At 38.7% G+C, this 72,089-nt stretch overlaps 1 protein-coding gene across 7 annotated transcripts; it reads right to left on the bottom strand.

Annotated features, from left to right (window-relative positions):
• Window positions 1–26,413: 26,413 nt before the first annotated feature.
• Window positions 26,414–49,536, bottom strand: OGFRL1 (opioid growth factor receptor like 1). Of its 7 annotated transcripts, XM_030928761.1 has the most exons (9): window positions 49,246–49,536; window positions 44,478–44,564; window positions 44,246–44,327; window positions 41,413–41,491; window positions 41,249–41,315; window positions 40,993–41,138; window positions 35,858–36,396; window positions 28,166–28,180; window positions 26,414–26,836 (listed from the first exon to the last, which is right to left on the bottom strand). In XM_030928761.1, the coding sequence occupies exons 1-8, from the start codon at window positions 49,519–49,521 to the stop codon at window positions 28,176–28,178; spliced, it is 1,281 nt and encodes a 426-aa protein (XP_030784621.1). In that variant the 5' UTR covers window positions 49,522–49,536; the 3' UTR covers window positions 26,414–26,836; window positions 28,166–28,175. The 7 variants fall into 7 exon arrangements, with proteins under 7 accessions (XP_030784621.1, XP_030784619.1, XP_030784620.1 ...); XM_030928759.1 differs by lacking the exon at window positions 28,166–28,180; XM_030928760.1 differs by lacking the exon at window positions 26,414–26,836 and having other exon boundaries at window positions 26,843–28,180.
• Between the last annotated feature and the right edge of the window lie 22,553 nt (window positions 49,537–72,089).

The raw sequence follows: 72,089 nt of genomic DNA, 5'->3' as shown, positions 1-72,089 counted from the left end.
ACTTTTTTTCAGAAATTAGGTCACATTTTGATTATTCCTGTAACATGCTCATTTGCATTCCAAGATTCATTCTTGAGCAGAAGAATGAATCAGCCTATTCCCTGCTTGTGAGCCAGAAATTGCACATTCCCTGGGAAGTTCCTGAGAGAAGATTGTGCAAACTGAGATTACGAGTCATGTTTCTTGTCACTGGAGACATAAAGGCTAAGAATCATGTGAGCTGGTGGAAAATCCAGGGCTAGAACCCAGTATCTTGAGTTTTTTTAAGAGTCTTGTTTTTAATCAGCTTATAATAAAGGGTAGGATGGACTCTCAGTCTTTAAATATGGATGAGAAAATTTAACATGTGATTATTAGTGGCCCAAGAGAAATAAACCCACATCAAATGAAGCTCAGTTTGTGATATCTCTAGAATACTTTCTTTCTCTGTCCTCAAAGATCTAGTGATAATTGTCTAACTTCTGCTTGTTGTAGAGGAGGTTAATACTTTGCCCAAACTTGGGCTTCATCACATGGTATTAGAACATGCCACCTAACGCCCTATGCAAATACCTCAAATAAAACAAAATATCATTGATTTGGGCCAAATGCTGTAAACTTCAGTTTTCAAAACCTTTTCAGTGTCAATTACCTCCCACAGCAAAGCAGTCCACAAGCCTCTTGATGATGCTCAGAGTCTTATATCATCAATTGCAGGCCTGTTTATACTTCACAATAAAATCTAATTTCTTATAGTTACTGTTAGAGTTAGGCTGCTTTAATGAACTGAATTCCTAAAGAAAACGATGATCTCAGAAGTAAACCCGAACTTATTAAAACAAGCTTGCAATCCAAATTTCCAGCAGCAATGGGACTTACTAATTCAGTTCATTCAATACATGCTACTCAGCAGTTTTAAGGATATACGTTGCAGAATATAGTGAGATCTCTCCCCATTAGAGGTAAAAAGTGAATGGAATGCAATTCATACAATATTAATAACTTGCTCTACTTTACAGCTTAGTAATAAAGTTATTTATGCTCCCAGAGGCGTTTCATGACGTTTGCATTAGAATGATGGCAGTAGACAGGTGGGCCGGGCCTGTGACATTTAGAAATAGCAGAACCGTAACACCTTCCTGCAAGGCTACATAGGACGATGGCCAAAGAATTACCCTGGGACAAAATATTTATACTGCAGCACACTGAAGAAGAGACATAGACTCTAAATAAACCTCTGTCCTACCTTTTGGAGCAAGTTAATAGCAAAAATTGTAATTTGGACGAACATAGTCTGGACATAGATCAACTAGCTACCACACCACAAATTTATCTTTCCCAGATCAACTATATCCTTTCAAGATTTAAATTACACATTTCGCCTAGCTCCTCATACATTAACATAAGTTATACTCAACCTCCACTGTACACATAGATGAAATTTTTGTCTTTAATTATGTACTGTTTTGTATTCTTTTATCCATACTATTTTCTATTGTTTCCTATATTCAGTTCCAAGCACCTAGAAAACAATAATCACATCTTATCCAGTGTTCTTCTATCTCCCATAACACCTGCCACAGTAGTAAATAAAAGACCAATGCTGAAGAAGTATTTGTAAATAAAGAAATAAGATGCCAAAGTTTTGTCTGATAATCATTTTCCATGATCAGATGTAGGATATGCAAACAGAACGAAGTGGTGTCATAAATAATTCAAAGTAGCAGATAATTGGAAGGTCATTTCTATTTTACTTTGAAATGCATTAAGGCTGGCCGCAGCTTTATAGAACAGCCCACTTATAGTCTCATCAGCAAATGATGAGTTATGTGCTGTGGTAAGCTAAAAGATGAAGAGGCATGGAACACAGTTTCCATATTTTGTCTACACAACATTTATCACCCACTTCCTTCTAGCATCCTATTAGCCTTCTAGGTAATTAGCTCCCCTATTATGTTCAATCATGTTGGGAAAGTGAATCCAGGCATCACTGGAATCACTAATTTCAACTAATTTATCTCTTATTCCCTGTCATAGCTGAGGGCTGGTGCATCACTTGTACTTGGCCAATCAGACCCACTTTTCCAGGACTTGAACTTCAGGCCATGTTTTACCAAGGCAGAAAGGTAAAAGAACATTCCAGGGCTGGTAACATATATGGGCATCCATCAGATCTTGCTCCTAAGACTTAGTGGAAATTTTTAGGTCCCTGAATTCCAAACAGGTTCTGGTAATCTGAGTTTTTAATGAATTCACTTGTAACAGAATACAATAGACTTATTTTCTATTGTTTACAACCAAAACACCCTAACTGCCCTATTGGGCCAATGCTTCTCTGAGAAATGTGAAAGTGGAAAACCAGGACACAGACACATCATAGCACAAGAATAGAGTCTGAGAGGATATGATGAGTAGAATCAGGGTCAGAGAAGGCACAGAAAGTACGGGAAGGTTATCATTGTGCAGTAGTCAAAGGTAGGGAGGTTCAGAGGAGGCTGATGCGTAGGGTAAGGTCAAGAATCATACAAAGAAGAAGATATGCCTGAAGCATAAGACGCTGCAACCTCTAGGTGGCCTGGCTCCCAGTGGCAGTTCAATTCCCAACCCTTTTTCTCAGAAGAGCCCACTGTATATTTCCCTGGATTTGCATTCATTTAATAATCTCCTTTGTACTCTTCCAGGGCTTTCCAAAAGGAACATATAGTGATTAAGTTGTGAGCTCTAGGGTCCAACTGCCTATGTGAAAATCTCACTCTGCCACTTATTTAAATTTTCCTATCTGTAAATTGAGGCTACTAATAGGTACCTCATACCTCATAGGGTTTTAATGAGGTTTCAGTAAGATAATCCAAGCATACTGCGCTCAGCCCAATGCCATTCTGATATATCAGAAACAAATCTCATGCATCTCTTCAAATTATCTCTACTTCTCACCTCCTAGACAGCCCACATTTCTGGAAATGCAGGGCCCTCACCCTTGGCCAACCCAGGTAGCTGGGCAAAACACCCTGAGCAGCCACCGAAGCTGCCTTGTGATGCAGGCTAGAAGTGACATGGAGTTGAACCCCCGTTGGAGCAAACGCTGATCAATGGAAAAGGGATGAGAGGGAATCAGGCAGGTATATTCCCCTCCTTCCTGCATCCCTGGACTGCTACAAGGTACAATTTCTCCCTATGACTTGTCTGGAGAAGTTCCTGATAGACCGGCTGAATGACTGGCTATTCTGGGCACAGCTCCCAGGAAGCAGGAGCCAAGGTGGTAATGTTTCCCATCCCAGTGATTTCCCATCCATCTTTGCGTAGTTTCCCTTCTTCCTCATTCTGGCTCCCCTAGTTTTGCACCTGTCATATAAAACTCAGATTTTAAAATCCCTGTTCAATTCAATCTCTACTTTCCAGGTAACCCAGTCCAATATAATATTAATAGTGTTATTATCATCACTTGAACTAGCTGAATTGGGCATCTGTTACTTGAAACCACGGGAGTCAGGATAAAGCAATGAGGCAGAGAGTGCACTGTCACGTGAGCTCAATACTGATAAACAGGTGAGCTACTCAGCTACTCAACACTATGACCAGAAAATACTTTTTAGAAGGTATTGAAGGCTTGAAGATAACTTTAAAGACTAAAACTAGATGCTTTTAAAAATAGTTACTAATAAATATAATAATATGCAACAAGATGCTTTATGTTAAAAGCATAGATGTTTCATATATAAATTCTCAGATGAAAACTTTAGAGAAATACTGAATCAAAGAAACAACTTTTTTTTCCCTTTCTCCCTTATGGAAATATTCTTAAGCCATTTACCAGTTTCTTCCCCATACATTGATGCTCATAGTATTATTCTCTTGAAAAGAAACATTTGCAGGATGATAGTTTGCATGGAAGATAATATTATGAAGTGTTGAACAATACCGTTATATTATCATAGCTGATGAGAAAGCTAGTGCAGTTATATGCTATATGTCACAGATGTTTTAAAATACAAAATATGTCTTATGGCTGAAAGGAAATAAAAAGGTTCACAATGGTAGTTGCTGGCTGATAAGCAAAAGATAATCTCAAAATGGTGATTATGACACAGACCCTGGACTCAGGCAGAACAGGCTCTAATCCCTGCTCACTGCATTCTAATTTTGTGTCCTTGGCCAAGTTACCCTATAGTTCTAAGGTTTAGTTTTCCTTTCTGCATTATAGTATATATATATAGGAACAATATAGATATAGGTTAGATATATAGATACAGAATAAAATAGATACAGGAATAGGATGGGATAGGTGCTGTAACAGAACCCAACCTAAAGGGCTGCTGGGAGAAATGGAGTCTTCCTCATCTCAGTAAATATTGCCATTAGTCACCTACTTGCTCATCCTTGATTTCATTCTTTCCATAGCTTTCTCTTATCACCCACATCTAATCCATCACAAATTTCTATCAGCTCTCCCTCCAAAATGCATCTTGCATCCATTCTCCTCTCTTCTGCCTTCAATGCTCACATCAAAGCTACCATCATCTCCCGCCCGAGGTACAGAAATAACTTCTAATTGTTCCACTCTTCTCCTTATATAATCCGTTTTCCACACCGCAACCAAGTGATCTTTTATACCATGAATTGCATCATATTACTCCCTGCTTAAGGCCTCCAGAGGCTTTCCACTGCACTGAGACTGAGTGGAGAGAATTACCATTGCCCACAGGCTCTCGTGACCTTGCTTTTGCCTGCCTCTCCTCCCTCCTCCTCTAGTCCTCATCCCCAGCTCATAGCACTGCCCTCAAGCACATATGCTGGCCTTCCTTCTGTTCTTCGAACAGATGCCGTCCATTCCTCCTTCAGGATCTTCATATCTCCCCTTCCTCCTGCTTAGAATAATCTTCTCTCAGGTCTTTGCATGACTTTCTCCTTCTCAGCATTCAGGTTTGTTTTTATTTATTTATTTTATTTATTTATTTTTTTTATTATTATACTTTAAGTTCTAGGGTACATGTGCATAATGTGCAGGTTTGTTACATATGTATACTTGTGCCATGTTGGTGTGCTGCACCCATCAACTCGTCAGCACCCATCAATTCGTCATTTATATCAGGTATAACTCCCAATGCAATCCCTCCCCTCCCCATGATAGGTCCCAGTGTGTGATGTTCCCATTCCCGAGTCCAAGTGATGTCATTGTTCAGTTCCCACCTATGAGTGAGAACATGCGGTGTTTGGTTTTCTGTTCTTGTGATAGTTTGCTAAGAATGATGGTTTCCAGCTGCATCCATGTCCCTACAAAGGACGCAAACTCATCCTTTTTTATGGCTGCATAGTATTCCATGGTGTATATGTGCCACATTTTCTTAATCCAGTCTGTCACAGATGGACATTTGGGTTGATTCCAAGTCTTTGCTATTGTGAATAGTGCCGCAATAAACATACGTGTGCATGTGTCTTTATAGCAGCATGATTTATAATCCTTTGGGTATATACCCAGTAGTGGGATGGCTGGGTCATATGGTACATCTAGTTCTAGATCCTTGAGGAATCGCCATACTGTTTTCCATAATGGTTGAACTAGTTTACAATCCCACCAACAGTGTAAAAGTGTTCCTATTTCTCCACATCCTCTCCAGCACCTGTTGTTTCCTGACTTCTTAATGATTGCCATTCTAACTGGTGTGAGATGGTATCTCATTGTGGTTTTGATTTGCATTTCTCTGATGGCCAGTGATGATGAGCATTTTTTCATGTGTCTGTTGGCTGTATGAATGTCTTCTTTTGAGAAATGTCTGTTCATATCCTTTGCCCACTTTTTGATGGGGTTGTTTGTTTTTTTCTTGTAAATTTGTTTGAGTTCTTTGTAGATTCTGGATATCAGCCCTTTGTCAGATGAGTAGATTGCAAAAATTTTCTCCCATTCTGTAGGTTGCCTGTTCACTCTGATGGTAGTTTATTTTGCTGTGCAGAAGCTCTTTAGTTTAATCATATCCCATTTGTCAATTTTGGCTTTTGCTGCCGTTGCTTTTGGTGTTTTAGACATGAAGTCCTTGCCCATGCCTATGTCCTGAATGGTACTACCTAGGTTTTCTTCTAGGGTTTTTATGGTATTAGGTCTAACATTTAAGTCTCTAATCCATCTTGAATTAATTTTCGTATAAGGAGTAAGGAAAGGACCCAGTTTCAGCTTTCTACTTATGGCTAGCCAATTTTCCCAACACCATTTATTAAATAGGGAGTCCTTTCCCCATTTCTTGTTTCTCTCAGATTTGTCAAAGATCAGATGGCTGTAGATGTGTGGTATTATTTCTGAGGACTCTGTTCTGTTCCATTGGTCTATATCTCTGTTTTGGTACCAGTACCATGCTGTTTTGGTTACTGTAGCCTTGTAGTATAGTTTGAAGTCAGGTAGCGTGATGCCTCCAGCTTTGTCCTTTTGACTTAGGATTGTCTTGGCAATGCGGGCTCTTTTTTGGTTCTATATGAACTTTAAAGCCATTTTTTCCAGTTCTGTGAAGAAACTCATTAGTAGTTTGATGGGGATGGCATTGAATCTATAAATAACCTTGGGCAGTATGGCCATTTTCACGATATTGATTCTTCCTATCCATGAGCATGGTATGTTCTTCCATTTGTTTGTGTCCTCTTTGATTTCACTGAGCAGTGGTTTGTAGTTCTCCTTGAAGAGGTCCTTTACATCCCTTGTAAGTTGGATTCCTAGGTATTTTATTCTCTTTGAAGCAATTGTGAATGGAAGTTCATTCATGATTTGGCTCTCTGTTTGTCTGTTACTGGTATATAAGAATGCTTGTGATTTTTGCACATTGATTTTGTATCCTGAGACTTTGCTGAAGTTGCTTATCAGCTTAAGGAGATTTTGGGCTGAGACAATGGGGTTTTCTAAATATACAATCATGTCATCTGCAAACAGGGACAATTTGACTTCTTCTTTTCCTAACTGGATACCCTTGATTTCTTTCTCTTGCCTGATTGCCCTAGCCAGAACTTCCAACACTATGTTGAATAGGAGTGGTGAGAGAGGGCATCCCTGTCTTGTGCCAGTTTTCAAAGGGAATTTTTCCAGTTTTTGCCCATTCAGTATGATATTAGCTGTGGGTTTGTCATAAATAGCTCTTATTATTTTGAGGTACATTCCATCAATACCGAATTTATTGAGCGTTTTTAGCATGAAGGGCTGTTGAATTTTGTCAAAAGCCTTTTCTGCATCTATTGAGATAATCACATGGTTCTTGTCTTTGGTTCTGTTTATATGCTGGATTACGTTTATTGATTTGCGAATGTTGAACCAGCCTTGCATCCCAGGGATGAAGCCCACTTGATCATGGTGGATAAGCTTTTTGATGTGCTGCTGAATCCGGTTTGCCAGTATTTTATTGAGGATTTTTGCATCGATGTTCATCAGGGATATTGGTCTAAAATTTTCCTTTTTTGTTGTGTGTCTGCCAGGCTTTGGTATCAGGATGATGTTGGCCTCATAAAATAAGTTAGGGAGGATTCCCTCTTTTTCTATTGATTGGAATAGTTTCAGAAGGAATGGTACCAGCTCCTCCTTGTACCTCTGGTAGAATTCAGCTGTGAATCCATCTGGTCCTGGACTTTTTTTGGTTGGTAGGCTATTAATTGTTGCCTCAATTTCAGAGCCTGCTATTGGTCTATTCAGGGATTCAACTTCTTCCTGGTTTAGTCTTGGAAGAGTGTAAGTGTCCAGGAAATTATCCATTTCTTCTAGATTTTCTAGTTGATTTGCGTAGAGGTGTTTATAGTATTCTCTGATGGTAGTTTGTATTTCTGTGGGGTCCGTGGTGATATCCCCTTTATCATTTTTTATTGCATCTATTTGATTCTTCTCTCTCTTTTCTTCTTTATTAGTCTTGCTAGCGGTCTGTCAATTTTGTTGATTTTTTCAAAAAACCAACTCCTGGATTCATTGATTTTTTGGAGGGTTTTTTGTATCTCTATCTCCTTCAGTTCTGCTCTGATCTTAGTTATTTCTTGCCTTCTGCTAGCTTTTGAATGTATTTGCTCTTGCTCCTCCAGTTCTTTTAATTGTGATGTTAGAGTGTCAACTTTAGATCCTTCCAGCTTTCTCTTGTGGGCATTTAGTGCTATAAATTTCCCTCTACACACTGCTTTAAATGTGTCCCAGAGATTCTGGTATGTTGTATCTTTGTTCTCATTGGTTTCAAAGAACATCTTTATTTCTGCCTTCATTTCGTTATGTACCCAGTAGTCATTCAGGAGCAGGTTGTTCAGTTTCCATGTAGTTGAGCAGTTTTGATTGAGTTTCTTAGTCCTGAGTTCTAGTTTGATTGCACTGTGGTCTGAGAGACAGTTTGTTATAATTTCTGTTCTTGTACATTTGCTAAGGAGTGCTTTACTCCCAATTATGTGGTCAATTTTGGAATAAGTGTGATGTGGTGCTGAGAAGAATGTATATTCTGTTGATTTGGGGTGGAGAGTTCTATAGATGTCTATTAGGTCCGCTTGGTGCAGAGATGAGTTCAATTCCTGGATATCCTTGTTAACTTTCTGTCTCGTTGATCTGTCTAATGTTGACAGTGGAGTGTTGAAGTCTTCCATTATTATTGTATGGGAGTCTAAGTCTCTTTGTAAGTCTCTAAGGACTTGCTTTATGAATTTGGGTGCTACTGTATTGGGTGTATATATATTTAGGATAGTTAGCTCTTCCTGTTGAATTGATCCCTTTAGCATTATATAATGGCCTTCTTTGTCTCTTTTGATCTTGGATGGTTTAAAGTCTATTTTATCAGAGACTAGGATTGCAACCCCTGCTTTTTTTTGTTCTCCATTTGCTTGGTAGATCTTCCTCCATCCCTTTATTTTGAGCCTATGTATGTCTCTGTATGTGGGATGGGTCTCCTGAATACAGCAGACTGATGGGTCTTGACTCTTTATCCAGTTTTCCTGTCTGTGTCTTTTAATTGGAGCAGTTAGTCCATTAACATTTAAGGTTAATATTATTATGTGTGAACTTGATCCTGCCATTATGGTATTAACTGGTTATTTTGCTCGTTAGTTGATGCAGTTTCTTCCTAGCCTCGATGGTCTTTACATTTTGGCATGTTTTTGCAATGGCTGGTACCGGTTGTTCCTTTCCATGTTTAGGGCTTCCTTCAGGGTCTCTTGTAAGGCAGGCCTGGTGGTGACAAAATCTCTAAGCATTTGCTTATCTGTAAAGGATTTTATTTCTCCTTCACTGATGAAACTTAGTTTGGCTGGATATGAAATTCTGGGTTTAAAATTCTTTTCTTTAAGAATGTTGAATATTGGCCCCCACTCTCTTCTTGCTTGTAGAGTTTCTGCTGAGAGGTCTGCTGTTAGTCTGATGGGCTTCCCTTTGTGGGTAACCTGACCTTTCTCTCTGGCTGCCCTTAAGATTTTTTCCTTCATTTCAACTTTGGTGAATCTGGCAATTATGTGTCTTGGAGTTGCTCTTCTCGAGGAGTATCTTTGTGGTGTTCTCTGTATTTCCTGAATTTGAATGTTGGCCTGCCCTACTAGGTTGGGGAAGTTCTCCTGGATGATATCCTGAAGAGTGTTTTCCAACTTGGTTCCATTTTCCCCCTCACTTTCAGGCACCCCAATCAGATGTAGATTTGGTCTTTTTACATAATCCCATACTTCTTGCAGGCTTTATTCATTTCTTTTTCTTCTTTTTTCTTTTGGTTTCTCTTCTTGCTTCATTTCTTTCATTTGATCCTCAATCGCTGATACTCTTTCTTCCAGTTGATCGAGTCGGTTACTGAAGCTTGTGGATTTGTCACGTATTTCTCGTGTCATGGTTTTCATCTCTGTCATTTCGTTTATGACCTTCTCTGCATTAATTATTCTAGCTATCAATTCTTCCACTCTTTTTTCAAGATTTTTAGTTTCTTTGCGCTGGGTACGTAATTCCTCCTTTAGCTCTGAGAAGTTTGATGGACTGAAGCCTTCTTCTCTCCTCTTGTCCAAGTCATTCTCTGACCAGCTTTGATCCGTTGCTGGCGATGAGCTGCGCTCCTTTGCAGAGGGAGATGCGCTCTTATTTTTTGAATTTCCAGCTTTTCTGCCCTGCTTCTTCCCCATCTTCGTGGTTTTATCTGCCTCTGGTCTTTGACGATGGTGACGTACTGATGGGGTTTTGGTATAGGTGTTCTTCCTGTTTGATAGTTTTCTTTCTAATAGTCAGGACCCTCAGCTGTAGGTCTGTTGGAGATTGCTTGAGGTCCACTCCAGACCCTGTTTGCCTGGGTATCAGCAGCAGAGGTTGCCGAAGATAGAATATTGCTGAACAGCGAGTGTACCTGTCTGATTCTTCCTTTGGAAGCTTCCTCTCAGGGGTGTACTCCACCCTGTGAGGTGTGGGGTGTCAGACTGCCCCTAGTGGGGGATGTCTCCCAGTTAGGCTACTCAGGGGTCAGGGACCCACTTGGGCAGGCAGTCTGTCCGTTCTCAGATCTCAGCCTCCATGTTGGGAGATCCACTGCTCTCTTCAAAGCTGTCAGACAGAGTCGTTTGGGTCTGCACAGGCCTCGGCTGCTTCCCCTGTTGTTTTTTATCTGTGCCCTGTCCCCAGAGGTGGAGTCTACAGAGACAGGCAGGTTCCCTTGAGCTGCTGTGAGCTCCACCCAGTTCGAGCTTCCCAGCGGCTTTGTTTACCTACTTAAGCCTCAGCAATGGTGGGCGCCCCTCCCCCAGCCTCGCTGCTGCCTTGCAGTTAGATCGCAGACTGCTGTGCTAGCAATGAGGGAGGCTCTGTGGGCGTGGGACCCTCCCGGCCAGGTGTGGGTATAATCTCCTGGTGTGCCCGTTTGCTTAAAGCGCAGTATTGGGGTGGGAATTACCTGATTTTCCAGGTGTTGTGTGTCTCAGTTCACCTGGCTAGGAAAAGGGATTCCCTTCCCCCTTGCGCTTCCCAGATGAGGCAATGCCTCGCCCTGCTTCAGCTCTGGCTGGTCGGGCTGCAGCAGCTGACCAGCACCGATTGTCCGGCACTCCCCAGTGAGATGACCCCAGTACCTCAGTTGAAAATGCAGAAATTACCGGTCTTCTGTGTCACTCACGCCGGGAGTTGGAGACTGGAGCTGTTCCTATTCGGCCATCTTGCCCAGGTTTGTTTTTAAATCCTGCCTTCACAGGCAGACCTAGCCTCCTGTCCCTTAGCAGACCCTGCCGCATCACTCTATTCCTTAATGTTGTAATATTTCTTCAAATGACTTCTTGCTATCTATAATTATCTTATTGATTTAGTTATTTAATGCCTATTTACCTAATTTGAATTAAGATCCACTAGAGCAGAGACATTTTCTATCCTGTTTACCACACTACTGTCAAGGCTGAATAGGTGAATGTGTGCAGTGCTTAGTATAGTCTCATTTCCCTGGCACTTCCCAGTGCTGGGATCATGAATTGCTTTTATGATGGAAGAAAATATAAGCTACTTTTTCTTTGACCAGGAAATGATGGGTTTTTGTTTTTGATCTGGAGTCCTGCTCTGTTGCCCAAGCTGGAATGCAGTGGCACGATCTCGGCTCACTGCAACCTCCCCTCCTGGGTTCAAGCAATTCTCCTGCCTCAGCCTCCTGAGTAGCTGGAATTACAGGCACATGCCGCCACAGCCGGCTAATTTTTTTTTTTGTATTTTTAATAGAGAGGTTTCACCATGTTGGCCAGACTGGTCTCAAACTCCTGACCTCAGGCAATCTGCCCACCTTGGCCTCCCAAAGTGCTGGGATTATAGGCGTGAGCCACCACACCTGGCCAAAATGTTGTTTTTTTAAAGTCATCTGTCCTAATTCCAAGTACTTGGAAAATTCTTTCTCTGTTGTCCTTTAGTAACATCTTGGATTTCACAATAAAACCTAGTTTCCAAAATACCAGGACAACATGAGGTGTTCCTGGAGTGGAGACAGAATATGTACAGATAACATGGAGGGACAGCTGGCTGGAATAGACAGTCCTTAGGGCAGGTGTCCAGAGGTGTGAGGTCACAGACAACATTGTCAGGAGCTGCTGTCGAGGAGCTGGCTCACAAGCTGGTGACTATGGAAAATGAAAACAAGTTCACGCTGACAATGCCCTTAAAGAGCTTTGTGAAGCCATGACAGTGCTCTTCAATTTTAACATGAAGAGAGGGCATGTGAGTTAGCAAGACTGGCCAGAGGCCAGAGCCCAGGGCCAGCAAGCCTTTCCCTGCTGTGAGGTGGGCAAGTTAGTAGCTCCAAAAACAAGATAAAGTCATTGAGTTCTTTTCCCAAGAGGGAGTTGGAGTTTATCTGCTCTGCGGTGACCTGCATTTAAATCTTTACTCTCTGGTCTTTGAGAAATACCCAACTTCTCAGGTGATTTTAGACCTTTTCAGAGTCATCACTCAGGCCCTTAATGCCTTAGAGAGGGTTTCTGATTTGCCTTCATCAGTGTCTCCTTTGCCAGGGATCTGCATTCCCTTAACCTGATCTCAGGGTCAGGAACTGGGGAAGAAAATGAGTAGGAGGTGGCCATAAGGCCCAATCTCAGAAAACATGGCCAAGGAACCAGACACTCCTGGCCAAGGCCCTGAAAGAGAATAAGGCTAGTGGAGAACCTGCATTCGTTCTCCAAGTAACTGACATAATACCCCAATCCAAGCCTGGGTAATCTGAAAAAGTTCGTGAAAGTCCTAGAAGCAAAGAAAGCAAACTCGTTAACTTCCAGGAGACACTAAGTCTTCCTCCCAGACATCTTCTGATATCACACACAGCTGGCCACCTGGTGCAGGGAGCAGTGAGTCCATATGATACAAACCCCAGCATGGTCTAGATCCTGCCAAAGTAATTAACTTATATCAAAAAAGTAGATTCAAAATTAAAACAAAGGGATTTTAAATGTTAAACTGTAAATGTAAAAGTGCACAGCTGCTTATACTAAGTGAGTAAACTGCTTTGAAATTGGTTCTGAATTGGCTTTGGGTTCATAATGGGACTTGATTATTTCCACATGGTACTTAGCAGGCACATAAAATTCCACTAATATGAAAGAAATGTATTTTAAATGTTGGTTGATGGAGGAAAGAATACTTTTATATTACTAAAACAAAGACACAATGCAATTGTATGGCAACTGAAGTATATTATCTCAGAATACTGATTTAAAACTCTTTGAGTAAGATAGAATAACTTAAAATGATCATTTAATATTAATATGTATCAAGTTGATTAGGATAGAACCTTTTTGGTTTATAAGAAACTGATTTAGACTTTTAAATAAACTTGAATTATGTCTGAAACCTTCTGGGAAAAATATTTCCCAGAGATTGCCAAGACTCCTTGATCTAGGCGTCATTTGCTGTCTGGATTAATTTCCAACATTTAGGTCCTTCTGCATTTGCACTGTGGCTTGTCCATCCTCATGTTACTCTGTCCTGTTTGGACTTTGGTGACATAAAAATAGACAACCATTACTCAGCACAGTTTAATTGCTAATGTCTTAGCCTCTGGAGTCAGTCTAGCTGGGTTCACATCCTGGCTAGGTCTCTTATTAGCTGTGTGACATTGAGCGAATCACTTAACCTTTTGTGAATTTGTTTTATCCTCTTTAAAATACAATACTTCCTACTTCAAAGATTGGAAACCAAAGAAAAGTAATTCAAAATCCCCTTCAACAGGGTCATCCAACTAAAAAAAACTCTTGAGGATTTGCATTGATATGCAATATCGACATGTCCAAGGCCTCCTTCCAGACCACTAGATTCTAGTAATTTGAACCGGCTTCTCCTCTCCCTCAAATCAGCTCTGCTTAGTACAGTGTTTGGCACAAAGCAAACATTCAATAAATGTTAGCCAACGTTAGCTGCTCATCTGCTTTCCTTAAAAGCAAAGTCATTTCAACAAACCACCCCTGCAGCCCCAAGACACAGAAGAACAGCATCCAGTCCAAGCCCTCTGGCCCAGGTGGGAAACAGCAATCAGACTCTGCCATACATATCGCATTGATAAATGTGTGCCTCCCTCCTTGGACCACATAGTTGTAGGTTTTTTAATTAAAGATAGTTCCACTTATGTGCCCCTGTATGCCAGGATATACTTGTCATTTATAACACGATCTCATTGAATCTTTGCTTTTAATGTTTGCACTGCTGTGGGAGAACACAAATGTTAATCTCTGATGTTAGTATCTTTAAGGAAAACTAATTTCATTTCCCAAGTTCCTCAACTAATGATACCTGTTTTTTTTTTTTTTTTGTATCAGGATTTGATAAGTATGCAATGATTCAGTATTCAATTATAATCTTGCTCAGTATTTTTAATGAGAGAATTATGACCTTCAAAAAAAACGTTAGTATGTAAAGTGTGGCAAAAATTTTGACTCATTTTTTAGGCTTTACTTTTTATTGAAATGTGATATACATACCAAGAAGTGCACACATAATAACTAAACAATTTGCTATATTTTCACAAACTGAACACAACCATGTAACTGTTATCCAGATAAGAAAACGAAACATTATCAACATTGCAGAAACACCCTTTGTAGTCCCTTCCTGTCACCAACCCCTCCCCAAGGGTAACCATCATCCCAACCTCTAACCTCACTGATGTGTTTTCCCTGTATTTGTACTCCATATGTATATAGAATCGCAGAGCAGAAACTCTTTTGCATCTGACTTCTTTCACTCAACATTCTGTTTGTGAAAATTGGCTTCATTGCCATGTATAGTTGTAGATGGCTTCTGATCATTACTGTGTAGAATTCCATCTTTGAATACACCATATTTATGACTTCTGCTATTGATGGGCAGTTTGAAGATGTTATGAATAGTTTACGTCTTTTGGTGCACATATGTACACACACCAGTTGAGCATCCACCCCGGAGCTCATTGCCAGGCCACAGGGTATACATATGTTCTGCTTTAGTAGCTACTGACAAATCACTTTCCAAAGTTATACCTGTAACAATTTACAGCCCACTATTAGTGAATGAGCATTCCATCCACTGTTCTTCCACGTTCTAAACAAAACTTGACATTTTTCATTATTAAAAAATTGTTTGCCATTCTAACTAGTATGTATCAGGGCATCTTTGACTTACTCCTAAGTCAAAGTTCTTAAACCTGTTTTTCTCTGTGGCACAAAGACTGCAAATTCTATCACACTCCCTGGTGGTAATGCAGAAGGACGATGCACGCAGACTACGCTGAGGCACCTGGAGCACAATCTCAGCACAGTTTCACAACCTGAAATATACAAATCTTACCCATGCAAAAAAAAAAAAAAAAAACAAAGCCTTGGAAAGTCACAGAGGGCTTCACTCAAAGTCTCTTGAGGAAGAGGTGGTGGGAGAGCTATAGCACACAATGTACAGCAGGGTTTCCCAACGATGCTTTTACCATTGTCATGTCAGGTGCACCCTTCCTCCTCAGGACTCCCTTCTCTTGTTCTCCTCTTTTCCATGCTTGGGCTCCTCCCCTCCTTTTATCCCCATTCCTTTCTTTGATCCTTTATGTCCAACTGTTGACTCCCAGGCTCTCTCCCCATCATTCCTCATTCTGGACAGCATTCCTCAAGTCTAAGAGGACGGTCTGGTCAAAAAATAGCCCTTTCTCCCTAGAGAGAGAAGGAAAGGCAGATTATAAACATTTTAACTGAATTCTTCCTCCCGTTAGTACTTGTGCAGCAGAGGTTTTTGAAGTACCAGTGTATGCTGCACTCTTAGCTTCATCTATCTCCCCTGGTAATCCCTTTCCATGGGTATCTTGACCAGGCAGAGAACAAAACAGCCCGAACCCGAAGGACTTTTTCACTCTTTTGTGACATACTAAATCCTCAAATGGGATTTTGCTGGGAGTCCTGGAAGAGGACGGGAGAACAGTGTCTTTAAGAAGCAGAAATGCTGAGAGAAGGGATTTCTTTCTCATGCTGTGGGAGGAAGCACAAGATCTGAGGACTCTGTAAGTAGCAGGAACTTGGGCTGTGCTCTGTGGCAGTGCTAGAAGGTGGTGCTGGCCACGTCTAGTTTAGGTAAGTCTACATAAGAAGACTCTGCGCCAACTGAAAAGGTGTCCCGTCTAGGCAGATGTAGCCCAACAGGCATACAGCTTGATGAGCAGCAGATGGTACCTTTGTCCAGAGGAAAATGGATCAGCCCATGCCAAGGCACAGGGCCTGGCTGCCTCTAGGCCCCCTCATCCCCTCAATCTAGCCCTGTGGGCAGTGCACAAAATGCACCTCTGTATCTCTACGGAAATATAGCCAGACATCAGAGGGAAGCCTCTGTAGTGCACCTAGGGAGGAGAGACCCCAAGTGTTGAGAACCTCAACTTTAGCAAAAGCCCAATACCCCCCTTACTATGGAGCAGAGAGCCACGACACTGTAAGGAACCACAGATGTTGAAGTTTAACTGTGATTTGTCAGCTGGGGTCACAATGATCTAGCAACTAGAGACCTTGGTCTTGATCCCATACCATTCGACTTCCTGGATATTGATACAATTCTGGAGGATCAGGGATCTCGAAAGTAATTGAAATTTGGTTTCCTGGCAGCCTGGTGAGGGGGAGTAAGGGTCTGTTTAATCTGATTTAAAGGCAATAAGAACTGGCATGTTTCTTGTATACTTGAGTTGACTTGCTACACCTATCATACCTGAATTACAGTTCCTTTTAAAAAATAAACCATCTTTGTTTAATGAAACTATAAAATATAACATGCAGATGACAACAAAATGACTTCTGTTTAGGTCTACATACATAGTTTTTTATTTAGTCCATGTAAACATTAGAATGCATTCTTAACTTCCAATGTATTCCTGTACAATTTTATTGACATTGTTCCTAACAAGAGGTTATAGTGCTCATCATATAAAACATGAGGAATTCAATATTATAATGGACAAGGGCCTGACATTTCCAAGTATTCACTTGGGTACTAAAACAGATTACTTTTCAATATTTTCTCCTCGTGGCACTGCTTTTTAGATTGTTTTCTTTTTTTTACCTGAAAAGCAGAAATATCTGAAATGTTACTGCTCTCATATTTACAGTTACTCTGAACTGTTTGCAAGTGTCTACAACTGAAATGTTTATTTTTTCAATACACAGTAGTGATTAGTTTTAATGACACTTAAAAGACTAGTACTTGAACATTATATAGCTTACTTTTGTGACAGCCAAATGAATGATTGAAATTGAAAATTAATTTTATAACTCATTGAGAGGAACAAATATCACAGTCAGAGACATCCAAAAATACTTAATAAAAATTAAATGAATATCATTCTCATTTAACCTAAAATAAGGATGATTTTCAAATAGCTTTTCCTTGTGAATAAAAGTCCAGATAATAAAACAAATATTTACTTAAAACATGTGATACCTTTTTTTTCTTGTAAACTTTTCACAAAAAGGACTGGAAGAATAATTATAGTGAATAAAATCATAATAGTAAGAATGAAAAAATCTGATATTCAATTATGCCATAGATCTTTGGGTTCCTTTTCTCTCAAGAATTCATATTTGAACATGGCTTATCTTCACATAGTCCATTTTCTAGAATGGTAAAAGACAAATATGACCATTCCCAATGCTTAAACAAGAAAACTAGAGCACCAAGTTTTAATAAATTCCTCAAGACCATAGTCAAGTATTAAATTCTCCATATAAATGTACACTGTAATGCCTCCATGTTTTTCTTTTACCATAGGATGATTTTTCCTTATTCTCTCTGCTTCAAAGTGCTTTTTATACTCTAAGATCAAATTGGAATATTACCTCTTACATCAAACCCTGCCTAACCTTCAGGCAAAAATAACTGAGTAATCATTCACCAATTTCGTTAGCTTTAATTATGGAATCTTATCCCTTTGAATTTTGAAGAGTTTTTTTAAACTGTGTCCCAGTATACGCCAAAACTGTATAGAAAATACACCAAAATTGTTACCTCTGTTTGTGGTTGTGAGTTGTACCATGTATAACTTTTCAGTTTTTCTATATTTTCTAAATTTTCTGTAAAGGTCATATAATTTATGACTAGAAAAAGCAAAACAAACAAATATGACATATTAAGTTTTATGAGCTATAATTTATAGCTAAGAAAAACCAATACTCTAAGACTAAGCCATAAGTAGAGATATCTGAGGATGAATAAAAGGACTTTGGATGAAGGAGGAACAAAAAATCCCCAAAGAAAAATGTTACCTCCTTCATATATTATGTCTGCATACTATGCCCCTCAGGCAGCTCAGGGGTCGTCAAATAGACCCTGGGAATACCTCCATCAGTTTCAATAAAGGGTAAGACAATAATCCAAAAGGACAGAGGACTACTGACAAAACTAATCTACCTTCCTTAAATAAAATGAATGGAATAACTTAGAGTCTTCTGGGGTAACATAAGACTCAGTGAAGAGTCAGTCTCAAATGGCTGGAGCTCCAGACTAAAGCTTCCTGCTCTCAAATGTGAAGCTGAATCTAAAAACGGCCAACAGTGCCTGCTCATGTGTACTGAGTAGGGGAAAAGCCCAGCTGCCGCATGAAGAGGCCCCAAAGTACTGTGGCATAAAGAAAAGAAGGCTCCCCTCTCTCTCATAAACTGTCCGGAGGAGAGCGGTCTGGTCTGGGGCAGCTCTGTTCCTTGCAGCCATGTAGGCACCCAGTTTCTTTCCACAGTTTCTTCACCACAAGGCAGGGATTAGAACACTACAGGCCGTGGACCAAATCCAGCCTGCCACCTGGGTTTGCACATAACATTTTATCAGAATACAGCCATGCCCATTTGTTTACATATCATCTTGGCTGCTTACACACCATAAGGTAGAGACTGAATGGTTACAAAGCTGAAAATATTTACTATTTGGCCCTTTACATGAAGAAAGTTTGCCCACCCATGTTCTAAAATATGACCATGCTGAGCAGGGTTGGAGGCAGATTTAAGTTCCAGCTTGTGAAAAGAGCACCCAGCCAGCATTACTAGGCCCAAGCTCAGAAGCAGCACATATCACATCCCTCACACTGTACCAAAATGGTATAGTCCCAAGTCTTCACGTAGTTGTAAGAAGGCTGGGAAAGGAGTCTCTGGCTGAACAACCATGTGTCCAGCTACATCTTTACAATGGAACAAAAGGAGGGCAGTCAGTAGCCTCCACCACGTGTTGTGTTTTGTTCATCTGCTTCAACTGACATCATTAAAAGTAGCATATATCCACCTGAGTGTCATGTCATAGGCAAGTGGCTATATTTTTGTCCACACCAGAAATGTACTTTTGCTGCAACCAAGACAATATACTTTCTAGTATTGTCTTGGGAGAACATTGAGGTATGATTTGGCACAAGAAGGAGGCAAGTATAAGAGCTATCGAAAGTGCCAAGCCAACCCAAAGACAGATTGTGTTTTCTTGGAACATGCAGTGTCATAAGGAAGCTGGTTTAAAATGGTATCCGCTCTTCTCAGACGACATTGTGGTGTCAAAGGGTGGCCTGGTGAGTGTGCCACATTAAATGTATTTGGAAGCTAATGCCTTCAAAAATGTGCTGCCCAAAATTCTATTTTGTAAAAATATTCTTCAAACACACAAAAAGTTTGAACCCATTTACAAAGAATATACAAAGAATTGACCACACACAAACTGTAAGTCTCCAATCAGTCTCCATTTAAAAAGAAAAAAGAAAGTGTATGTAAAAGGATCCAGTGAGTAGTAACAATTTCCATAGGAGACTTTATAGTCCATTTGCTCTACCACCATAAGAGATTAGAAGTAAAAAGGCATCTAAGCTGATCTTTCTGCTAGGACGATTCCCTGCAGCAAGTTTTACGGCCTTCTTTGATTCAGTTTTAAATGTCTGGAGCAGCGTGTTCTCCCCATCCTTCTCCAAAGGCAATTCAAAGTCCTGTGGGAGATTTTTGCAACAGCCATGGTGTAAAAAGTAATAGAATGAGGAATGAACAGTTAGAGATTCTGGTCCTCACTCTTCTGCTTCTCAACCACATGGACTTGCATGATTCATTCCATGAATTCACTCAAATTGTGTCAAGGCCTCTCTGTGGAGAAATAAAGATGACAGAAACTAAGCCCAGCCCTTTAAGAGTTTGTAATCTAATGCAGGAGTAACTGCAAGAGAAAGAAAATGCTTTGATGAGTGGCTGGGATCACACCTGTTGTGAGTGATGGTTGAGGAGAGGCAGGCAAACTGTTATGGAAGGTGGATGAGACCTGGAATGCAAAGAGGAAGGAAAAGGTGGAGGTAGAAGAGGAATGACTGGTGGCCAATTTCAGCTAGAATATGTATCATTCACAGGGGAACAGTGGGAAATCAGGAAAGATAGAATGGAACCAGTCCTGGAAAACTAATGAATTTTGTTTTTTAGTAAGCCAAGTGACTGAAGGTTTCTGAGAAGGGGGATGATTTGATTAAGGAATAGCTTTAGTAGGATTATTTACATGGTGATATTCACATGGTGAATGAATTGGGGGTAGGGAGACTACTTAGAATCTCATTAGAAAGCCATGATAACAAGACAGATGTGGAAGAGATTATCAGTAAGGAAGAAATTCAAGGAACTATTTTCCCTGTGTTGAGCATTATCCAGTTGCTTATTTTAGAGATGCCACAATCAAAAAAATGATGAAGCAGAAAATACAATACTTAAGATGACAGATAAATACTTGACATTGATATGACAGAAAAATAACAGCCTAGAAATGCATTTCCTTCTTAATTTAATGTTTATGAGGATTTTAAACTATTTTGTAAGCTATGAAAGGCTGTGAAAATGAAACTCTGGGCAGGCTGTGGGAGCAGGTTCCTCTTATTAAGAAGATAGAGTCATAGGGAAGAAATTACTATCCTCTCTAGGCTTTTCACATTTATGCCAAGTTAGATGGGCCTTCTAGGTGCTACTTTGAAAACTTTTAACTAGGAAGAGAGTCTGGTTTTTTTTTTCTTTTTTTCATATCATAGAACTATATTTTGCATACAATAAAATGTACCTATTTTAAGTGTATAGTTCAATGAACTTTGATGACATATACACCCATATAATCATCCCCTTAGTTAACCTGTGTAATGCTTCTGTCGGCCTTTCCCTTCTTTCCCCAGGCCCCACCACATTCTCTCATAACTCGGCAATCAAACTCCAGCCCCTTCTCAGGCAACTGCTGAGCTGATATCTATCACTATAGATTAGTTTTGTTTGTTCTATAAACTTCATGTAAATGCAGTCATACAACAGGTATTCTTTTGTGTCTGGCTTTTTTTGCTTAGAAGGTTTTGGAGCTTCACCAATGCTATTACATATAAAAGTAGTTTATTCTTTTTTACTGGTACGTTGCATGAATATTCTACAAATTGCTTATCCATTCATCTGTAAATGTATATTAGGGGTGTTTTCAGTTGGGAGCTATTATGAATAAAGCTGCTGTGAACATTAGTGTACCTGTCTTGTTGTGGACATAGGGTTCATTCCTCTTGGACATAGGTTTTCATATACTTCCATATGATCTAAAACTGAGCCGTATGGAAGTATATGTTTTCCTTTATAAGAAACTGAAAATGGTTTTTCAAAGTATTTATAGTATTTTGCATTCCTAGGAGCAGTGTATGAGAGTTCCAGTTGCTCCACATCCTTTCCAACACTTGTTTTTGTTAGTCTTTTAAATTTTAGCCATTCTAGCAGGTTTGTAGTAATATCTCATCAGGGAAATTTGCACTTCCCTGATGATTAATGATATGTTCATGTCCTTCTTGGCCACTGCATATGTATTTCTGTGAAGGGTATGTTCCAATCCTTCACTCCCTTTTTAAACTTGTCATTTGTCTTGTTTTTGAGTGGTGAGAGTTCTTTACATATGTTAGTATGTTGAATATAAGTCTATACACACATCTATATATTGAACATATTTCTGAACTCTTTGTTTACTCTATTCCACTGATCTATCTTTATACCAAGACCAAACTGTCTTGATTATATAGCTTTGAAGTAAAGCTTGAAATCAAAAAATGGAAATCCTCCAAATTTATTTGTCTTTTAAAGGACTATTTTGACAATTGTAGGTCCTTTTTATTTCCACATTATCTATTAGAATCAGCTTGTGGGTTTCTACAGAGAAGTCCTCTGGGAGGACTTGCATTGAATCTAAAGATCAATTTGGGGAAAATTGATTTCTTAACAATATGAGTTTTCTAGTTCAAGAATATGATACTTTGCGTTTTTATTTGACTTTTAAATTTTCTCTTAACAATCTTTTGTAGTTTTCAATGTATGGATCTTGTACATATGTTGTTATATTTATCCCGAAGTATTTCAGACAGCCTATCTTAGGAGTTAACTATTGAGGAAAGTAATCTCTTTCATTATTTGTCAGTTTTATTAGTTTAATTATCAGAATAACAATTTCTTCAAATTGGTGGTAATAGAGGAAGGGTTGTAATGGAGGAGGGGTACTTCTCAATTGGAATGATATATATCTAATTGGAGATATAGATATATATCCAATTGGAGATATATACACATATATGTATAACCACTTAGAAGATAATTTCCTGACATACTAGAAAAAAATCTGTCTAGATGAAGCCTCACTGAATCCCAGTTTGCAAGCATGTCAATACATGACTAGAAACGAACAAATCTCCCTGGTGTCAACTATGAAGCTACTTACCAAGATAATTAGGTCCAGCTCTTTTATGGACTACCCACTCTACAAATCTACATATAGTTACCACTTAAAAATTATCAGATTTATCACATTAATGGGCACTACAAAAATGTTTTTCTAGGGCTGGATTTTGTTTAGCATAATTCTCATGCTTTAGTTTGAATCAGCAATTGCATTTGTGCAATTACAGAGTGCTTGTAGGAGGCCTAAAAACTAAGAGTAGAGAAAAAATGTTTTATCAGCAAAATTTTTCCTAGATGTACAAAATTCTCTTGAAAACACTTTTGGGAAATCTAACTACCTAACTGATGTTTTTCTTTCCACACAGAAATATTGATGATAAAGAGGAAACTAACTTTCTGAACCATTAAATGTGATATCGTTTATCTCACCAAATCCCATGATGGGTATTTTATAGATGGTTCTTAATTTTAAAAGTAGATTACCCAAAATTCCTAGAATGATTATATTATAAATATAGTAATAACATTAACTTATATAATGTTTCTTCCATTTGTGGTCTCAGTCTTTTCTCATATGAATCAAATTAGATAAAGAAGGATTCAGTGTTATTTAATCAGGAAAAAACTAAACAAAAGTCAAAGAGCAATCTAAAACATTAAATAGAGATATGGCTCTGTGTCTTTTCTTTCTTTCCTTTCTTTTTTCCCTCCTTACTCTTCTCTTTTTGATTTCAGGCTTTAAAAGAACACTCAGAAACCACAAATATTCAAGAAATATTAATAACATTCATATATTATCCAGTCTGTGTCAGGAATAAACATTCCAATTTTATAATCTTCAGGCCTCTGCCAGGTATTATTATTTCCACTTGACAAAGAAACTGAAGCTCATAGAGTGTCACTTACCTTTCCCAAAGTCACATGGCCAAATCTCAAAGATAAAATTCAAATTACAGGGCCAAATCTCTCTCCATCATACAGATGCCTCCCACATTGCCCATGACTTTACAGAAGCTTGGAGTCTAAATGATGTGGCTGCTGTTAGTAACAACTTCAAGACTGAAGGCTATTGGGCTATTGGCTCCACCATGGGTCCACTAGGTTTAAACTCAAACAGCCAGATGAGACCACTTGAACCTTGGCAGTTACCAGTTCAGAGGAGCAGCCTAACACAGCCACTCCACAGTTGCAATTTGAGAGCATCTAGAGAACACCACATACATCTTTTCACCTGGTCTCTGCTGCCACAGATGAAACCTCCTCAATGCCCCCAAGAAGCCATCTTGGGCAGGAAAAAGAGAGGTGGGTGTAAAATTTGGATGACTAGTAATTTACCAAAAGAAATAGAGTCATTCCGAAGAGGCTGTTATACTGGCCCTGATTTGAATTTCAAATAGTCTGGATGTTTAAACTAAAAGGAGAAATATAAGCATGAAGTGATAGTAGTTCCCACTGGTAAAGGGAAGATGTCCCTAACCGTCCACAGGGTGAGGCCCATGAGGATCAGATAAACTATTAAGAACAGGCGCTGCATTTCTTGACCTATCTGAGTTTGGTGTGAATGATCTTGTGACCTCATTACAGTTTTTATAATTTGAATTCATCACCATAAGCTATAAGAGGATAAACAAAATGAGGAACCACCCCTTTCACAAAGTCTTTTAGGTGCAAGTGTTTTCCAGCCTGCAAAACACTCAAGCTCAGGAAGGTTAACGGAATTTGAGTGATCATTTACTTCCATCGACTAGAACATCCCTAGGGTTTCTATTTAAGAAAACCTTCAAATAAGTGAGCTTTTAGTTTCAATTTGGTTGTCAACATGCAGAAAAAAGGAAAGCTGAAATCAAAGTTACAATACAATCTGAAAATTAAACATTAAGGGAAAAGCCATACCTTGAAGAGTAGCCTTTGCTGTCAATCAGAATTTCTGTCTAAATTGTAAAAACAGAGGAGGGGAAAATCAGCTTTGCTGTGAGCTGCCAAGGGAATTGTCTTTACTCTGCCAGATGCTCCAGATGGTTTTCTTACAGAGGGACTTCGTTTCGTGCTCACACTTGTTTATTTCCATGCATCTAACTCTCAGTCAGGCACTGAAAACAGGTACTTCATTGATCCACTAAATATGATTGTAAAATTACTTCATCTTATTTAAAATTGCAAGCCAAGCAGGAAAAGTGGGACCATGTACTTCCCTTCCTTTCTTTTAACCCCAAATTTGAACCTGCTTTTAAATCAGTTTAAAACTAATTAATGATCCTTGTTGCTCAGTGACTTGAGAAACCAGGAAGGAACTATGATCTGACTTTGTAAAACAAAACATTAAATACTTATGAAACCTTTCCATTTAAATCTCTGTACTATCATACAAATAATTTACTTTGGAGGCTATTTGTCTTGAAGAAATCTTATCTCAAAAAGGGGTCATAAGTAGCTGCCTGTAGACTTATATATCTGCTCGTATATTTATAAGCAGCTGTATATTTATTTCAAGATATTACTTGTTTTAAGATATTACTGCTGAACATTTTTTTTAATTCAGTGACTGTTTATTGAGTGTTTATTATGGACCCTGTTAGGCACCTAAGATACAAAGAAACACCATGGCATTTTATGAAGGCTGCATGCTTTCTGGTGGCAGAGGGAAGAATTTGGAGTTTCTTGCAATAGATAAACATCTGTGAAGGCACTGGAAGTGATGATGAAGTGAGGATTGGAGACAAATTCAAAGAATAGCATTGACAGAATTTGTATCAAATTACATGTGTTGATGAATGAAAAGCCAGGAATAGCTCCCTGGCTCCCAGTTTGGGGATCAGGCTATGTCATTCAATGAGATTAGAAATGTCAGGGTTACAGCAGTACAGCAGGCTCCACATTATCCCAGAGATGAGATCTGGAAGAGCTACTATGTACAGTAAGGCATGCTGTCAGAGATGATTATATCCAAAGACCATTTTTCAGAGACCCAGTGGTTTGTTTCCCAAATGGAAGCATTTGGACCTACTTCAGAACCTACCAAACATAAGCACTGGCCAGGTAGCAAACACATTAAGTGGTGAGAAAGCCTCTTTCATGAAGAGGACTCTGGTCTTAGGTTAGTACCGCAGCACAGGTCAGCCCACTGTCTGGGCTGATGCTCTTGAATGCATTCTATTAAGAGGTGTTCACTGAGTTAAAAAGAACCACACATAGCAAAGCCACTGAAAAGAGTCACATAGCTTGGGTCCCCTCAAACTCTTGCATCTGCAGCTTTTAGAGGAGCAGAGTTATGACACCTATCCATCCCTCACTTTCATTATCTGCAAAATTAGGATCCACACTCACTGCCAACTATACAAGTCTATAATTTCCCTTCTCATTTCTGGACATCGAAACAGATAAAATGAGGAGAAATTAGTTGAATGCTATATACACACATATATATATATATGTATGTGTATATATATACATATATATATATGTATGTGTATATATATATACACATACATATATATATATTTTTTTTTTTTTAGACGGAGTCTCTCTCTGTCACCCAGGCTGGAGTACAATGGCATGATCTTGGCTCACTGCAACCTCTGCCTCCCAGGCTCAAGCGATTTTCCTGCCTCTGCCTTCCGAGTGGCTGGGATTACAGGCGCATGCCACCATGCCCAGCTAACTTTTATATTTTTAGTAGAGACGGAGTTTCCCCATGTTGACCAGGCTCGTCTCAAACTCCTGACCTCAGGTGATCCACCCGCCTCAGCCTACCAAAGTGCTGGGATTACAGGCATGAGCCACCGTGCCCGGCCTAGATTTTTGTTTTTCAAAGAAAATAAAAATGTTCAATTTCTATTGAAAACAATGAGAATTTATTTCATTTCTTCTGTATAGTACAGGGGTGGTGCTTTGAGGGGATAAACAGCTGAACAAGACAATGACCCAAGACTTCCAGTGGCCTCATTTTAATGTCACAGTATGAAAATATCTATAATTTTGAATTTTGAAAGACGAATGTTTCTTTAGCACAAAATTCTTCATTCTTCTAACTCCAGTTGTAAGAATATAATGGCAATTAGGCCACCATGTTCATAGAATTAATTACATACACATTTTTAAATAGTGTTAACTTTAAGTGGCCTCCCACTAAGATATGAATTACATATCTATTTGGAGGATTGGAAATTAAAATTTCCAGCTTTCAATAAGAATCAAACCGACAGTGTACTAAAAATAAACTAAGGTCATCTGATTGAAAGGCTTCACGTCTGTCTCACACTCCAGCTCTTTCCTTGGAAGAGAAGAAACCATTTCAAAAAATTATTAAGGGAGCAACAAAGGGCTGTTGTACATTCATTACATTCACAGTGAGGGAAATTTTCTGTCCTGTCAATATCAGTGTGTCTAATATAAAATCATTAATTCCATACCTGCTAGCTTTTTTAGTAAAACTCTATTAAAATTATAAGTAAAACTTACAGTATTTGTTTCGACCTATAAACCTGGTTAACATCCATTCTATTAGATTGATTTTCATTAAAATAAATGCTACACAAGACCTGTCATAACTAAGCATCTTGTTGTTGTTGTTGTTTGTTTGTTTGTTTCTTTTGTTTTTCTAGAGCCCCAGCAGCTACTATTAACGAGTGTCTGGAGTATGTTCCTGGCATTTCACCTACACTCTCTCCAGTCCTTCCAAGAAACTCACAAAGCAGGTATTCTTACCAACAAGAGACCAGACACCCTGAGAATGTACACGCCTTCCCCAAGACCACACAATTATAATTGATGATGTTGCCACTTGTACCAAAGTCCATCTGGCTTCAAAGCCTGCTCTCTCCCCATTCAACAAAATGTCTCTCTGCCCTTACTTTTTTTCCCTTCAGGGCTTTTTCTTGAACTTCTCTTCCTCACAACAGTTAAATCATCCATTTAAAGATGTCAGACAACCTCAGTGTTCTAAGGTGAGTTGTCAGATCTCATTTGGTTCACCTTGTCTACCACTTATCCTTTGTTTATTCATTCTTCTTATAACCTCTTTCTTTTCCAAAGCTGAGAGCAGACAAAACTAGCTATTTCAATAACAAAAATATATACCATTTGAGGAGAAAATATTTGTATATTCTTTGGTAGTGAATATGCAATAAAGTTGTAAAAATACAAGAATGTTAACTACTGTAGCAAAATTAATAAACCCAGTTTTCCTGATAGTTAAGTTGAATCCATGCTCACTCTCAAATCTGTCTCTTTAGTGTCCTATTTTAAAATGCTCTTCCAATTAATCCTACATATTCATGGGGATAATTCCAAGGGCAGGGTAATCTTTACTTGTTCCCCATATTAGTCTGACAACTCATTCAGTCAAGTTGCCAAAGCCTAAAATCACCCACAAGAAGCCAAACTGCCTGTCATCATTTTTATCCAGGCTGGGATTTCCCTCCATGCCGGAAATACCAGCTTGTCTGTTTTGCATCCACTTGAGGATTAAAATAAGGAAAATGTTATGAATCTTTTCCAGAATCTCTCCCATGTTAAAAATTACATTCCTGCAGAAGTGCAGGCTCAGTCCTGCATGTATTACTATCCTGAGAATCTTCATTTTCTTTGACTTTTTCAGTACCTTCAGACATTCAATCTGTGGGGAAAAGAAAATCATATTTTCTGTTACCAGAATGTATTCATTCTTCCCTTATGAAAATGACTGCATGTGTGCACTTCTCTCTCTACTAAACCATTCACACAAAAGGCTGAAGTTAAAATCATGCTCATTCACCACTGAGGCTATTATTTGCTATCAGTTTCTCAGTTATGCACAATCTAACTTCACTCTCTTACTACAACTTATTCTTAGTTCTTTCATCCTCTCTCCCTGCTTATATAGAATGCAGCCAAGCTCAAATGTTATGCTTTTCCTCATTTTTGTCTACGTTGTCCTGTGATTCTTAGAGTAACCTCCTCACTTTCATCTTGCAATTTCAATTTTTCTTAATGAAAAACTTGACTACTTAAATATTAGCCCACCTAAGTGAAAAACATCTTTCACCTTCATTCGCTATTCATATTCATTCATCTGTAAGAAAAATACTTTTAAAACTGCATTACACAAAGAGATAACAATCAATATCCAAATATTTATATATGTGATCTGTTCTGTAGAATCTGACAATAAAAATAACTTCATATATACATATGATTCACCCTTCACAATATTTATTTTTTAGGATAAAAGAAAATAATGTTAGTCTTATATGTTAATCATAAAAAATACATGTTTAATGACAGGAAAACAGCAAGTCACTTTTTCTAGTTCTTTAAAAATATTTTAATCGTGCAAAATCACCATAATGTACTCTAGCACAATGCTAAAATGTTACCTAAGATGTAGTGGCTTTTATTAGTTTTACAGGATGTATATTTGGCAATAGTTATTAAAAAATAATTACTCAAAAGGAACTCTAACTATTATTTTAGAAACAATATTTTAAAATACAGCAGTAAGCAACAGAAACTATTGCTCTTTATACATTTTTGGCATAACACTGCCATACGGTTACAGAATTATAAAATAAGTATTTTATAGTACCATACAGATCCAGAAACTGGTTACACCTTCTACCACATACACATGGTATTGGTACTAACAAACATGCACAGCATTCTGTAATTCATACTGCAGTTGAATACAGAGCACAGAGAAGGCCCAGTGGCCACTGGAGAATCAGAGCTTATGTTATAAGTAAAACACACGTCTATGTAACAATCGTAGCCATTTTCCTGAAATATTTAAAACACAAGGGACATAATAGTTTCCAAAATGACATAATCTGCCGTCCTTCTTCTTAGATAATACTAAAAAAGAAAGATTACCTTACTTAAAAAACAACTTAAAGCCCTTTTGAAAAACAGGAGGAAAATGCTTGTCAAAGGACCTAACATTTTGCTCTCATTTGTTTCTCACAATTATAATGCCACACAATACGCTGTCAACTCTTGACAGTGTGGGAGTTACTTCACTCACAAACCACCTATCACTAGTCTTTCTCTTATCTGCAGCCAGTCCATCGATTTAACTTGTAAAACTACCAACTGTTGCTACACACAGGCAAAGGAATTAAACTTGGTAGCTGATCATTTAATTACATCTATCAGTCTACTGGAGGGCTTCAAAGCAGAGTAGGTGGAATTCATGGTTCAAATCAGAGTATTAATGGGATCTGTTTGCACACCAATACCTGATCTCCTTGGCACAAATACAGAGCTGATTCTTAAAGCATGTCCCCACAATAAAGCTTTTCTTAATCATTCGTCACCTGCTTCCAATAATTCTGGCACTTACACAAACTTATCAAGGGTTATGTCTTTATTTCTGTAGTGAGTTTCCTGTTGCTGTTTCTAGACTTTTATTTCATTTGTGTTTTATTTTTCTTCACATGAAACAAAATCTGTTAGCACTGGAAAAAAATGTTCATTTGACTAATGAGTGCAGAACGTAAATGTTTCTTAGTACCAAAACTTATTATCTATCTAATTTCTCTAGTTAATGTAAATTGTTACACAAACTATAATTTAAAAAGTAAAACTATGACAAACCCTAAAGCTTAAATATTTTTAGAAAAAAGGGTATTTTAGCACAGTAAGTGACCATTACTGCCTTTTCTCTGAATCATTTTATAAAAAGAGATTTTATATTAATATACAGCTATGAATGAACAACTTCCCTCATTTTTTAAATTAAATAAATAAGGGTGAGGGAAAAAACTCATATTTCAATGTTTCCCAAGATCGTTAAGATATAACTACAATTTACTAGTGCCCAACTGCTCACAATTTTCTAAATAACTACAAAATAAATTATAGCAGGTATTTTATGAGAACTGATATCCACCAAAATTGTGTATGGAGTCCATGATGGCCCATCCTCCCCAGAAGTCAGAGCTCACAGTGCCCAACACCCTCATTATCCAGAGCGGAATCTGAGGACCCATCATGCCAGTGGAGAAGGGTGGAGCCCAGCACTGGCATCACCTTCCTGAGACACCTACACTGATTCTTGTCCCTTCTCCCTCTCTGAACTCTACTTCCAGCCAGTTTGGGTCATAATACAAAACATTTCATTGTATTCTCCACATGAAAACTTTAATTCAGGAAAATAAACATATTAAGAGGTTATTTCCCTCAAATAACTGAAACAATAAACTTCACAACAGAATAAGAAAAAAAATGACAAAGAACACTCTCTGTAATCTAGGAAAAAATGCAAAAACAGTGCTTTTTACATGATTCTAAAGAGACTACAGCATAAAACTTTTTCAAATTAGCTTCAGATTTCTCCAACTGCCTACTGGAATTAAACTTTTAATAATTTCTCTAATATAATTCTATTTCTGCATCCGTCTACATCTAAGAAGAAGCAAAACATAAATATTACTTGTAGTAACTAACGAATGTTTAAAATGAAAATTGGGCTATGTAGCTAAACTACCAAAAGCATAAATAAATGTAACAGACAGTATAGTTAGTCTTTCTTACTCTAAACACTTTTTGTCAAATATAACACATTGTTGAATATCATGGTGAGGACACTTCTTTATGAACTGATGCTATCGTCCCAAACAGCAACTTCTCCAAAATGATAAAGCACCAACTAAATTTCATTAAAAGAACTGATATTCATGGTTTAGAAAGTTCCCAATGATGAGATTTTATAATGGAGTAAAAATGTAAACTTCTGAATGAATACCATTACATTTGTTAAGGCACATCTGGATACCTCCAGACATTCACATTTATAGCTATATTATTATTAATTTCAATAATAAGGGATATCAAAAAACACATTCTGTCCCTGAACACAATCTGCTGGGTGGGTTGGATAACTAGTACTCACTGTCACCCGAGAGATTACCCACACAAATCTGTTCCTGTAATAAACAGTACAAAACTCAAAGAGAAGCCAGCAAATGTACACTCCTAATTTTCTAGATCCTACATTGACCCAGGCTATTTTTCTCTACAACTTCACCTACATTTAATGATTCTAGCGTGTCTAAATACAGCCTACCTTATACTCAACACATATACCCCAAATGAGAGAGGGGAATTTCCTAAGTGGAAAACAAAATAGAAATCTTCAAAAACATTCCTACAAAAGAGGATCGCCATTCACCCCAAACAGACATTAAAGACTTGTAGATGTAGTTACAATCAAGCAAGATCAAGAATATCCTTTATATCTTAGATTAGAAAACAAAGCTTTAGAAGAGCCTCAATCATAGTTTTAAAAATGCTTGATTACTCAGTATGGATGAATACTCAGCCATAACTCTATTATAAACTTGAAAATGTAATATTCAAACAATTAACCAAATATTCTCCCCCCCACCTTGGTTAAACCAATTTTTGACCACTCAGTGTTGAGGTTCATTTACTACTATGATTTTTCAAAGACTAACTCAGATGTAACACTGTACTGCCTTTCCTTTCCACCACATCATACTTTCACTCAGATTAAAGTATAAAAGCTAGAAGCAGGATAGGTAATTTTATATGACAAAATATGAAACAATGACTATGACAGGCATTATGGCATTTTCGTATGTTTATATTTTTAATACTTAGCAAAAAAATACTTAGAACTTCTCTAGTAACTCCTGAGTTGTAGATTTTATTTTCTCATTGACGCTGGAAAAAAAGTAGTCCCAAAACCTAAATTCAAAATAAAACTATACAACATAATTTTTGAGTTGACAACCAGACTTGATTTAGAGAAAGTAAACATATTTTCAACTCTATCATTAATCTTTTGAATTTCTTAGGAGATCGAGCATGAAAATGTATAATGGTACAATTATAAACTCATGTTATAAACTCTTTCTCTACTGTACAGAAATATATCTTATAACTATATGTCACTTTACAGTATTTCAAAATAGTTTCACATAATCTCCTTTGATATATGAAAGCACAAAATATTAGAAATGTTCTAGACTAATCAAGCGATATAACATCTATTTGCCATGAAATGCAAGTTAGTATTTTACCAATAGCCAATATTTAGTATCCTTGTACTCCACAGTACAACAACAATAAAGACTATAGATTTGTAAAGATCCAGTAATATTTTTAGCTATTTGGTCATGCTTCACTGCATTTTTTGTAACAGCTTCTCAATGAATTTCTGCAAGCATGTCGTAGTTTTTAAAAATACAAAACATAGGAGTCAAACTCAGAGAACTGTTTCATATATAAGACACACATAAATACATATCTATAGATCTTATTTAAAAAACTAATATACAAAGCATTAATAGAAAAAATTCTAGACACTCAATGTTTTTCTCCAAAAGGAAAGATATCCTTTTACTTGTTCTCTACTGAATGATTATGTAAGTTATTTAGGGATTAAATGTAAGAAACATACTATTATATGTGAATATGCATTTAAAAACACCATAGTGGGAAAAGGCCACTATTTAAGATGGATGCCAGGAAGTTTTCCCCTTGAGACTAAATATTCTCAAATTTAATGGTACAATCTAATCAAAATCCCTAAGTAGGAATAGTATTCTAAAAGTTAAATTGCTAAATGAAATGTTTTTACTCATAAGGGCTCTAATATACTATAATTTCTAAGTAATTCAGATTATATTCATTGATTTTAGTATCTGGTAACTTTATTAATATCATAATATCTGGTCACAGTATTTTAATATTATGCATTTAGAAAGTGGTCTGAACACTTTATCATCTATAAAAAATTGGTAAGTTATTTTGAATTAAATTGTGTTTCTACAATTCAGCCTAATTTGACAATCGCTTCTCATCCTGTAAACCGTGTAGAGCTATTTACTGAGCTCTATGGAAACACGGCTACAAGCACCACATAAGAGTGTTCATGTTTTTCTTGCATGTAAAATAGAAATTGAAATGCAAAAGCTGACTGCCAAATCCTAATACTCACAGAACACTAGGAAAACAAAAACTGGCATATTATGGGAACTAAAAATGAGAAAGTGTTCCATACTATACTTACTGGAATACAACGTACAACAAAAGTGCTACTGAGATTCATATAAAAAATTAGAGTTAAGCAACTGGCATGTTTCATGTAAACTTCAAAGCAGTAAAATCATATTTCTAGAGGCATACTGTAAGTGTGATTATTTTCAAGAAATCCATTGCAGAAAATGTAGATCAATAGAGGCAACAGAAGATGATGTGTGATATGAAGTAGGACATATTACAAATTCCCTAGGGGAATAAAATGAATAGAACTTTTCTTAAAAGCCTAACAAAAAAGTTAATTCATTTCTAAATGAAATAAAGTATAAATGTTTCATCTATTCATTGCTTTAACCATATTTGTATGTATGCTTTGAAGTTCTTATCACAGTGTCTTTTGATTTATAATAATAATTAGTAATAATATAGAAAACAAAATTGTTCTTAATCAGTGCTATGTAACATAATAAGTGCTTACTAGAGTTGCATATATGAACTTTTAAATTTGTTCTCAATTTTGAAGTTTGATAACTTAGAGATGCACAAAACTATACTTTTTTAAAAAGACACATTTGAGCTAAACAACATTACTAATTTCATAATCCATAGAACACTGACATATTCATGGTTTAAGGAACTACTGTCCTGTTCACAGTGCAAGAGGCATGCCTTTTAAAAATGAATAATCTCTTATTTTTTAATTCTTCAGTCATTTACATTCAGAATCAACCATCAAATTTATATGGAACAGCCACAGAGAGCAAAGTTCTTGTCTTGAACTTTTCAATCAATATGTGTTTTTAAGCACTTAATACTGAAAACAGTGTTATTAATTTAAACAAAGCAAAATCTTGAAGTCATACAATTAGAAGTCCCACACTGTTCCATGTAGATTTCAATATAGATCATCCTAATGTACACAGTGGTCCCTTGATATCTGTAGGGGGTTGGTTCCAGGACCCTCTGCAGTTACCAAAATCTAGGAATGCTCATGTCCCTTATGTAAAATACTTTAAATAATCTCTAGATTACTTACAATACCTAATACATACAATATAAATGCTATGTCAATAGTTGTTATACTGTATTGTTTAGGGAATAATGACAAATAAAAGGACTGCACATATTTAGTAGAGATGTAACCATCCATTTTTTCCAACAAATATTTTCAATCTGCGGTTGGTTGAATCCACAGATGCCGGACCCCTGAATACGGAGGGCCAACTACACTAGAAACATACATGCTAGCTGAGAAAGATGGTGGCTTAAGGGCATGGAAAGAGGCAAGGAGGTGAGGACAGCAGGACTGACAGATAAGCTGGGGAGGTCACAGTTCCACAAGGACATCCATTTCACTTATCAGAATCTACAAATAAACACGTTGAGGTACTAGAATCAAAGAATCCAAATTAGTTTCTGAATACATTTGAAAAGATCAAACTCTTACAGTTAAAAAAAAAAATTAATCAGCCGGGCGTGGTGGCTCATGCCTGTAATCCCAGCACTTTGGGAGGCTGAGGCGGGCGGATCACAAGGTCAGGAGTTCGAGACCAGCCTGACCAACAGGGTGAAACCCCATCTCTACTTAAAAATACAAAAATTAGCCAGGCGTGGTGGCACATGCCTGTAATCCCAGCTACTTAGGAGGCTGAGGCAAGAGAATCGTTTGAACCCAGGAGGCAGAGGTTGCAGTGAGCCAAGATCATGCCACTGCACTCCAGCCTGGGCAATAGAGCGAGACTCCATCTCAAAATAAAATAAAATAAAGTAAAATAAATCCATAAATCAGGTAAAGGTGTAGCAATCCAATGAAATTATCCTCTTGATTTCCTTTGTATAGACTATAATGTCTCAAAAGGATGTATTTTGCATACCAAATACTACATGGTAATTTCTAGACACTCTAAAAATATTTTCAAAGTAATTATTATACACAAAATTTGAAAATTCATATCCTAAAAGCATTACAGAATACATTCATTTATGGGGTCTTATCTTAAATCTCCTTATTATTGACTTCATTGTCATCCAAAATAAAAAAAAACAAACAACAACAAAATGCTTATGACAGAAATCACAAACAGATGGCTAAAATTTAAAATTGACCTCGTCTCTGTTCTTTAGGATAAATGATACAGTAATTTTTTCCTCTCTAACCTAAACTGGTCTATGGGTTTTCTGATAATTCACTGTGCTAGTACAACATCATGGCAATTTGTATCTCCAGGATTTTCACTGTCTTGGTTATGATTTTCACCTTCTTCATTATTTTCAGGAGATACACTCTCCTTTTTTTCTGTGGGATTAGTACCTGTTTTCTCGGGTTGAGAATTCACATTCTCAGCATTACTGTCCTTCTCTGTATTTCTTGGCTTGGCAGCTTCATTGCTGAGCTCTGGGCTGGGCCTGTCTGTCTCTTCCACAGGCTCTTTTGGTGCCACTTTTTTTTCTTCAGCTGTTTTGCTATTTAAATGAACAGCTGAGGAGGAATTTTTGAAGTCCTTGGCTTTTTTGTGCGCAGAAATTTGACTGTTATGACTGGAGGCGAGAGGGGAAGACATTTTCTGGGCTTTGCTTCCCTCCGACTGTTCTTTTCGAGGCGGTCCCCAGATAAAGTTCTCTGAAGGCGTGTAGTGTTTCTGGGCGAACCGCAGGAGCTTTCTCCTTTCTCTTCTGTCTCTAATTGTATAAACAAAATACTCTAGAGCACTCTGCTTAATATTGGGAATAGTATTCTCCACAAGAGCTTCATGAAGAATAAATTTCACAAGAGGAGATTTAAAACTTTCATATCCAAGCTCACCAAGGCTTTTAAGAATACGAGTGATTCTTAAATAGTTGTGCTGGGACCTGGAAGAGAGGATTGAATAAAATGAGTGGGGGAAATCAGGTGTAGAAAGGCAGGAGAATGAAAACTATTGGGAAAATATTTTTTTATGGAAATGTAAGCCATGGAAATTTGCCGTGTAACGACTTTTTAACGCCATATTTGATACCATTAAGAATCATCCAGAGGGTATTAAATCCTTAGGCCACAATGTAACATCAATCTATGTGAAAGTCAAATTTATAAAATAAACTTCCCTTGTCTGCTGAGTTCTTCACATTAGAAAAATATTTAGATTTAAATTTATTACCACTGTTGAATTGTTTATTACCGAAAATACACTGAAGATGAATTTTCTAACAGAGCATTTATTTGCACCAACATCAATGTACTGTACTCATCACAGGTAACCGTTGCTAAACATAAACACATTAGCTCACAGCTGACTGGTGCAATTTATAGCGCCAGCTGATCAGCAAAATCCACCACATAAGCCAACTCATAAGGAGGGTGGCAAAAACCACTCTACTTTGCTAGAACAGTTCTGACAAAGGATACAAAACTGACTTATTTAGCAGAGCACAGTTTAACAGTTAAGAGCATGGGCTTTGGAGTCAGACCCAGAGTTCACACCCTGGCTCTGTAACTTACCAGCTAAGTGCAACTATGTTTCTCTATGTCTCAATATCCTTAACTGTAAAATGGGGAAAAGTGCCCAGGACTTACTGGACTATTCTAAGAATCAAATGAGATGATACACATGCTCGGTATAAAGAACTCAGTACTAGATACTATTTAAAACTATTAGTATTATAATTTAAAGATACGAGATTAGGGACCACAATATTTGTACCTATCCCAACTTAACCTAATTTTCTTCAATCTCTGGTCATTCTCTCCTCCTCTTTCCCTATCTGATGATTTTAAATCTTATTTCTAATGGCCTTGATTCCAAGGGTACATTTTCCCCCAGATTACACTAACATCTTTCCTCTCTATCACAAAACTAATGCCACTGGATGAATGTTTGCCAAATCTATTTTGTCACAATTCATAATGTAACTCCCCAAACTCACTCAGCTCAATCTTTGCTTTATTACACATGCCTTGTCAAATTCTAAAAGAATCATCAGCCACATGTATTAATCATAGGTGTTGTCAACAGCCCAGGTATTTATTTACCCAATATTGCCACATAGCCATAACCATCACTTATTTCTAACTTCCTAAAGCCTGTTTTATACCTCAGACACGGAACTTTCTGCAAACATTATATATACCTGTCCTAGCTTCCAAAAATGCTTAAAGATTTCATTTTGAAATAATTAGCAAATTACTTGGGAAGCAGGGATAAAGATGTTGATGAATTAAGGGATGGCAGGGTATGGTTCCATTGTCTTATGTTTCAATGAGAACATTTCTTTGCACTAAACAAAAACCTTATTTCAGACTAACCAAACACTGGAAAAGCTAAGGCCAACAGTTGATCATCTTCATCTTTCTGGATGTTTACTAAAAAATTATTGTCTTAACATTCAACTCTGAAGCCCAGAGGGTAAAATGCAGCACAGATGTCTCAGTTTTATACATCTGTATTTTTAAATAGGAAGTAACACACTTGAGACAATACAAATTTGGGTACAGTTAAGACAATGTGTCACTAACAGCAGCAGCAACTTAGTTGTTACATTCCTGTGGAGTTTGCATACTCTAAATACTTAGTGACAAAACCTTGGGCAATTCTGCTTCATATGTCTGTGAGAAAAAGATGTATAGAAAGGTGGAAGAATTTGTTTTTAAAAAAAGAGGAACTCTGTGACTAAAGAAAATTTACTATTGGCCGGGCGCGGTGGCTCAAGCCTGTAATCCCAGCACTTTGGGAGGCCGAGACCGGCGGATCACGAGGTCAGGAGATCAAGACCATCCTGGCTAACACGGTGAAACCCCATCTCTACTGAAAAATACAAAAAACTAGCCGGGCGAGGTGGCGGGCGCCCGTAGTCCCAGCTACTCGGGAGGCTGAGTCAGGAGAATGGCGTAAACCCAGGAGGCGGAGCTTGCAGTGAGCTGAGATCCAGCCACTGCACTCCAGCCTGGGCCACAGAGCAAGACTCCGTCTCAAAAAGAAAAAAAAAAAAAAAGAAAATTTACTATATTTGCAACCAGCTCAATTTTATATAGCCAATCCTAGATGAATGCTGAAGTTAAAATTTCTGTACACATTTACTATATCTATATATTCTCCAATTAAAAATATTTATATAAAAGTATAAAAGGACAAAAACTTGGGTTAAAAAATGATGATGAGGATCCTAGAACAAAACTACAAAATAAAGCAATTGGGTGTTTCAGCATGACTTGTAATAAATGTCATAGTGAAAGACTAAATGGTATAGAAGAGACTGGCTAAAATCCTTATAGTGTACAAACCATCTTAGGATTACACAATAGGCAAAAGAAAGAAGCTGAGGTTCCAGACAGAGGTTAAGGGTAGCAAATAGTGTTGAAATTGCAGGAAGACTAGGGAGGTAAAGAGAGAAGACATACAAGGTAAGAAGTAGGAAACAGAAAATAAAAGTTAAAAGGCACCCCAGAGTCTAAATATGATTCAGTAATCCAAGTTGATTACAAAGAAAATTGAAAACACAGTCTAGTGGTTGGTCCATATATTTGTACTCTCATGTTTGAAAATATTTTGCCTCTTTTAAGATCAGTTGTTCACTCAATGTTATTTTATTTCACCTTGATTCAATATTTTCCTCTGCTTAGCTACTATAAATATATTGAGTTCCCTGCCTACTCTAAACTACTCAAGATGCTATACACATTAAAATACAAATAAGTTATGACATTTAACAGTAAGTCAGAAAAGGACCCAATTGAAGAAGAAAATAGAATAGATATTTTCATAGAATCCTCTATCATTTGTTCAAATCTAGTCAGTAAAGATGTTTTGCAACTAAACTAGAGAAGAAACAGCATGTTTTCTGGCAGATTCTCAGTTAATTCACAGCTCGAAAAGCTCTATGCTGACAATAGGTGGCAGAAAGAAAGGATGGGGCACAGGAGTGAGAAGTGACTTAGCTCAGGCTCCCCTCCCTTGCCTCAACCCTGGAAATTGTTTAATTAAAGCCTTAAAAAGAGATTCTGTTTCCACCTATAAATCAGAGGATATGACAACAAAACTCCAAGGAGGATTTAAGCTGAAGACCGTATTTTATTCATCATTTATTCATTCAATAAAAATTAACTAAGCAAGATTGCTATTCCAACCAAAAATAACAAGTTGGAGGTGAGTCTCTAAACTGGTAGTCATTATATACATGAAAGATGAGGTACTATCAAATCCTTTCAAAAGATTTACTTTTGCTGTCTTTCATGTCAATAGGCTGCTTGCATGTAGTTCTTTCACGGTGTAACATAAGTGTTTAGAAACTTTGTCCAGAGCTAGCTACCTGCATTGCTTAGGTAGAGGTATATATACTTATGCTTTAAGTGCCCTATATAAGTCAAATTTAACTTCAGTTGTAAGTTAATGGGTCTTCTAGTCAGGAACATAAAGCTTTATGTCCATATCTTTAGTGTTTTAGTACAAATTACCATTTTAATATCATTGATTATAAATAATAAAGTAAAAAGAAGGCTTAACATTAATATTTATACCCATCTTACCAAAGCAAGATGAAAGTTCTATAAAAACACACAAAAAAATACTTAACTGGTACACAAAACTCAGACTGCTGTGGCCAAAGGAAAATTCCTTAGGTTAATTTTAATTTGTTTGCTCTTAGTATTTGCTCAGTTTAGCTAATTATAATATGCTTAAAAGTACTTTAAAGCTGGTGGCTGTATAGGCCAGCATTCAAAAATAATTCAACTATGATTAGTTTAAATGTAACTATAATTCGTTAAAATTTAACTATAAAAAAGAAAAAAGTTTGCATATGAAGAAAATATTAAGAAAAATACACTTTGGTTATGAGTACTAACAAAAGTTATAAACATCCAACCAAATGAACACAGCAAAACAATTCCACATAAACTATGTTAAAATGTTCTTCATAAGTTTTGGGACTTATTACCCAAAAATGATTTTTTGTTTTTTACCTTAATAGAGTGAAGACAAGTGTAATTTTCTCTCTGTTTTAGTAAAAAGTATGGACCCATCTCATTCTTATAAAATGATTTTTATCCATCATAGGCTTAATTCATGCATTTAAGAAGGCATCAGGCTTAGAAATAGATTATGCCCCAAGAAGCTTACAGCCTACAAGAAGGGATACACAGAATTGTACACAGGCAGTAACAATAAACTCCGAGAAATGTGGCATATGGAGGAGGGTGAGAGGCAACATTTGGCTGTGGGCAATAGGAAGGTTTCAGGGAGAAACACATCTGAAACTGAATAGCTGTGTTTCTACCTAGAATTTTGTTCCTTTTTGTTGTTGTTTTGTTTTGTTTTAGAATGTGGTACAGGAACGTAATGCATTTCAGACTAGCTTTTGAATCCAGATTCCTGGGCCCATCTCATCTGTTATTGTTTCTGTGTTTCACAGGGAACTCTGACCAAGGGAAAATAACTATGCTGGCCCCTGATTTATCACAGGGGCTTTACTTACTCATTCAGGTGCTGAAATCTTTCCTGCCAGTTAACAGCCCGGGCAACATTTCCAGTTTTGTCAGTCAGTTTTATTCCAAAAAATTCTAGCATCATTTTATAAGCCAGGAGAAATCTTCTAATCGCTTCTTTTGTTTTTTTGAATTCCTAATATAAAAAGTGAAAAAAGTTAACTGCAATGATTCAGGAGCTATAAGGACAGTCAAATAGCAATATTATTTGGCCACCCTGTATAAAATGAAATGAGTTTGCATTACCTCAATTTCATACGTAGTTAGTTCTTTAGCATAGAAGTTCAAGCCTTGTTCTCTCAGGGGGAAAAGCCTATTTTTTAAAAAAATAAAATTTTTCTATGAACATTATCTGGGAAACATACATGATTAAATAGGACATGGTTCAAGATAGATAATATGTAACTGACCATTGAATGTAAGTGTGGTTGTGCTCCAGTTTTTCATAATCTCCTTTCCATTTATTTAGAACTTCTTCAATGTAAACACCTAAATAGTGAATATTTAAAAAATGAATCAGACATTTAAAACATTGTGAAGGCATTTTAAGACTTGAATCACTTGAGTTTTATATTAAAACTTGTTTAAATTTAATAATAGCACACAAGAATAATGCTTTTAAAAAGATGAATACCCTATGCCCATATATTCAGTTATGTGATAAATCTAATTAAAAAAAAATAATAGCACCTCAAATTGCAGAAGGCTTTGTTGGGCAATGTACTCTAAAGCAGAGCTGGGCAAACTGTGGCCTGCCAGCTGTTTTGTAAGTAAACTTTTATCGGAATATAGCCATGCACATTCATTTATGTACTGTCTATGGCAGTTTTTGTACTACAATAGCAGAGCTGTGTAGTTGCAATACAGACCCACTGTCCCCCAAAGCCTAAAATATTAACTATTTGCCCCTGTACAGAAAAAGTTTGCCAATCCCTGCCCTAGGAGTTATATAGTTCTTTAAATACTAGATTGGTTCAAAATGAAATGCATCCTAGGGAAAAAGAAAGAAAGGAGAGTAGAAAGGGAAGAAATGAAATGAGAAGGAGAAAACAAAGGGGAAGGAAAGGGAGAAAAGAAAAACGTAGGAAAAAGTTGTAAGTGCTTACCCAATGCTGTGCCCATATTACATAGAGTGCACATTATCTAGCTTAGTCTTTACAGAACGTTCCCAGTGTTATGATCCTCATTTTAATAATGAAGAAACTGGGTGATTTGTTCAAAGTTACACACTAGTAAAAAAAGTAAATCTTGGAGTGCAACATAGATCTTTCTGGTTCCAAGAAGTAAGCCCTTTTTACCCCATCCATTTTTCCCCTACAAGAACTCACAAAAACAAAATCCTCCTGGTTCCTATGTCTGTCAAAGTCCTTACAATTGACTAGCCATTCAGTCAATCTTGTAGGAAAAAAAAACCACAGCAATATAATATTTCTCCAAACATAACTCATCTCATTCTTGTTTCCTCCAGAGATCACCAGTTTACAGTAGAGGCCCACTCTCGGAAGGCTTGGTAAAAAGTTGTTTTGAATCATATTGTTGGCTTTATTGGCATGTTGAAACCATTTACCTCTGTAATTTTCCATTTGTTTTCCTTTCCAATTACCACTCCTCCTGCCTGATAAGTGAAATATACTATTGCAAGATTATGCTTACTGGCAAGTAGTTTGTGTGTGTGCAGATGTGCATGTGTGTGTATACTAGGGAGGAAAGTGAGTTAATATAATTTATATAATAAACTAGGATAACATTTTATGTGACTTTAGCTAAAACTTCTGACCCCCACCAATCATAAGATTTCAAAATACACTTTGTAATAAAGATGAACAAAAATTCAATATACTGCTTGAAATTACTTTTTAAATTAATATTTACAAAATAAATTCCCTAGTAGAAAAAAAATAGAGTTAAATACTATCATAGTTTTATGTTCAATATTTTTAATACGTGAAGGCATTCCTTTAGGAAAATTGTATGAAATTCAAATCAGACTCAAATTAACAATCTATCATTGCATTTCTTCAAAAGATTTTTCTACCCCAAGTCCTAACAAAATGAATAATTTAGCCAATATTTTTCCATTAGTAAATAAAGCAACACATTTCTATCATTAGTAAATATAACTGTGCAATTTTATCCAGAGGTTTCCCTCCACATCACAGCAGACTTTTGGGATACCAGAAAGCTAAAGACAAGTAGATCTGGCCACGTCAACAATGTTCTCAAATATTAACTCACACTGGTAGGTCTGTCGGTATACAATACTGGGACTCCCTCCTCCCAAACTCCATCCAGGCTTTAGACCTCTTGCCTCGAGTTAGTTCACCAAAGAATGCAAGGTCCTGCCACTTGAAAGCCTTGCAATCTATCACCTTCATTCCATGACTTACAGTGCTGTGAAACTGGCTCAGTTTCCACTGAGAGCAAATAGCAGAAGCCAGGGCAGTCTGACCACCTCACACAGAAAAGGGCTCTTGGGAGAGAAGCCAGCTTTGCTAGGGTGACCTAGATAAAATTAGGATGACCACCATGAACCACAGCATGATGCCTCAATGAAATATGCAATGTTGTGGTCATATTACCATAGCAGCTGCATCTTCTCACTATGGGTTTGGAAAATATCCTAGGAGAGCAATTGCAGAGTTGGGAAGGACACAAGTGTATTTGGCAGAGTTGGATGGAGATCTACTGTATCTGCAGTTCCCTTCCCAGAATATTGGAACTCCAAACAGGAATTGCTGTAGATTCCTGATACCTGAATCTGAAAACTGACAGGAAAGATAATTCTAAATACAAACAGCACTTTTCAGTCACATGCTAAATAATTTTCAGCTATGGTACAATGGAAAGAACAGTGGACTCTAGAACCTGCAATCGAGTTACCTAAGCTTTAAGTCCTAGTGACCTAATCTTTGACATGAGAAAGCTGAATTTGATCTTCTCTACTGTTCCTTAATAACCTAAAATTCTGTGGTTCTATACATCTCCTCTCTCTTCCTCTCACAAAAAATTGTCCCTACTATCTTTCAGATAATAGCGATGTAGACAAGGAAGATACCATTAATCCATAGCTCTTCCTCCAGAATTTACCAAGTGCATGCTCACAAACCTATGGTCTAGGATGTGGGGGACACATTAGACTGCATAGCAAAGTAAATCCAATCAATGAAACAAACCACAAAATAAACAAAGAATAACCAAGTGTATGTGATTAAAGTGCAATTTATCAAGTAGTACGTTACTCACCATCTGGCTTGAATGGAATTTTATTCTTATAAAAACGAAGATTGCTCAAGTCATTTTGATATCGGATATCTTTGAAGTTCTGCTAAAGGAAAAAATAAATCAATCTCCAGCACATAGAAATACAGTAAAGGTACAAGGACCCTTCATGCATGTTTTCTCAGTGGCACCATAAAAATTTAAAAACAGAAGGAAAATAGTTTACATTTTAGAACATAATGTTCTATACTCTTACTGGGTACTGGTGTCGGTACTTGTACAAATCCCTCGCAGCATAAAAACTTCTCTTTGGTTTGGCAGTTGCTTCAGTGGAATCACCACCCTGAAATAAAAAGTGAAACTCTGTTTACATGTTGACGCAAGATAATTTCACAAAGAAATTTCCAGAACAAACTTATAAGGAAGAGCCATAAAGAAACCCTGAAAATTGTCAATCTGTTCAGATTAATGAAAATATTATAAATGTTCCTTTAATAACGCTTACTAGCAATATTTCTTAGCGTCCTGTTTTTCTTATTTGAACCAATAGTATTTGTCCTAAGATATATTACCGAAAAAAACACTTTATTATTAACCAAAAACCGAAAGAGGCCAATGTTATTGATCAATAGCCATCAGAAATAGAATTCAAAAGGAATTCAATACATTTATTTACTAGAGGATTATGCAAGTGATTCTATGATAAAACTTACTTCAGAATATTTTACATAATACTAAGAATGTGTTAAGATACTAAATCAATTCTGCAAAGAAAATTTTCATTAAATTTGCAACATTTAGCTGTACTTGGAAGTCAAGTAATATTTATGAAAAGAAAGGATTTTAAAACAAACTATCTTTCTAAACTCCATCCTTTACAACACCATGACAGGTACACAAAGGCATGAATAATCATCTGTTCACTGAGTAATACAATGTGATATAAACATTTAAAATATATGCACACAAAGCAATAAAATGCTCTTAAATGGAATGATGTCCGATTGAAATAACTTATATGTAGTTTACTCATACTATTTAAACTCTAAGTAAAATTCCTATCACCATGAACTGATTTTTAAAGTATAAGATGTGGGTTAATATAATCGATTTGCATTCCCTATATGTACTATTATAATGTATGAGAAAGTGCTGATGACAAAGATGAAAAAGAAAAACTTTAGACCTTTAAGAGTCATTAAAAGCTTTGCCCAAATTCTTTTCTCCTCAACCCCGTCCTCCATCTGTGTTGACAGATTGGCATCGTCTAAGTAATTTTCACACATTTTTGAAGTAGTGTGATTCTCACTATTACTACAAGTACCGAGTTACTTCAACACCAAATCTTCTGATGCTTAACATTAGTTACTCTGTCATGTTACATAAGCAAGGAAAAGCTTCAATTCTGGTCCTTGCCACAAGTTTCAAAATAGCTCTGCCTAGCAAGTTTCTGAATCTATTTAGCCTGAGCTACAACCATATGAATCATCATCCTACATTTGTATAGAAAGCACTCTCCATTTACAAAGCACTTACATATATAGTGGAATAGACAACAAACAGGGTTGACAGTCAAAAGGCATTATTTCATTTGATTCGTAAAACACACCTGACTGACAGTTAATTAGCATTTCCATCTTAGAAACAAGGTATCAGGAGCTTAGACAAGTTGCACACCATCCAGAGTCCAGTGACAGTGCAAGAACAAGAATCCCAGGCTCTGGGTTCAAGTCCAAGTCTGAATCAATCTTAGTCACACTAAAAAATGAAGGATATATGGAAACCTTGGTGTAGTATCAGTAGCCCAAGACTTGGAGTCAGAAGACTAGGAATCTTAACGCTGCTACTTGGTATTTGTGAGGCCTTAAGCAAATCATTTAGCTGAATCTTAGTTTTATCATCTCTGAAATAAAGCTAATGACTCATGCCCTACCTATTTCTCAGGATTATCATAAGAATGACTGTGTCCTGCCAGCATCTGCTCCTGCTCTTCCAACCCCTATTCCCTTTGGACTCTACCCAGACCCCTTTCACCTGTTCAGACAAGGATTCTATTGTTCAATATTGTTCCTCTTTCCTGGATCATCAAAATTTCCCTCTCTTCTGGATCTCAAACAAACATGCTGCAGTATCTTTAATATTAAAATAAACATACAAAACATCCTTGACCCAAGCCTACCATCAATTACAGATCCATATATCTACTCCTTTTTTATAGTAGATCACCACCAAAGAATTGCCCATACTTTCTGTCTCCTTCTCTTCTTTCCCCATTTTCCCCTGACCCACCTCAATCAGGCTTTTGTCCTCAGCACTCCAAAAAAATAGTTCTTGTGAACTTCACCAATAAATCTCCATCTTGCCAAACCATTTCTTAATGTTCACCTCAGGTGACTTCCCAACAGCACTGGGCCAATTAAAGCATCCCTCCTTCCTGAAACTGTCAGTATTTGGCTTACAGGATACTACACTTTCTTAGTTTACTTTCTGTCTCACTGGGCCCCCCTTGTCAGCCTTCTTTTTTGGCTCCTCCTCCTCTTCACACCCTCTAAATGGAGGGGTGCCTAGGGTCCTCATTCATCATCACTCCTTGATAACCCCTTATCTTCCCATGCCTTTAAATACCATTGATCTCAGATGCTGAGGACTCTAGTCCTGGACTAAGTCTCCATTCATAGATGTAATTTAACTACCCAACAAATAATTAACTACCTAACAACTCTACTTGGATGTCTAATAGGATATCAAACTCAAGAGAATCTTTGATTTAACCTCCACAGCTGCATTCTCCCTAGACTTCCCTGTCGTGGTTAATGTCACCATCATTTGTCCAATATTCAGAGGGACTAGGATGATGCAATGGAAGTGGTGTGAAGGAGTCAGTCTGGGATATGCTTTAAAAGTAGCTCCAGTATTACCTGCAAGTGGATTGGCTCTGAGAAATAGAAAACAAACAGGGTTGTCAGTCAAAAGGCAAAATTGAAAAGCAGATTTTTGGGGGAAGTCAGATGGTGATACTAACAAGAAAAATTAATCATTAAAAGGGAATAGGGAGGGCTGGTGTAGTCTACTAGTTACTGGGGTTGCAACTAACTGACTGAACATTATTAAAACGTTTTATATAGATGGACCTGGTAAGTTGGATTGAATCTTAGCTGGTGTTTTTTGATATTCCAAATTTCTGTAGGAAGTTACTTAATTGGGAGACAAACGGAAGGGAAAAACATGAGAATGCAGCATCTAATAATTTAATAAGATTGAATTAGCAATGCAAAACAACAGCGGCAAACCAGACACAGGGGCAGATGGAAATTCAGAATTCCACAGGTCCAAGGCGCTGATATCAGTGATAGACAGACTTGGGTTTGCATCATCCTCTCCTTCAATTATCTTGGGCAAGTTTTCCTTTCTCTCTAAGCCTCAGTTTTCTCTAAAATGGAGACCACACAGCAAACCCCCACCCCAAAATTGTAGGTCACTTAAATAACACGTTTAGCACAGAGCCTGCACTAAGACTTTATGATTTTCTCCTCACCTAAATAGAGTTGATCATCAAGATGGTTGAAGCAGTGTTAGCTGTAATATTTCGGTTATGATTCCCCCAAAACCCTGTGGTCACATTGGACTTTGGGCTCCGTTTTCCCAATCTCCATCGCCCCTAGCTGATAAAGAGAAGGGCCTAATGCGGAGCTCAAACCTGAACCACCTCTAGGATGCACACTTTTTCAGGGAGCCGACTACATATTTCCTCCTTTTTAAAGTTCCTGATTATTTTCAGTGCATCAGAGGTTAAGGGGGTTACGTATCTCTTGCCTAACCTCTCCCCCAAGCTGTATTAGTCAAACGGTTCAAACAGTTGGATCAACAAGTCTTCTGGTGAAATAAGATTCGTGAAGAATACCCTGAATCCTAGGTTGAAAGGCCTGAGTTGGGCAGAACAGTGACGTATGAACTTCAGATGGGGGCCTACACTTCTGACGGTTTAGACCCCACTGTAGGGGAGAGCGCTGGCTGCCTGCACTTGTAGCCCTACCTTATTCTGAGTAATTTTTGTTGTTGTTGTTACCAATAACACGGACTAGAGGGGTTGTCACAAACCTCTATTTTTAGACAGGTTCCTCCCACCTCACCTTCCCATAACCCAGCTGCGCTGCAGAGGCAAAGAAAACACCCATTCAAGTTGGGTTCTGCCTTGAGCCGTGCCCTCGGCCAGGCCCCAGGCCGGCAGTGAGAGGGTTCGGCGCTTTGGGCTCCTGCAGGCCCCCGGGCTCCACCTGGAGACAGGTCAGCCGCGGCGCGGAGGGGTCGGGTGGCAGTGGCGAGCAGCCCCCTAGCGCCCCTGCCCTCCCAGTGCGAGGGCGGTTTGGCACTTGACCCTCTGCGGCTCCGGGGCGCCCTGGCCCGACCCGAAGCCACCGCTGGGCCGCGTACCTGCTCGGCGCCCGCCGCCTCGGCGTCCTCGTCCGGCGCGGGGCTGGCGCGGGGCCGCCCGCCGGCTCGCTCCGGGGGCTGCGCGGTCTGCTCGGGCTCCTGCCCCGGGCCCTCGCTGCCGCCGCCCGGCCCTGGCTCCTCGGGCTCGGGCTCCGAGTCGGTCTGCCAGGTGGAGTCGCAGTCCTCCACGGTGGTGGGCTCGCGGAAGCTGACCCCGCCGAGCAGGTTGCCCATTGAAGAGGCGTCGGCGGGCGCGAAGCTGCGGGGCTGCGGGGCTGCGGGGCGCGGGCTGCGGCAGGCGCTCTACGGCCCGGGCATGGCCGCGGCGAGGGCGCTGGGCGGCAGCCTAGGCGCGCCCGCCCCGCACTGCCTCAGCGCGGCGAGCGGCGGACAGGCACCCTCGCGGGGAGGAGCCGGCGGCCCCGGGACCGCCGCCGCGCGCGCCTGAACCCGCCCATCCGGCTCCTTCTCCTCCCCACAAGCGGGAGAGGCCGCCTGCCCAGAGTCCCTGGGGGAGCCAACTGCGGCCCCCAGCCGAGCGCCGCCGGCCCCTGGCCGCGCCTTACTTCCCCGTTTCTCCCTGAAACACCTGCCTTCACGTGGCCCCCGGCGGTCCCTGGAGTGGATCGGGGTCGGCTGCTACCTTCGCAGCCCGGAGCCGGGGGACGCCCTCCCGGGGCATCTCCCAGCTGAGCGGGAAGAGGGATCCCGCGCAGCTCCGGGAGCTTAGGACTGGCGTGGACGTGATGTCGAGGAGGTATCACCGTCAGCAGGCGGGTCCTGTCCGCACGCCCTCCCCCTCTCCCTGGTCCAGGAGGAAGACACTTTAGCTGCAGCAGAAGACAAAAGCTGATGGTGCTGGGCACCATATAAACAGGAAATCCCAGCTGCCACGACTGTACTTAGGGCAGCCACCTAGAGTGCGTGTGGTCTTAAAAAAACTCAGTGCTATCAGTCACCTCATCTAATGAGCGAACGTCTCGTGAAACAAAAGGAACAGTAACAACTGGATGATCACATTGATTTGTGGGTAACCTTACACCCACTCCAAATTGGTGCTCTGGATAGGCAAAAATCTCGGAATCGTAGAACATATGGCTGTTGCTAAGGGAAGAAGCCTTGGCCCTTTGGTCTCTCCTGCAAATGAAACAAGGAGGGAGAACTGTGTTATAGAAGTATTTTTTCTTCTTCTTTCTTCCTTTTTGAGACGGAGTCTCCCTCTGTTGCCCAGGCTGGAGTGCAGAGGCGCGATCTCGGCTCACTGCAACCTCCACCTCCTGGTTTCAAGCGATTCTCCTGCCTCAGCCTCCCGAGTGGCTGGGATTACAGGCGTGAGCCACCGCAACCAGCCTGTAGAGGTACTTCAAGATAAGGTAGCATTATCAAATACGTGACCCAGAGGAAAGTGACTGTTGTAAAATGTGTCTTCTGACTTTCTAACTAGAAGGGAAGCCCAGGCAGCCCCCGTCTCAAAGTGTGTCTGTATTTACAGTGCTGTCAGCTTGGTGGGTGCTCAGTAAACATTTGTTAAATATGGACCGAGAAAAACAAGCTGGATATTTGAAGATTAAACTGTTGAACTTGGAATGAATAGTTTCTTTTTAAATGTTTCATGAAGAAGTAGGAAGCCAAATCATGTTAGATGGACTGTTTCTAAGAGAAGAATCAGGTAAACTGTCTGCCTATTCCATGGATAAATCAGGATTACCTAAACGCTTCATGCATTGCAACAAGACATCGAGGCTGTGGCTCTGTCACTAATCAGTTTCTGACTTTAAGTAGGTCACATGAACCTAAACTTCCTCGTCTGTAAAAATGAGACCAGATCTCTGGGATCCCCTCCAGCTCTGACCTTGTGTGATCCTATGACTAGGAAAAGCTCTGAAGCTAATAAGAAATAGACATGGGATGCACAAAAAGACTTTTGGGGCCAGGTGCAGTGGCTCACGCCTGTAATCCCAGCACTTTGGGAGGCCGAGGCAGGCAGATCACCTGAGGTCAGAAGTTCAAGACCAACCTGGCCAACATCTGATGAAATCCCATCTCCACAAAAAAAATACAAAAATTAGCCTGGCTTTGTGGCGGGCGCCTGTAATCCCAGCTACTTGGGAGGCTGACGCATGAGAATCGCTTCAACCTGGGAGGTGGAGGTTGCAGTGAGCTGAGATCGGGCCACTGCACTCCAGCCTGGGTGATAGAATGAGACCCCCCGCCAAAAAAAAAAAAAGACTTTTTGGTTATAATGGCTTAGCAGAAGATGTGGGGCAGCCACATACCACAGGAATCCAACTGCTCAAAGCTGGGGATTTGATTTTCCATTGCTAGAAGACCAGAACACATTGCAGAAGTAGATATTGTCCATCCAGCCTTAAGTGTTCCAAGATTGTTGATGTAGAAAGTCTAAGAATAGTTGTTGAGTCCCAGGCGCTCCATCGGTTGGTCTAGGTGTATGTAGATTAAAGTTGGCCACATATTCTTTGCTCTCTTCCCATTGAGAAGTAGTCTTATTCCTTACTCTTGAAGGAGCTGGCCTCAGTGGCTTGCTTAACTATAGAATATGGAAGAAGTGATAGTCTAGGATTTTCTAAGTTGAGCCACAAGGAACCTTGCATTTTCCACTGGGGTCTCTTGGAATATTCTCTGCTTGCCCCATGCTGCCATGTAAAAAGTTCAGCTAGCTTGAGACTGCCATACTAGAAAGGCCACTTGTGTGTGGCCTCTGGTCATCCTCTGGTCATGGTACCAGCTGAGCCCTACCTTCCAGTATTCCCTGTTGGATTCCACTGTTTTTTTGTTTTGTTTTGTTTTGTTTTGTTTTAATTGAATCCTCCAGACCAACCCATCCACCATCTGAATCCCTTTCAGTGACCTCCGTCGATCCTACTTGGAATAAAGGGACTACCCAGCAAAGCCCTGCTCAGATTTCTGACCCACAGAAGAGTGAAATGCAATAAAATGTCTGTTGCTTTAGGTCACTAAATTTTGTAGTAGTTTATTATACATCAGTAGGTAATGGAATGGTGAGAAGTATCTGTGTAACCCTATCTGTGTTTGTGCATATAAACATTTAAGTAACAGCTGCAATTAAATCCTTCCCTTTTACATCACCTTTTGAAAGATGTATCAGTTTTTATAGGACCACAGATGATATGCCAGAGTGTGCAATATATTTTTAAAGAACATAATTTTACATGAAGCATAACACCAACCTTATATAATATTTAATCAATTTTAAGTCCAGAGCAATAAGCATGACCACATTGTGCCCAATCTATGTATTATTTTAAAAAATTAATTCTGAAGGTCTGTCATCCCAAGGTTCTATACACAGGAATTATGCTTCTCAAATACCTCAACTTTTTTTATTATCCCTACCTTTCAGAGTATTTAACATTCCTGCATCAGTAAAGAAGCATACCTTTGCTTCATATAAAAATCATCACTTAGCTCAGTGCCAGGCATCTATTAATTTATCAATATATGTTAGCTGTAATGATGTTTCATCCAATATGTCTTTAAAGAACATATAATTCAACAGTAATATAAACATGTATGGAACAAGGAGAAGCTATTATCACGATGGTCTATAATATAGTTTCTGACTCCCTGTAAATAGAATCTGCTCTAAATTAAGCAGATACTATAGCCATGCTTCAGTATAACTTGGTTTTCAACTTTGTTATGAAATCCTTTAAGGGTGAGGCCATCTTACAAAGGACAAAGGAACTGGTGCTTCAGGAACTAAACTTTTTTGGATGAAACCCAAATGTATCTGGCATATGTTGAATTGTCTTTTATAGTCAATCCTGTTTTAGGGACATTAACAAAGGTTTATTATTACATAATTTGAGAGTCTCTCAAATGAAAGGAAAAGGCAGATCAAGGGTCGTTTTCCCCAACCTCAGGAGGTAACTCCTCAGTACCTCCCAGGAACCTGAAATCTATGGAGGAAAAAAAATAGTGTTATTTTTAAAATTAAAAATAATAAAGATGGCTCTGTAAAGAAACATCTGAAATTAGTAATAACATGCTGTAATATTGTTTTCCATTGACCATAGCCAAGGACCTCTGCTGGCACCCATGGGAACTTTGTGTCCTTGAGAATAAGATACCCTTCCTCCAGGGCTTAGTGAGCAGGACCTGGACTGGAGTTCCCTCCCACCACCTTAACTGAACATTTTCATACAGGATATAGCGTGTACAACCTCACATAGAGTTCCAGACCAGACAAGACTTGCTGGAAATTTCCCAGGATCTTCCTTCCTTAAGGCAGGAATTTATAATAGGTTATAATTTATGAAAACAAAATATTTTTTTCTCCTTCCTCCCTGCAAATGTTCTATACTTTTTGTATGATTCTGAGATATCTTCTCCTATATCCTCATCAACCACTAACATCGCCATAGCCCTTCTTACCAAAACCTTTCTTTCTTTTTGGACAATGCTATTGTGCAATTCAATGTTTTTCTGCATGTTTCTTTTATCTTTATAAGGCTTGTTGCAAAAATATCTCTGCTCTCCATTACCTCTTCCTTAAAATTCTTTCTTCTTAGTCTTCTCAAAGAAATGACCAGCAATTAAAGCAATTCCTGTATACCAAAACCAAAGCTTTCAAAGTTGTTTTAAATGAGATACAGAAATAAACACACATATGTCTAATTTCAACTAAATTGAACTTGTAGTAGCAAAGAGATTTCTGCAGTTTTTTTTTTTTTTTTCTTTTGAGACGGAGTCTCGCTCTGTCGCCCAGGCTGGAGTACAATGGCTCAATCTCAGCTCACTACAACCTCTGCCTCCTGGGTTCAAGTGATTCTTCTGCCTCAGCCTCCCACGTATTTGAGACTGTAGGCATGCACCACCATGCCTGACTAATTTTTGTATTTTTAGCAGAGACAGGGTTTCGCCATGTTGGCCAGGCTGGTCTCGAACCCCTGACCTCAGGTGATCTGCACACTTCGGCCTCCCAAAGTGCTGGGATTACAGGTGTGAGCCACTGTGCCCGGCCTGCATTTTTTATTACAGATATAAAGTGTCAAATATTTTACTATCAAATATTGGTAACAAATGAATTGAATTCCCTCACTGGCACCTAAATTGCTGCCAAGACTCTTCGGAACCTGTGTGGTCTTCCAAATCTTATACATCAAATTTATCAAAAAGTAGCAGGATATGTTGTGTGAGTACTGCTGGGATCATTTGTTTATTTGTTCATTCATTCATTTTTGTTATTCTCACTTAATTTCTTTCATCAACATCCATCATGGGAAGCCACCTTGCCCTAGGGAGAGCTCCTGACCTAGGGTGTTTAGAATATATTAAGGAAAACAGCAATTAACAAATTCAAAAATAATAATAATTACAAGTTGTAAGTACAATGCAGGCAAAGTGAGATCATGGGGTTTTGACTTTACTCTGGGAGTCAGGGAATTTCTCTGGGGAGGTGACATATAAGGGAAGAAATGAAGGACAGAAGAGAAATTAGCCTGACAAAGAGCAGAGAGAAGAGCATTCCTGGCAAAGATATTGGCATGGGCAAAGGTCCCAGGCAAGAACAAGATTAGCCACTACGGCCAGAGTGTCCAGAGAGCAGGTGTGCAAGGTGTGTAAGGTACAAAGCAAGTCGGGGTGTTTGATTTCAGGTTTTTGGATATTGGTTCGTTTTTGAAAAACCAATCTTTAGCCTCTTTCATCAAAAGCAACACTGTTTCTATTTTTTTCTGGTAGTTCTTTTTGTTGGTTTTATTATTTCTTGGTAAAGTAACAGATAGGAAGTAGATGACGGACCTGGTTGCATATGTCAGGCACCTTTGCAGCCTTTTCCAGGCCACTGGAGCATTGGCTAATACACCACAGCAATAACATAACTGCATTTCATGGAACCTAAGAATCATTTATTCTCAGATGCATGTTATTTCAGATGTATTTAAATGTAAAAAATTGTACATTCTAGAATTCATGTAATATGGTTTGCTAAAAGACAATGTTTAACATTTTTACAGAACCAATTTATTCCTAAGAAATAGTTTACAATTCAAAGGCCAACTCTAGACTCATAACTGATACTGAGTATTTTCAAAGCTTAAAGATTTTTGTTTACCAATCGCATTAAAGTTAGCAAAAGTAAAAGGTCCATAGAATTTATGAGTGTTGAATTAGTGCATAATAACATATCAGTGGAGCTAAGTTGAAATTAAGATAAGAATTTGGTAAGTCATCATTTGCATAAATTCAGCCTGTAGACGAAAATAGAACCATATTTAAATTTTAAAAATAATGACACGTTCAAATATAATGTTTAGAGTTACTTGGATAATTCAGCAGCATTTAGACCATATTTTGATTTAAAAAATAGTATCAATACTATGAGATATAGAAATATTTGACTTCAAAAAAGAAAAGAATTTTGCCCCTACCCTCCAAAATTATTACTTATTTTTCCTGAATAAAACTAGATATGTATTCCACAATCATTTTTTCCCAATTATTGCATTGAGTATGTATTGCTATTTTATTTAATTTTTATTCTCAATCCTTGACATTTATCTGTTCTGAAGCATTACAAGTAACAGAATAAAAAATGAATGAGTAAACACACTAGACTCTCCCGTGGCTCAGAAGGGCACTTGTCATTAAATCTGTAGCCAAGGAATATGTGATTCTTAATGGGTTTCCTCCAGCCTTCCTTGGGGTTTCTGCCTTCTCTTTATCTTATAAAAGGACCCCAGGGGTAGTTGGCAGGGATGGGTTTCCTCCAGGCTCCTCTGAGTGCAGATGATTTTGAGGATACATCAAAACCAGAAGTCCTGCTGTCACTGGCCCTTGGAACATGCCAAAGGGATACAGGTAGATGCATTTGGCACTTTATCCTAAAACCTAATTGCAGCCTCAGTGCACCAGATGAACTAAATCTTGTTCCTGCCCAAAGAAAAGTCCAGGCTGCTTAAGCCTAAACCAACCCCAGACTCTGGTCTGGCCTTCTATGAGATGGGTGTGCTGTTTTGGGGATGGGTAAAGACTAATTCCTTATAGACTGTCAACAGCTTCATCAGGAGAGAACTGAGGTATGGCTGTAGGTGTCAGGGAGAAATACAATTAATCCAGATGCCCATCTCTTCAAAGACAGGGGGCAGCCTATCAAGCAACAATTGTTTCTTCCAGGCTTCATAGCTTACAATTACCTTTAGAAGTGTGCCTGGGGAATAGATTTGCCTTAATTCAAAACTTTTCTTTCATGGCCAATCATCTGTTGTACCCAGTTTCCAAGTCAGCCCTAATGATCTTCACTTCCTGATATTCAGTCCCCTGCAGGTCCTGTGTGACCAGTAAAATGTGGTGGATGTAATGGCATGTGACTTCTAAGGCTAGGTAATAAAAGACATCACAGCTTCCACTTTGGGATTGCTTACTCTGGGGGAAGCCAGTTGCCATGTCATGAGAACACTCAAGCAGGCCTATGGAGAGGCCCACAAGGAGAGGGACAGGGTTCCCCTGCCAACAGACAGCACTAACTTGCTGACAGTGAGAGTAAGTCACTTTGGAAGGGGATCCTCCAGCCCCAGTCAGCCTTCAGATTCCTGAGGCTCTAACTGACATCTGACTGCAACCACATTTATGGCCCTTCCCTTCCGTCTCTTAAGCAGTATGAGCTATCCAGCCTAGCTCTTCCTAGATTCCTGATCAACAGATAAAGTGAGAGAAAATAAATGATTATTGTTTTAACCCACTATATTAGTCAGTTTTCATGCTGCTGATAAAGACATACCCGAGACTGGGTAATTTATAAAGAAAAAGAGGTTTAGTGGACTCAAGAGTTCCATGTGGCTGGTGAGGCTTCACAATCATGGTGGAAGGCAAAAGGCACATCTTACATGGCAGCCAACAAGAGAGAATGAGAGCTAAGTGAAAGGGGAAACGCCTTATAAAACCATCAGATCTCGTGAGACTTATTCACTACCATGAGAACAGTATGGGGAAACCACTCCCTGATTCAATTATCTCCCACCAAGTCCCTCGCAAAACATGTGGGAATTGTGGGAGCTACAATTCAAGATGAGATTTGGGTGGGGTCACAGCCCGAGCATATCAGCCACTATATTTTGAAATGATTTATCACAAATCATTGGAGTAACTAGAACATCATCATTGTGTCATTAGTCACCAATTTTATTTATTCCACAAACTTTTATCGAACACCTGTTATATGTCAGGCCCTTTGTTAGGCTGGGATACAAAGAACTACAACACACAGTTGTTACTCTCAATCCTTGGGAACACAGATGAGTAAATATGAATGACAGTACAAGATCCCATGAACAAAATGCTGTAAGAACACAACGAAAGGGGAATGTTTTTCTTTCCTTTGTCAATAAAAGAAGTTATTTATGTTTTCAATAAAAATGTATTTAGTGCTTTCTAGGAGCCAATCGCTGTGATGTGTGATACAAGCTGATAAAAATAGGGTGAATGAGACACAAACCTTTTCCCAAGGTCAATGTCAAAAGCTGAGGAGATACCATTTAGAAAAAAGCAAAAATGAGGCCATCAAATTTTGCATGTTGTGACCTTAGTGAGAGCAATTTCTGTAAAATGGTGAAAATAGATAACAAATTCAAATAGGAAGAGGAGGAAGAGGCTGCTGGTGTAGAACATATTATTTTTTCAAGAATGTTAGTGACAAAAAGGAGAAAAGAGAAAGGTCAAGAACTTGGTTCTTCTGCTTACCTTCCATAAGGTCAGCTGATTTCATCACCAGTGACTTACTTCCCTTCTTCACTGAAGCTGGAGATACAGGTGTGTCAACAACGCTCACCTAAAATAGGATCAGGGCACTGGTAGGACCCTGAGAGTGAATGCCTCCTTAAATTTTGCACCCTAACCATCTTACTCACTTCACCCTAGTCCCAGCCCTGCAGGTAAGGGATTGCTTCTTGATGTTAAAATGAGGCTTAGAGAAGATAGAAACAACTGTTACAAGCTTCATCGCTGCTTAAAGACAATGACATGATGTATTAATGCAGAAAACTAACATTCAGTAACTACTGATGATAGTAGACGTTCCCAAGGATAAGCTGTATAAGCAGAGAGGGGTCATTGGAGAGACTGGCTGGCTCATCCCACCTCTAACTGGGTGGCATTCCCCACGAGGAATTGAGTAGGGTAGAGAGGCTGCCTTCACACTTGAGGATGCTCACTCACACTAACCTATTCTTGGGCTGAGCTCTCAAGAGACTAGCCTGTGAAACCAGAATACCAATCTTAATTCATAATGGCAACTGTAACTGGTAAGCCTAGGGCATGCCAGTGTCTGCCCACCCAGCTTGGTGAGCCTGAAATCAGAACAGGGGATGCTATGGGATTTAAATGTTAAAAGATTTTAAGGTCCCAAACTCTGCAGCCTCCTTTTGTGTATGATGGGGGGCATAGCAGTGTACCCTCTAATCCAGAAAATGTTCTATTGGGCACACTGTGCCTCTTAGATGCTGCCTTTTCTGAAGATACATAAATGATTAAACTTCTTGAGTGGATGACTCAGGGAGGATATTCTAACTGTATAACAACCCATACGTCATGGTCTCCAGTCAAGCAGAATGCCAGCAGGAGGCGGCACTGCTGGAGGCTCCCCGTTCTGTCAACTGCTGGATTGTGGGGAGTTCCAGAGTGTCTGGGAGAGGGAAGGAGTTCTGGGGGTTTGAGTGTCATGACTATTTATCAAACCCCTCTAAGTATTTTGATTTTTGATGATTGGCAGTCTGATTTTCAGTCTTCTTCTTGTATGTGAATATCGTGATCAGGGCACAGGCTGCCTTGGAAGCCTTACAGCTACTCTTGCCATGGTAACTTCTCTTTTTAACCTGAATTCATTTAATGCTGAAATTTTAGTTCTCAGAGGAAAACCATATTTCCCAGTTCTTAAAGACACCCCATTGTTACCTCAACTACTATCTCTAATAAAAATTAGCAAATTGCAATGGCATTGATATTTTTCTTTCTTAGAACCTTTTATAAGAAGTGACATATATTAGATACTTCTTAAATTATTTCTAATAAATAGGTGAATGAACAAACAATAAGAGTATTCTAATTACAATTTGTGTTTCCGTAAATGGCTAATAATAATGGAACATCTTTTCATATTATCTATTTGTCCATCTGTATATTTCCCCTGGTAAAAATGGGTGCTTCACATCTTTTGTTCATTTTGAAAATTGCATTGTTTCCTTATTGTTCAATGTTGAGAGTTCTTGATGTATTCTATATACAAGTCTTTTTTTTGGGGGAATACATGATTTGCTAATATTTTCTCCCAACCTATAACGTGTCTTTTCATTCTCTCAATAGTATCATTTTCAGAGCAAAAGTTTTAAATTTTGATAAAAAATAAATTTATGACTTTTCAAAAATTGTATGGATGATGTGTTGTTTTCACATCTAAGAACTCTTTGCCTGATACAAGATGTCCATGAGAAGACCAGCCTACTGAGAACAGGCCTTCATAAACTTGAATGAGAGATAACGACAGACCAGCAAAGCCAAGCTCCCATCTTAACAAGAGGTGTGAACTTCTCAGTACTCCTCTCTCTCTCTCTCAGCTGTAGTTTAGGGCCCTGTAGATATTCTAGTGCCTCACCCAGGATGGGGTGACCAAGTCCTCCTAGCTTGTCAGGGACTCTTCCAGTTTTAGCTCTGAAAGTCCCATGTCAGTCCTGGACAAACTGAAACTAGGAGTAGAGAGTGTTTTCTGTTTCTCAGCTGCAATAGGTTTTCCCCAGAGTCCTAAGGGTGGCAGCGCTGACTACCCTCCTGTTAGGTGAAGGCTTTTGTTCCACAGAAGAGATGAAGGAGAAGGTCCTGGTGGGGGGTTCTTGCTCCTTTCAGCAAAGGCTGCTATTCTGCTTTCTCAGTGTGCTCCTGGTGGGGCTTCTGGAGAAGAGCTTGGAAAAGGGTGCAAACTCTCCTGTACCTGAAACTCCCAAGGGCTCTACATTCTCCTACCGGCCCACATGCAGCCTCTACCAATTCATTAACTATTCTGGCTGGGTTCTTTCTACCAGTGTCTGACTGTGTCTGCCCTAGTTCAGCAAGCTGTCTTATCTCTCCCTGCAGACACTTCTCATTCCTTAGATTTTGGGCTAGTGGGTTGTCCTGCAACCTCAGTTTTCTGATGAGTTTAAGGAAAGTGATAAAATTGCAGTCTGTCTGGCAGTGGATTATCACACACAATAATGAAGTGAGGTTCTTTCAAGCTCTGTACATCTCTGAGTCAAACATTTGATTTTTAACATGTGTAACTAATAAAAAAACTCAAGTGCACACACACAATACATACACATGCACATACACACACACCCCACTATATTTTCAACTCATAGCTGCCATAGGTTGATGAGTATACTCATAATTGGCTTATATTTGTCACATGTTCAGATAAGAGTGGGCAGGTTTTCAGTGAACTATCCTAAAGAAGTATCATTTCCATTTCTCTTTTACATGCAATCTAGAAATGTTGTGGAAGTTTCTTTTGCATTTAGAATGTCAGCCACCATATTGACATTCTGTCTCTCTGCACATTTGGCCCTCTCTTTCCTTCACAAATTGGATTTTTAAAGGAAATTTACTTAGATTTATTCTTATTACAGGCTATTAATTTAGTAAATATATATTGGGTGTTTACAGAGAGTAAAGTATATTAGAGATACAAAGTACATGTTGGATTCTTTTTTTTTTTTTTTTGTACATGTTGGATTCTTATGGAAAATCCCAATATTTTAAAAGTTTGGGGCACAAGCGTATCTTGTAAGTTGATGTCTTGTTATTTTCAACTCTGTAGATGTCTCTGTGTTAGGAAAACTTGGATAAGCAGGTCCACAGAAATTCCTCTGCTAGCCCTGTCACCTGGCGTTTCTACATAATGGCATATCCTCAGGTAGGTACAGATTCTCTTTACAATCTATGTTTTCATTGAATGATTAACAGAAAATTTTATACTAACTATTTGATGGTCATTATACTTATACTTGCTCTATTAATTAATAGCTATTATAACCACTATGGTAATTAGTATCTCTTTTATTACCTAGTACTATCTAATGGTTACTTCTGTCTCATAACTATCTTTAACTCATAAATGTTACAAAGATCATTTGTTATACTTCTGTAGATACTCAAAAAATGTTTATTGAATTATATTGAGTTTTGCATCCCTTACCTTAATATCAATATATTTTCAAAGAAAACCTCTGTTAAAAAGGGAACTATAACACTTTTAACTGCCATAATTTTTATTAAATACATTCATTAACATTAGTTAATGTTTAATTAATGGTTTTTTTTTTTTTTTTTTTTTTTTTTTTTTTGAGACGGAGTCTTGCTCTGTCGCCGGGGCTGGAGTGCAGTGGCCGGATCTCAGCTCACTGCAAGCTCCGCCTCCCGGGTTTACGCCATTCTCCTGCCTCAGCCTCCCGAGTAGCTGGGCCTACAGGCGCCCGCCACCTCGCCCGGCTAGTTTTTTGTATTTTTAGTAGAGACGGGGCTTCATCGTGTTAGCCAGGATGGTCTCGATCTCCTGACCTCGTGATCCGCCCGTCTCGGCCTCCCAAAGTGCTGGGATTACAGGCTTGAGCCACCGTGCCCGGCCTTTAATGGTTGTTTTTAACAGCAAAACATTCTAAGTAACCTAAGTCATAATAGGAAAGTTTTTTGCCACTCAAGTTTTTGTCATTTTCTACCCTGTTCAAAAAATTTTTTAGTTGAAATACCATAAAAATAATGTATTGGTATATAATTCTGTGTGTTTTAACACATGTATAGATTCATGGAACCACTGATACAATCAGGATACAGAACAGTTCCAGCATCACCAAAATTACCCTAATACTATTGCTTTTTAATCATCACTGCTCCCACTCCTAACCCCTGTAAGCCGCTGATCTGTTCCCCCCATAGCTTTACTTTTTCCAAAGTGTCATTTACATGGAGTCTTGCAGTATATAACATTTTATGACTTTCTTCTTTCAGTCGGTATACTGCCTTCAAAATCCATTCATGTTATTTGTATATCAATCATTAGTTCCTTTTTATTCCTGAGCAGTAGAATACTGTATGGACTAAATCTTGCTTATGTATTCACCTATTGACATTAGGATAGTTTCCAAATCTTGGTGACTGTGAATGAAGATGCTGTAATCATTTGTATCTAGGTTATCATCTGTGAACATATATTTTTATTTCTCTAGGCTAAATGGGATTGCTGGGTAATATGGCAAGTGTATGTTTAACTTTATGAGAATCTGCTGGGCACAGCAGCTCACTCCTGTAATTCCAGCTACTCAGGAGGCTGAGTCAGGAGGATCTCAGGAGTTTGAGGCTGCAGTGAGCTATGATTGCCTCACTGCACTCCAGCTTGGGCACTACAGTGAGCCTGTCTTTAAACTAAATAAATAAATAAATATCAAAAATAAAATAAAAAACCTGCCAAACTGCTCCAGAATGTCTGTACCATTTTGGATTTCCACTGGCAATATATGAGAGTTGCACTTGCTCTTCATCATTGTTAGCACTTCATACTGCCAGTTGGTTTTGTTGTTGTTGTTTCAGGTTATTTTTTGCCATTTTCATAGTATGAAATGGTATGCAGTGGTATCTGGGGCAGACACAGTCAGACACTGGTGGAAAGAACCCAGCCAGAATAGTTAATGAATTGGTAGAGGCTGCATGTGGGCCGGTAGGAGAATGTAGAACCCTTGGGAGTTTCAGGTACAGGAGAGTTTGCACCCTCTTGTAAGCTCTTCTCCAGGAGCCCCACCAGGAGCACACTGAGAAAGCAGAATAGCAGCCTCTGCTGAAAGGAGCAAGAACCCCCACCAGGACCTTCTCCTTCATCTCTTCTGTGGAACAAAAACCTTCACCTAACAGGAGGGTAGCCAGAGCTGCCAACCTCAGAATGCTTGGGAAAACCCATTGCAATTGAGGAACAGAAAACACTGTCTACTCCTAGTTTCAGTTTGTCCAGGACTGACATGGGACTTTCAGAGCTAAAACTGGAAGAGTCCCTGACAAGCTGGAAGAGGTTGGTCACCCCACCCTGAGTGAGGTACTAGAATATCTACAGGGCCCTAAACTACAGCTGAGGGAGAGAGAGGAGTACTAAGAAAACCACACCCCCATACACAGTGCTGCCTAAGACAGGGCTTAATAGGACAGAGAGCTCCTCCTCCCCATCACCAGGCTCACAAGTAGAGTAGCAAGTCACAGTGAGATGTTACTGGAAGAGGCCCAGAGTGTGGGCACAGACCATTTCTGAGGTACAGTGCAAAGGGAAGATCTAAAGCTGAAGGCGGAGCAGAATTGAAAAAAACTACAGGCAAACCAGCTCCCAGCTGAACCACAAAGTGTCACCAAAGGAATTTGATGCTTGTGGTGCCCTAAGGGTAACCACTGCAGTGGAGGAAGAGAATTAAACTCAGCCCAACTCCTAACTCAGACTCACACTCTGGAATCCTAGCAGAAGGACAGACAGGTGTATGCATTTTCGGGCATAAAATCTATTTTCCTCATCTCTGCTGTCCTTAACAAGGTGTCTGGCTTTCAACAAAAAATTACAAGTCATACAAAAAGGTGATAAAGAAAACAACAACACATTGTCAAAAATAAAGCAGTCAACAGAACCAGACCCAAGATATGACAGAGATGTTGGAACTATCTGACAGGAAATTGAAAATAACTATGAACAATATGATATAGCTCCAGTGGAAAAGGAGAACAACATGCCAGATCACATGGGTGATTTCAGGAGAAATGGAAACTATAAGGATCAATCAAAGTGCAATGCACAAAGTGAAAATCATAGCAACAGAAGTGAAGAATGCCTTCAATGGGCACATCAGAAGATGTAACAAAGAATCAATGAAGTTGAGCATCAGTTTATAGCAATCACGCAAACTGAAACACAAAGGGAAAAAATTCAAAGCCTCCTACGTATTCATCCAAGAGAATCGAAAACTTATGTTCACACAAAAGCCTGTGCATGAGTGTTTATCATAGCCTTATTCATAATCACCCCAAACTGTGTGGCCTAGATATATTTCAACCAGTGAATGGATAAACAAACCATGATACGGCCACACAATGGAATGCTACTCTGCAGTAAAAAGGAATGAACTATTGATGCTTGCAATCATATCGATTAATCTCAAATATATTTTGCCAAATGAAAGTAGACAGACCCATATTATTCCGTGTATATACCTTCCTGGAAAGGACGAAAATTGCGACAGAATATGGATGAGTAGTTGCCAAAGATTGCAGGTGTGGGTAGTGGTTGTCTACAAAGGAGCAGCACTGGGGAACTTTTGGGGTGAGAGAACTGCTTCATGTCATGACTGTGGAAGTGGATACGTGGCCCTAAGCATTTGTCAAAACCTGAGGAATTATACAACTCAATGAGTGGATTTTACTCTATATAAACTAAATGAAAATATACTAAGATGTGGAGGTATCCCAAAATGGAATACAAACTATCAAATGTTACTAGTCTAACCTATGAGTGACATTACCACACTGACACAGACAGAGAACAGAACTAACCTAAGTAACTTTTAGAAGTCAGTATTTTGATTGGATTCTATTAAAACTAAAGAAAAAACTATTATACCTAGTTGCTATATGCTAGTTAATAAATGCGTTTCTCACAGGGGTGTGAGTTAGCAATTCTGAAACTACTTGTGTGTACTAACATTGAATAAAAAAGCAATTTTATTTTAAACTGTGAGAACCAGTTGTACATTAGAAAAAGAATAACACTGTATTGCTGAACTGGAATTGGATTGGAACTCTGAACTCATAAATATATATACACAGACTAATGTAGATATAGACATAAATATGCATGTGTGCTGCATGGGGCAAATATATATATTGTTTATTTATACACACACTCACATATGTGTATATACATGTGATCTCTTCTTTATTAAGATTCACGCACCTCTTTCAAGACCAACTCAATGCTAACCTTCTCCATGAAGTCTTCCAATTTGACTTCTGTAGTTTCCCATTTTGCTTTATAATTCTCTTATAGCATCTGTCAGATTTGACTTGCACTTTTGTACATATCTTAGATTTTTGTATATTTCCAGATATCAAGTTCTTAAAGTTTGCTTGTTTGGATTTTATCTTTTACAACCTGCCATGGTCTCTTAAATTGTATAGACACTCAGTAAATGTGCTGAATGGGATTTTATATTAGAGATATCTAGGCACAAATCTGAACATGTAGGAATTACAACATGTCCTTTAGGTAATCAGTTATCTTCAAGCTAGACTCCTACTTAGGGTCATAGAAAGCCAAAGATACTCTTCAGGGTTCAGTCCTGGGCCCTCAACATTTTCCCTTTTACTGTGTCTTCAATATTAGCTAGTCCCCATGGCTATGAAAACTAAATGCTGATCATCCTTGAAGATATATATCCAGCCTTAACTTCTCCTCTGGGAAACTTGGGCATCTTCCTGATCCCCTTGCCATTTCCCTCTCCTCATTTGCCTCCAACCCACAAGGGAGGTGTGTGCCAGCTCTCTTCCAATTCTCCCCCAGTTAACCCATCACTCTCATAGTCTAAGCCAGCATTATCTCCCACCAAACTTCTGAAGACTTCTGAACTGATCAATTGTTTTACATATTTATTTCAACTCATTCTTCATCAAGTAGTTAGAATGATTGTTTTTAACATCTATATCACATGTCAGTTTAAATTTTTGAAAATTCTTCAGTGACTTCCCATTGTACAGAATAAAATCCAGTCCCTTTATATATTTGTCCTCAAAAATCTGCACACAACTGTGCTCCCAGTCATAAGCCTACAGTCAGTTCCTAAATTCAGCAGTCTCTTTCCTTCTTTAGGGCTTTTGCAACTGCATTTAACTTCTACTAGAACAGAGTTTCTCAAACTCTCTGTGGGGAAGGATCAAATCTTTTTCCTCCCAGTCTGTCAGAGAATTATATGTAAAAAATCAACTATTAGAAAAAAATTTTAAAGAATGTTTTATTTTTAGATTTAACAGACACAAACTTAGTCTTATCAAATTGCTATAAATGTTACAAATGCTTCTTCTCAGTTTCTATACAGATCTCATTAGGGTCCAGGAACAGTTTTCTACTGAGTAACCCAATGTTAGAATACTGTGTGTGACTGGTTTCATCTGATTCTTAAGATCTCAGCCTGTCACTTTCTCCAAGAGTCTGTCCTTACCATGCTGTCTGATGAGTTCATTCCCCTTTGTGATAGTGTATTTTCCATCACTGCACCCTATTTGTTTCATCCATAACACATATGTAAATTATACACATAACACACATACACACATTTCTCTGCTTACTTTATTCTCTGCCTCTCCCCCAGAAATTCCAGGTATCAGGGACTACGACTGTTTTGTTCACTAAAGTGTATAGATTACAAAGTCAAACAATGTCAAATATGATTTGAGACTAATGGATTTCTCAGAGCCTTCACTGTGCTAATAAGAAGTGTGAAATTCCAAGAGACAGGTGTAAAGTACAGTTTCCCAAGTTCATTTGACCTTTAACCATTTCGTCAGGATATATTATATAGAATGCATTGTAGGTAGTGATTATCTAAAGAAACACCTGGAAAGTTTGAATATGTTAAAACTGTTTTTACCAGGTTGTAAATGTTAAGGTATACTGATATGAAAACTTAACCTGCTATGATTATTTTGTTATTGGAGAAGAAAATAGAGTACTGGAATTATGCCAAATATTTTGTGGGATAAGTGTGTGTGACGCTTATTTGCCAGTTTTTCTTTCAGTTTCCTTTCTTCCCTTTCATTGCAGAAAAGTAAATTTCCCAAATTTCTCAGCCAAATACTTTTTGGATGGGTTATTCTAAAAAGAAGCACTGGCAGGAGATTGGAAAAGAAAGAAAAGAAAATATTTATTTTGTTTATTTATTTGTAATTCTAACTGCTTCTGACAGCAATAGTAGCCTTCTGTGGTTCCAGGACTGTCCACAGTTCCAGCAGCAGAAAAGCAGCAGTAAAGCCAGCAGGCTGCGCCCTCTATGGTTTTTGGCAGCTGCAGCACAGTGACAGTCAGGCTGGTAGCAACGTGGTTTCAGGCCTCCAGCCATGTCTGCTGGGAGCCGCCCCGCAACCCCCACTCCCGCCGCCGGATCTTCCCTGCCCCTGGGTTCCTCCAGCCAAGGCAGGGCTGGTAGCGACTTTCTGTAGTCACTGGCTCTGTGTTGCACACCTTTGGTCTTTTGCTCCTTCAGGCCTTCCAACACTTTTGAAACCAGTTCCTTATATGAAATCCCTTCTGTTCGAAATACCTAGAGTGGCTTTTGTTTTCTTCTGACTGGACATTGGTTGATTATCGGGCCAAGATAGGAAAAGGTGACACTGTCTCTCAAACAGATTGCATGAGAGTAGAAAAATGCTCTCTCCTCTGTCTGATGTCAATAGGAGTCAAGAGCAAGAGAAAGACCCAGAGCAAAATGAAATAAAAAATAGTGGGAACAATACCATGAAGAAAAGAAGAGCCCGAGATTCTAATTTCCATCATTCATTTTTTTGTGCATTATTTCACTGTTCTAAACCTGTTCTTCCACTTCTTTCCTCACTTGATTGTTTCCAACACCAAAGGGCAGTTCCACTGATGACCTCTCTCAAGCCACCCAAAACTACCCTCAAATAAGCACCCTGAGTAAAGGCAGTGCATTTGTTCTGCCCATGCAGCTTCAGGACAAGTCTCCCAGTTTCCAACTGGACCGTCACCCCAAATTCTTTTTTTTTTTTTTTTTTTTTTTTGAGACGGAGTCTCGCTCTGTCACCCAGGCTGGAGTGCTATGGCCGGATCTCAGCTCACTGCAAGCTCCGCCTCCCGGGTTTACGCCATTCTCCTGCCTCAGCCTCCCGGGTAGCTGGGACTACAGGCGCCGCCACCTCGCCCGGCTAGTTTTTTGTAGTTTTTAGTAGAGACGGGGTTTCACCGTGTTAGCCAGGATGGTCTCGATCTCCTGACCTCGTGATCCGCCCGTCTCGGCCTCCCAAAGTGCTGGGATTACAGGCTTGAGCCACCGCGCCCGGCCGTCACCCCAAATTCTAAGTAAAATCTGGAGTTGCCACTATTCAACAGTTGTTTATTAAATATTACTCTTAGGAGGCACTGGGCAGAGGAAATACAAGTCCACATAATGATGTGTGTGAGACAAGCAATATGTACAAAGAGCAGAAAATCTTTCAGGGAAACAAGAGCTATCATAGAGGTGCAAATTAAGGCAATAAGAACTGGGAGGAGGGAACAATTAATTCTGTGGGATTCTTCAAAAGGCTTCCCAGTTGGTGCATGTAGTTGGGTAGAGAGTTCATGGGGTGGGGTGAAAATAGTGGAGAACAGAAAGATATAGTGGAATCAGATTCAGTGGGACCTTCAGAGCCCAGACCTGTTACTATTCTTGATGGCATTAGGGACCCCAGTAGGCTTTTAAATTAAGAAAGGATGTGAAGATATTTTAAAACTTGCAATATATAAATACAGGATACAGTTGTTGAGGAATAAGGTTGAAGAAGGAAACATTGAACGTTTATATTATTTTTATACAACTTACACTTAGGGTATTTATATATGAATATGAATATATGAATATATATGGATATATATATATGAATGATATCAGTGGGATGCTCAAGACATAATAAGCAAAAGGAATTGCCCTAACAAATTGTCATAATAATAACATAGCCCAGTCAACTGAAAAGTGGAAAAAAATAATTATGTTGAAACACTAAAAATGAAGTTGCAAGAAAGAATTTAACATCTCTTTGAACAATCTAGAGTGAAAATAATATTTTTTAAGTTTCCAGATATTACTGATTTGAATGGATACTAGGACATAAGAATTTTGTTTATAGATATGAAGAAGCCGGAAATGTGATTCAATATTGCATATAAGAAATAAATTACAGAAATATATTCTGAACTCATTTAATTCCTACATAATCTTTGATCAGTGAAGAAACAGTAATGCCATAGATATTTTTGAATACCGTTACATGGGAAATTAGTTATGAATTTTCGAAGCTAAATGACAGAAATACCGATAAAGTCAGCACTATTCTGAGCTACATATAAATGAGGAATTTTAATCCCGATCAGAAAATGTTAATGCTCTCAACCAACCTTAGGATAAATTGTGCCTGAAATATCTCATTTGCTTTGATTAGCACCATATCAAAAGATGGAGACAAATTGAATGGAGAAATAAGAAAAGCAGTTCAGTACTGAGGAAATTGATGTATTAAAAAACATTATAGGAATAAAATATGTGCAACTCTGTGAAGAGATGACTAAGGAATGATGATAGCCTATAAATATTTGAAAGGTATAAACATCCAGTAGGAGGAGGAATTATTTAGCATGTTATAAAGAGCTATAATTACCGTTTATGGGATGAAATTAGACAACCAAGGTTTAAAACAGTCAAAACCACTTTTCTGGGAATAATGGAAGCCTTGTATTTGAAAACATAAATAATGTTATCTTTGGGACACCTGAATGCTTGTGACTATTTTTTTTTTCAATTTATATCTTTTTAGAAAATATAATTAACTCAGTGAAAAGAGATAGACTTAAATCTTTTAAATACAATAAATATTTGATTGTTTTATATATTCTCCACATTTCTTTGTTTTAAGAGATTCTCAAGTGGCTCACTGAATCTTTTGGCAATAGAAATACAGAAGACAAACAAAATCCATAAATACTTTCCCAATCTAATGCTAATCTTCTTTTCCACTAGACCTACTTACTAGCAGTGAGCAAAACTCATTAATTGGAATTTTGCCTAAACATTACTAAAGGATCGTAACTCATTGATACAGAGTAATTGGAATTATGTACCTAATTGAGGTAAAGACAAATGTTGGCTGCTTTTACACTGAAAAGAATCAAGATTTTATTTGCACTTGACACTAATTACTACCTCTTTCTTCAATTGCTTCCTTCTCTCTAAAAGATCTAAATTTCCAGCCACAACCACTTTCCTGTGCCCATGTTCCGTATCTCATACTGGATGTCCTGTTTCCTCAAACTCAATGGACTCCAAATCAAATTTGCTTGACAAATGAAATAAAATGTGCTGCACATTTTGTGTATGCCAGGCCCTGTGCTGTCAAGCTAGAGATAAAATCATGTATATAAAAGGAATCCTACAGGAAGAAGTTCCCAGATCTCCTCTTCCTAACATTAGCTATTTCCCAAGTTTTAAACCACCTCATTCTGTTATAAACACTAAGTCTGCATTCCCAAGAAGTGCTTAATTTATTGAGACCCTGGTGTGCATGATTTATTGAGAGAGGGCTCTCAGGTGAAAGGAGGAAGCGTAAGCAGGATAGGGCAGGGGAAGGAGCTAAATTAGGCTGTAGTCCCAGCTGGAGTCCAGCTTCAGCCTGATCCCATGGGCAGCTCTGGAGCATAAATCGTGCCACTGAATTGATCCCACCTTGACGCAAGAAGGATTGCCTCTTATATCTATGTCCACTAATTATTGATTGTGGATGGCTATCTCCCCAGAGGGTACCATAAAGGGGGCAACTGTGAGCCCTTATCAGTTAACTCTCAAGGCAGCTGGGGATGTATGCACCATCTGGTAAAGGACATCTGACTCTCTGGCAATCATGCCTGCTATCAACACCATCACTCCTCTGACCACTTAGGGTCATAACTACTATTCCAGTTAAGCCATGCCTGAGATTTGTCACTAAATCTTGAAAATTCTTGCTTTATACTCTCTCTGTGTGTCCCTCCCTTCTCATTTATTCCCAGTCACCACTTGCAGTAGTCTAATTCCTTATTAATTCACACTTAATCTACAATCATATTCAATTAACCAGTCTCAATATTTCCAGAGGCCAAAAAAAAAAAAAGGCATCATAGATGGGCAAAGCCATTAGGTGGGAACTGGGGTATAACGGAAAGTTCATGCTCAGTTTGAAAGGGCGAACCTCTACTTAGCTCCAAATGTGCGAATCTGTACCCATGTTGCAGATCTTCTAATATTTTAAGAGAAGCCAGAATCATTTTTATCTATAGACTTCTAAATTTTATAAGCGGTAACTAATTCTAGTTTTTTTAAGTTCTGAGGGAGAACAAAAAACACATCTACATATCAAATGCATTCACCACAGCCATTTTGCAAATTCTGGCCAAAAGCCTAAGACAAAAGATGATATGTAAATAAATAACTATAGGTCAGCGTGAAGGGAGATAAAAATCTCAAGGGAGATGCAGATAAAGTGCTTCACCAGTTTAGAAACAAAGTGAGTAGACCCTGAGCCTTCATGACTAAGGCCCTTGTCTTTATTAAAATTTTCCTCTCTGGTATCTAGCACAGTGCGTGGCACATACAAATACTAGACAAATGTTCAAATCCACAAAAAAGCAAACAAAGGAACTGTTTGTTGTTGGGCTTGCAAAAGAGCAAGGACAGAGTACATAACGAAGCAATTATCCTAGTAGCTGAGAAGCAAAGCTGAAGCTGTCACACGTTGTCCACTGGGATTCTGTCAGCCCAAGTCACTCAGAGTCCCCACTTTCTCTCTCTCAGCTTCTAGCACAAAAAGCATGTGTCAGCGTATCATTAAATGCTGTTCCTGAGCTTGCAGGCAACAACAGCAAACAAAGAGAAGAGGACAGACCTAGTCTCTAACAGTAAATAGATTTCGGTCAAGTCTATTTTATGGGGTGTTTGGCAGTAGTGTGGTGTATGGTCACTACACATCACAATCTCCTTCGGAAGTGCCCTGTATCCCCCAATATACCCAGTATGGATAGCTCTTTCTTTTCACGCCACAGACTGCTGACTGCCAGACCTTCTTAAGGGACCTGAGTCAGAAACCGCTCTTGGAGTCATTGCAAAATGGTAGTGACTTTGGACCGCATTTGGCCATCACCTGGCAGGGCTCTCTTCCTGAGCGAGCGCCAGCATCAAGGTTCCACTGTGCCTCTAGGAGAAACCTGAGCCACTGAGCAGAACTGAGACTAGGGAGGCACGTTGTCCAACTGGCTGACTCCAGGCATCTCAAGCTTTTTTTCCAGAATAATCCACATGCTCATGCACCCTTCCCATCACCATGGAATCATGTCATAGCAGTTTGTAATCACATGTTTCTCGGTCCTCAGTGGCATCTAAACATGAGGTGCTTTCACCAAGTGTTTGATGTCTGGGCTGATTTCTCTAGGATGCTTCTCTACTGTCCACTGTGACTGAGTTTGGGTGGGAAATCATCCCTACATCCTGGAACTCTCAATTGCCTCAGATTTAGCAGGAGGCATTTGGGATTCTCCTCTAGCCTGCCTTAGGTTCATGAATCTCGAATATAAACATTATCTGGGTGGTATTTGTTGTTTGAACTCTACCACACAATC

This window comes from Rhinopithecus roxellana, chromosome 4, assembly GCF_007565055.1.
Source record: "Rhinopithecus roxellana isolate Shanxi Qingling chromosome 4, ASM756505v1, whole genome shotgun sequence".
In the NCBI taxonomy this organism is placed as follows: Eukaryota; Metazoa; Chordata; class Mammalia; order Primates; family Cercopithecidae; genus Rhinopithecus; species Rhinopithecus roxellana.
This window is presented reverse-complemented; position numbering and strand designations above follow the sequence as displayed.

Excerpts from the sequence above, each read along its gene's own strand:
- OGFRL1 (XM_030928756.1), bottom strand. The coding sequence starts at position 49,521 with ATGGTGCCCAGCACCATCAGCTTTTGTCTTCTGCTGCAGCTAAAGTGT. Across the intron at positions 44,565-49,245 it reads CCGCCGGGGGCCACGTGAAG|GGTGGTGATTCCACTGAAGC; the intron begins GCAGGTGTTTCA and ends TTTTTATTTCAG. Across the intron at positions 41,316-41,412 it reads AACCACACTTACATTCAATG|GCTTTTCCCCCTGAGAGAAC; the intron begins GTCAGTTACATA and ends TTTAAAAAATAG.